The 72089-nt window shown below is 39.4% G+C and overlaps 2 protein-coding genes across 2 annotated transcripts; both read right to left on the bottom strand.

The window, feature by feature from the left end:
• Positions 1-21385: 21385 nt before the first annotated feature.
• Positions 21386-36141, bottom strand: LOC110920219. Its single transcript, XM_022164445.1, has 9 exons — positions 35972-36141; positions 29994-30465; positions 28484-29855; positions 27543-27808; positions 26327-26574; positions 25646-26031; positions 25106-25303; positions 24855-25051; positions 21386-21538 (listed from the first exon to the last, which is right to left on the bottom strand). The coding sequence occupies exons 1-9, from the start codon at positions 36139-36141 to the stop codon at positions 21386-21388; spliced, it is 3462 nt and encodes a 1153-aa protein (XP_022020137.1).
• A 32876-nt stretch (positions 36142-69017) lies between these two features.
• Positions 69018-70351, bottom strand: LOC110919407 (acetylserotonin O-methyltransferase). Its single transcript, XM_022163679.2, has 2 exons — positions 69582-70351; positions 69018-69461 (listed from the first exon to the last, which is right to left on the bottom strand). Exons 1-2 carry the CDS (start codon positions 70347-70349, stop codon positions 69165-69167), a joined length of 1065 nt encoding a protein of 354 aa, XP_022019371.1. The 5' UTR covers positions 70350-70351; the 3' UTR covers positions 69018-69164.
• Between the last annotated feature and the right edge of the window lie 1738 nt (positions 70352-72089).

Here is a 72089-nt window from a genome sequence, read left to right as displayed (position 1 = left end):
TTGTGTTTATTGCTAAAAGTCAAACTGGGTGTTCATAACCTTTGACTTTCCGATTAAACGGATTTCTTTCAGTCATTTCTCGAATTGAAACTTGTTATAGATTGGTATTTATGTGGGAGACAAACCCTCTATAGGGTACTCTCTGAATCCCACTATATGCATGCTAATTGTCGAGTCAAACATGGTTCTAAAAAGTCAACAGAATTGATTTTCGCAAGAATAAGCTTGAATGTTAATATATTAGACATGCAATCTGATTGATCATCATAAATAACTTGTAATACATATAAGAATATGTTTTAATCATCATCAACTCGACAATCTATAGTATAGCCACGAATCGGAACCGAAAGTCTTGTAAAACGATTATTTCGTAGACTATCGATTCGGATTCTTACATGCATGTTCGAGATCTGTATTGGAAAGTATTTTTGACTATTTTTATTTTAGTTAAACTTTCTGGAATTTTCCTTGATTGAGTCTATGCTTAGCCTATTCGAATGCATGTTTCCGATTTATGCATAAAGTTGACTATTTTGCCCTTTTTGATTTAAAACGGGATTTTTGGAAAAGTAAAAGAGTAGAAATCTTTATTTTTATTATGTAGACTTGCACCGAAAATTTCGGATCAGTTGATGGTCCAGATTGTGAGTTATGGCCATTAGCGTAAAACTATATTATAAATTTACATAAACGGTCCTTTTCGCGTAGAACCCGTTTCTGGCCACGTTTTGATGCAAAACTTTTTACCAACAGAAGTAATATAATATTCTGGGAATTTTGATGATTTTTAATTAATTTTTGGCTGAACGGATCCTAGATCGCCTAGTCATTTCGGCTTATGTCGGTTTTGACCGTTTAAGCCATAAAATGAGTTTTACACATCCTTTTGACCCGAAACCTTTTTCTACTGATTTTATATGATGAATAAATTATTTTAAGTATTCTGGAAATATAAAAATCTCAGATTTAATTTGAAAACCCGAAAACGCCCTTAAATCGCATATTTAGCGTTTTAAACGCATAGTAAGCGTTATACTTGTTTTAAACATATAAGACCTATACCTACTGATGTGTTTAGCATATTTTCATATAAAAACAGTAAGTATAAGTATATGAACTCAGATTTCCAGTTTTGGCATTTTTAGCCCTTGTGAATTTACTAAAATACCCCTACGGTGCATAGTTTGATTTTAAAATGATAAATTTGGTATATGGGTCATACCCTACTGATATAATATGTTATATTAAGTATAATTACTGTATGAACCAGACCCGAAACTCAGATTTCTAATTTTACCCTTTTATTATCTTTTAAATGACCAAAATGCCCTTCTAAGGCATAAATTGAGTTTAAAATTATTCCGGGCAATATAGAACATAACTTACTGATATAATATCATATTTTAAGCATATTACATCAGGGAACTTGCAATTGAATCATTGGTCTACCCGTAACGCCCTTTTCGCGTTCGGTTCGGTTTACGTAACTAGTTTGCGTAAATTGACCGAAACGGGTCAAACGATATCATTTTTATTTCAAAATCCAGAATGTATTTAGTATACCCATATTATACAAGTATTCAAACTTGTCGGGTCTAAATCACATTCTATCCGGTCTTCGCTTAATCGTGCGTAAACCGTATCATTCCTAAAACTAACCGGTCAAAGCTTAAGCTTAAATAAAAGGCCGTTAGGAATCTAATAGGTTAATTATAAACCTTTGTTCCAGATTAGGAGGCCCGGTAAAAGCTACCAACACTTATCGTTTGTGACTTATACTTGCTCAGGTAAATACATTTTGACTTATTTTCCCTATACGGGCTTGGGGTACGGTATTTAAAATACCGCTTGATCGGGCGCACAAGTCCTGCTCCTTATAGGTGTACAGTCTTGAATAGCTTGTGCGACTTCGTTTAAACAGTCTTGTCTTACTTAAAGGCTTTGGGGGGTTATTGACCATGTCCCGGATATCCTTGGCATTATCTTACGAGATGGCCACGACCAGAGCACGGGGTGTAGGCGTACACTCGTCGTGTATAACTCTTTAATGTGGTGTGTCATTTAATTCTTAGCCCGGACAGCAGATCCCGGGCCACCAAAGATACGAGTGCATGTAAATCGTTCACAAGTTTATATTATATAATTATCCCAAGTTAATAAAAATATTTATGCCTCGTGCATTTAAATAAATTTTCAATCATTTTCAAAATGAGTCAGTCGATTTGTATTTACCAGTGTAAACTGACGTATTTTTCCCAAAAGGTTAAGTGCAGGTACTATACGGAAATAGGCTGGTTGTTTCCTAAGAGCGTCCACTATAGTCTCGCAAGCTCGGACGACAATTATCTGTTGAACTACTTATTTCTATTTTTATTTGATCCGCCTGTGGATCCATTTCAACTACTGTGATAATTATTATTGCACTTTATTTAAAGTTGAAATGTTTCTATTCTGCTTCCGCTGTGCATTATTATATTGTGTTGATTGTCTATAACGATGCCAACTACGTCACTGTACCCCACACCGGGCCCACCGGTGACACGTGGAAATCGGGGGTGTGACAGGTTGGTATCAGAGCCAACGCTGAGTGAATTAAACACTATCTTAATGTGTTTAATCTCAGTTACACAATTGCACATTCCTCGATTTTCGAGTCTAGACAAAGAACTTAGGAAATGTTCAACATTTCGTTTAATTTATGTTTATTATTTTGCATTGTCTTATATATTTTGTTGTGCAACTTGTTTGACTTTTGACAGGATCACTATGCCGCCACGAATGAGAGGTCGAGGAGGATTTGCTACAACCCACGACCATGAGGCAGGGCCCTCACATAGGCGAGCACCATCCGCCACGCACAACACAGCCGCCAACGACCTTTGGAGGTCTTTCGCCGAGCCTGCTAGACACTCGGTGTCCGCCAGCACTTCACCATCATTACCCCACTCGTTTGGGCCCCACTCGGAGAATGGGCCCCATGGTTCGCATGGATCCTACATACCTTTGCATCAGTCACCGCACCAGTATCCAGCACCTGTCTACCAGGGTTTATATAACCCTGATGCTTTTGTGGATGAGCCAGTGGGCCATAACCCACTTGGACACGAGGACCACTTTTCTGGTGGTCACGAGATGGACGTCGACGAGGATACGGACCCCTCGCTACCGCCATCAGGTACGCCTAACCATCCGATTGAGATATCGGATGGGTCGCCATTTAGGGGATCACCCTACAATGGTGGGGACAGCTTTCAGGAGAGATTTAAGCAGCATGATTGGTATTTCACCCCCAGCCACAACTCTCCAATGCTCCAGTCTCACCAGGTTTCACCGGTGCATTCGCAGCACCACTCGCAGCAGCTTCAGTAGCAGCCGCCTTTACCGCAGGACCTATCTGAGGCCCTATGGCGTGACGTGATCACTCCGTCACCACCACCGCCACCAGTTTTACCTCCTCCGCCTCAGAGGCCAAGGAGGAATGCGCGCATGTCTACGCGCGGAGGGATTCGCATAGGCACCCCTCCACATGTTAGTAGCAGCCGCTACACATCTCTTCCCGGGGAGTCCGAGACAGGGGAGTCTCAGCATCCCGTATCGGAGGTTACTTCTGTACCGATCCCGCCTCTGCCGCCGCAGAACTATGGAGAGCCGATTCCGGCTTATGCTAGTGCCGCTCAGTTTAACCCGTTCGAGCATGTTTTCCCTCAGCGTTATGATTACACGGGAGACCCTTATTGGCAAGCTGTGAACTACAGCTCACTCCCACCTAGTGGTCCGTTGGGAGACACTTGGACTGCTGGGCAGTCTACTTTTGGTTACCCTCCGGGTTACCAGCAGCCACCGCAGCCGCAGCCGTACCAGCCGCCGCAGCCGCAGCACTACCAGCCACCGCCACCGGCGCCTATGATGTCGCCGCCGCAGGTTCAGGAAATTCTGCATGGGATTGATAGCATGCGACGGGAGTTGCAAAGTGATCGCCGTCACAACCGTGGCATGTTCAAGAAGGTGTTTGATCTGCTCAAGGGTAAGAGCAAGAGGGATCATTGAATCCTTCGATTATTGTCTCATGTACTCATGTCCCTGCGTGGACATCTATCCTTGTACTCTACCCCTGTGTGGGTATATCTATCTTATTCTACCCCTGCGAGGGTATGCTGTTCTGCTGACCCCTGCGTGGGTTTGCTTTATTTTATTTTTGTTATTGATATTACTTGTTTAGCCCCTGCGCGGGCATGTTATTCATGTTATTCATGTTATCCATGTTATTTCAAAGTCCCGTTTAGGGCAAATATGTACTGGTATTTTATTTGAGATTTGAAATGGTTAGTCTGAGTTTATCATTTTATTTATATGCATGAATAATATTAAAATAATGGAAAATATCAATTTTTATTTGATTTGCCATTTTATAAGAATCTTAGTAAGGTATAACCTAGCTTGAATGCCTTATTAACAGGCCTGGCCCTGATGGTAAAACCTGGTTGAAAGGATTCAACTCCCTGTTAACATCTGAGAACATGTTAACATTCTGGCTAAGCGTGATCTGTAGAATCACACAAGCCACCTTTTTAATAAATTATCTACAGATTATATCTGTATACAAGTCTATTAATGACTTGATACCTACGGGTTATGACTATGTCATATAGTGGCAGTTGTGGTCTATGACTCCCTGCCTAGTAAAGAATTATCTACAGACTATATCTGTATACAAGTCTATTAATGACTTGATACCTACGGGTTATGACTATGTCATATAGTGGCAGTTGTGGTTTATAACTCCCTGCCAAGAAAAGAATTACCTACAGAATTTATCTGTACACAAGTCTGTTTATGACTTGATACCTACGGGTTATAACTATGTTATATAATGACAGTTGTGGTTTATGACTCTCTGTCTAGTAAAGGATTATTTGTTTAATTATACAATTTATAATCCTATAAAAATCTAAATTTATAATTTAGTAATTGTCCATGTGACTAGGCCTATGGTGCCAATATATATATTTTCATTCCTTGATTGCTAATAAGAGCTCGAATGAAATTATTAAATTAACTGCTAAGGTTCTTGATACCATGGTTAATAAATCGTCTAGAACGATAATACTGTTAGGTCCTAAATTAGACCTTGTCCTTTATTGTAGCTTAAAGCTACGATGGCCAAATCGGAGGAAACCAACAGTCATTCTGGGGAACGCTCAGATAATGCAAAAATTCACGTTACCGGTGCAGAATTGCAAGCACTGATAGATAATGCTGTCGCCAAGGCTATGGATCGGCAGTTCAAGGAATCTAGTGGTACACGGAGTAGGACCCGAACAGAGACACACGCAAAGCCCAAGACTCATTCTGAGGCTCATAGTAAGCCACCCTCTAAAAAGAGTGAGCCAAAGAAAGTTGAGGATGATAATCATTCCTCCAACCACAGCAGCGTCCCGAAGCAGGAGATTAAGCTGAAACATGACACGTACAGCAGGTCCTGTACGTACAAGTATTTTGTATCTTGCAAGCCCAGAGATTTCACTGGGGAAAAGGGAGCCGTCGATTGCATGACGTGGATTGACGAGATGGATACTGTGGTGGATATCAGCGGGTGTGCTGATAGGGACGTCGTGAAGTACGTGTCCCAGTCATTCAAAGGAGATGCGTTAGCATGGTGGAAGTCACTCCTACAAGCTGCCGGTAAGGCCACACTGTACGGTTTGTCATGGGAACAGTTTGTGGCCCTGATTAAAGAGAACTTCTGTCCGCAGCACGAGGTCGAACGAATAGAATCGGATTTTGTATCCTTAGTTATGAAGAACCTCGATTGTCAAGCGTATCTTACTACGTTCAACACGTTGTCTCGTTTAGTGCCTTACTTGGTGACCCCGGAGCCGCGCAGGATTGCTCGATTTATTGGGGGTCTGGCACCGGAGATAAAGGCAAGTGTTAAAGCTTCAAGGCCTACAACATTTAGATCAGTAGCTGATCTATCCCTCTCCCTCACTCAAGACGTGGTAAGATTGAGAGCCATGAAGAGCTCTGAGGAGAACAAACGGAAACGTGAGGATGACACCTCACGAAGATCTGAAAAGCGACATAGAGGGAACAACGACCACAGGAAAGGGTCAGGGTCTAGGAAAAGTGATCATCAGTCGCGTGAGAAACCCAGATGCAAGATTTGTAGGAGACACCACTTTGGGAGGTGTCGGTTAGAAACAAAATCCCAGTCTTCAGAGAAACGATGTGGAATCTGCAAGTCCCCAGATCATAAAGCTGTGGATTGCAAGAAGATGAAGGATGCAACGTGTTTTGGTTGCAACGAAAAAGGTCATATTCGGCCCAACTGCCCAAAGTTTGCAAAGAAGGCCGAGGAAGGGAAGAAGACTAATGCGAGAGTCTTCAGAATGGACGCAAAGGAAGCAGTCCTTGACGATAACGTCGTTACCGGTACGTTTCTTGTAAATGATGTTTTTGCTAGAGTCTTGTTTGATTCAGGAGCCGATAAGTCGTTTGTAGACGATAAGTTTTGTAAATTATTGAACCTTCCTGTTAAAACCTTAAGTGTGAAATATGAGGTGGAATTAGCCGATGGAACCTTAGAAACCGCCTCGACTGTTCTAGATGGATGTGTTATATCCATTAGGAATCATTCTTTCCCGCTATCCTTGCTTCCCTTTAAGCTAGCTGGATTCGACATAGTGATAGGCATGGATTGGTTGTCGAGTAACCAAGCCCAGATTCTGTGCAATAGAAAGCAAGTAATAGTTAAGACTCCGTCTGGTGAGTCACTTACTATTCAAGGAGATACCCAGCATGGATTGCCGGAGCAAGTGTCCATGCTCAAGGCATCCAGATGCCTGCAGAAAGGATGTGTCATTTATATGGCACAAGTTACCGTTGATGAGCCGAAGCCGAAGATTGAGGATATCCCTGTTATCTCGGAATATCCTGAAGTGTTTCCTGAAGAACTACCCGGTTTGCCACCGGATAGGCAAGTAGAGTTTCGGATAGACATTATTCCAGGTGCAGCACCTGTAGCAAGAGCACCATACAGATTGGCACCAACGGAGATGAAGGAGTTGAGGACGCAATTGGATGATCTGTTAGCTAAAGGTTTTATTAGACCTAGCTCGTCTCCTTGGGGAGCGCCAATCTTGTTCGTTAAGAAGAAGGATGGTTCGATGCGTCTGTGCATCGATTACCGTGAGCTTAATAAGGTCACTATCAAGAATCGGTATCCGTTACCCAGGATCGACGATCTGTTCGATCAGTTGCAAGGAGCAAGTTATTTCTCCAAGATTGACCTGAGGTCAGGTTATCATCAGTTGAAGGTCAAGGACGAAGACGTACACAAGACAGCGTTTAGGACTCGTTATGGACATTACGAGTTCCTAGTGATGCCGTTTGGGCTCACTAACGCACCAGCCGCGTTCATAGATCTCATGAATCGCGTCTGCAAACCTTATTTAGATAAGTTCGTTATCGTCTTTATTGATGACATTCTTATCTACTCGAAGAGCCAAGCTGATCATGAGAAACACCTTCGTTGTATTCTCAAACTTCTGAATCAAGAGAAGCTTTATGCCAAATTTTCGAAGTGTGAATTTTGGCTTCGAGAAGTCCAGTTCCTAGGACATGTTGTAAGCGAGCGAGGTATCCAAGTAGATCCCGCTAAAGTAGAAGCAGTCATGAACTGGCAGGAGCCGAAGACTCCTACTGAGATTCGCAGTTTCCTCGGATTGGCAGGATATTATAGAAGATTCATCGAGAACTTTTCAAGGATTGCTGCGCCCCTAACTTCGTTGACCCGTAAGAAGATTAAGTTCGATTGGGGCCCTAAGCAGCAGGAATCCTTGGACATTCTGAAGCAGAAGCTGAGCAATGCGCCAGTATTGACGTTGCCCGATAGTATAGATGAATTTGTGGTGTATTGTGATGCATCACATACTGGCATGGGCTGCGTACTCATGCAGAAAGGCAAAGTCATTGCCTACGCTTCTCGCCAGCTAAAGGTGCACGAGAAGAACTACACCACCCACGATTTGGAATTGGGTGCGGTTGTATTTGCGTTGAAGCTATGGAGACATTACTTGTATGGAACCAAGTGTATAATCTATTCGGATCACAAGAGTCTTCAGCATCTGTTCAATCAGAAGGAATTGAACATGCGACAAAGGCGATGGATGGAAACTCTCAATGACTATGACTGTGAGATACGATACCATCCAGGCAAGGCAAATGTGGTTGCCGACGCCTTAAGCAGAAAAGAAAGGGTTAAACCGATCAGAATCAATGCCAAGCGCATTGAAATAAGAAATAATTTGAATGAAAGGGTGTTAGCTGCACAGAAGGAAGCTGTGCTGGAAGCTAACTATCCTGCAGAAAAGTTGGGAGTAACTGAGGAACAGTTATCCCACGACAAAGATGGAATGCTACGACTAAACGGACGAATATGGGTTCCAGTATATGGAGGACTTCGGGATGTTATCCTCCAGGAGGCCCACAGCTCTAAATATTCCGTTCATCCTGGAGCTGATAAGATGTACCAGGATTTGAAATCAAACTACTAGTGGATTGGTTTGAAAAAGTCCGTGGCCGAGTATGTGGCCAAATGTTTGACTTGTGCGCAAGTCAAGGCTGAGCATCAGAAGCCGTCAGGTTTGCTTCAGCAACCTGAAATTCCCAAGTGGAAATGGGAAATGGTGACAATGGATTTTATCACCAAGTTGCCAAAGACGAAAAAGGGAAATGATACCATATGGGTCATAGTAGACAGACTGACTAAGTCAGCTCATTTTCTACCCATCAAAGAGACGTATAGCTCAGATATGTTAGCTCAATTATACGTCGATAAGATAGTAGCGCTACATGGTATACCTGTATCTATTATCTCTGATAGAGATACTAGATATACGTCACATTTTTGGAAGAGTTTCCAACAGTCGTTGGGCACTCGTTTGAATTTTAGTACGGCTTATCATCCTCAGACCGATGGTCAGAGTGAGCGTACTATTCAAACTTTGGAAGACATGCTTCGTGCATGTGCGATCGACTTGGGTGGTAGTTGGGATAAGAACCTACCACTGATTGAATTCTCCTACAACAATAGCTACCATTCCAGCATAAAGGCTGCGCCTTTTGAGGCCCTATACGGTAGGAAGTGTAGATCGCCCATTTGTTGGGCAGAAGTTGGAGATGTCCAGTTGTCTGGACCAGATATCGTCTTTGAGACGACAGACAAGATCGTTCAGATCCGTGATCGTTTGAAAGCTGCCAGGGATAGGCAGAAAAGTTATGCGGATCCTAAGCGCAAAGATTTTCACTTTGATGTGGGTGAAAAAGTGTTGCTTAAGGTATCACCTTGGAAGGGTGTAATGCGATTTGGAAAGAAAGGCAAGCTAAGCCCGAGATACATAGGACCTTTCGAGATAATCGAACGTGTCGGGGCAGTCGCTTACAAGTTAAACTTGCCTGAAGAGCTTAGTGCTATTCATAATGTGTTCCACATCTGTAATTTGAAGAAGTGTTTCGCTGACGATTCACTGGTTATACCGCATACAGATATACACATAGACGAAAGTCTAAAGTTTGTTGAAAAACCTTTGTCGATTGAGGATCGACAGGTAAAGAAGCTTCGAAGGAGGCACGTGCCTATTGTTAAGGTCAAGTGGGATGCCCGTAGAGGTCCCGAATACACGTGGGAAGTGGAATCCACGATGAAAGAAAAATATCCCCAATTGTTTGAATAAATCTCGGGGTCGAGATTTCTTTTAAGGGGGTGAGGATGTAACACCTCGAAAAATTTCGTCCAATAATGTCTTGACACGTGTCATAAGGTTCCGTTATGTGAAAACATACTTTAGAGGGACTAAAAGTGACAAACAGTGAAAACTATGGAACGTAAGGGTCCAAAGTGTCAACAATGGGTAAATAGGCTCTATGATAACCCCACATAATGTTTATAACCTTTAACGGATGGTTCATGGATCATACGACGCGGAAATTGCACAAAAGTGAAGTATTGTAAACTATAGGGGCCAAAAGTGTCAACATGTTTAATTTATACCTCTGAGTGAACTTTTGGCAGACCCGAAGCTTTGTATAGCTAAAATATACTCACTAGAATATGTGGTAAAAATTTCATGAAGTTTCGTCAACGTATGAGAAAGTTATGGCCAAAACCGTACTTAAAGGACTAAAAGCGTCAACGTCGAATTTCATGGCTTTTCGGTTGAGCGCAAAGTTATCCGAGGGCATTACCATGTTGGTAAAAGTCCTAAGGTTCTTAGAAACCAAGTTTGGGGGTTTACGGGTCGAGAAAAGTAGCCGAAACATCGCGTACAAGTTCAGGGGTCAAAGCTGTCAATGTTTGAAACTTGTTTGGCTGAACCAGGGGTCAGGCGACCCGCCTGGTAAAGCCCAAGCGGGCCGCGTGGGTTGCCCAGCGACCAGAAATCGTATTTGGGTGAAATTGGGTCCGAATTCAAGTGCAATACAGTTGTTTCTTGCCTCCAAATACTCCAATGAGAAGCCTTGCATGCCTACATCAACAGTAAACCTCAAAAACTCTGCTTTAAATCCAGATTCATCTCATTTTTGATCATTTACAATTGGGAACAAGAAGCTCTCTATCAAGAACTATCAAGGCAAGCTTTCTGGAGACAAACTGATCATCAAGGACGAATTCTAGTGTTCACTAAACACCTATAGGACTCTTGTAAGCTTTCAATTCGTTCCTTAATCCGTTCTTGTTGTGTTTATTGCTAAAAGTCAAACTGGGTGTTCATAACCTTTGACTTTCCGATTAAACGGATTTCTTTCAGTCATTTCTCGAATTGAAACTTGTTATAGATTGGTATTTATGTGGGAGACAAACCCTCTATAGGGTACTCTCTGAATCCCACTATATGCATGCTAATTGTCGAGTCAAACATGGTTCTAAAAAGTCAACAGAATTGATTTTCGCAAGAATAAGCTTGAATGTTAATATATTAGACATGCAATCTGATTGATCATCATAAATAACTTGTAATACATATAAGAATATGTTTTAATCATCATCAACTCGACAATCTATAGTATAGCCACGAATCGGAACCGAAAGTCTTGTAAAACGATTATTTCGTAGACTATCGATTCGGATTCTTACATGCATGTTCGAGATCTGTATTGGAAAGTATTTTTGACTATTTTTATTTTAGTTAAACTTTCTGGAATTTTCCTTGATTGAGTCTATGCTTAGCCTATTCGAATGCATGTTTCCGATTTATGCATAAAGTTGACTATTTTGCCCTTTTTGATTTAAAACGGGATTTTTGGAAAAGTAAAAGAGTAGAAATCTTTATTTTTATTATGTAGACTTGCACCGAAAATTTCGGATCAGTTGATGGTCCAGATTGTGAGTTATGGCCATTAGCGTAAAACTATATTATAAATTTACATAAACGGTCCTTTTCGCGTAGAACCCGTTTCTGGCCACGTTTTGATGCAAAACTTTTTACCAACAGAAGTAATATAATATTCTGGGAATTTTGATGATTTTTAATTAATTTTTGGCTGAACGGATCCTAGATCGCCTAGTCATTTCGGCTTATGTCGGTTTTGACCGTTTAAGCCATAAAATGAGTTTTACACATCCTTTTGACCCGAAACCTTTTTCTACTGATTTTATATGATGAATAAATTATTTTAAGTATTCTGGAAATATAAAAATCTCAGATTTAATTTGAAAACCCGAAAACGCCCTTAAATCGCATATTTAGCGTTTTAAACGCATAGTAAGCGTTATACTTGTTTTAAACATATAAGACCTATACCTACTGATGTGTTTAGCATATTTTCATATAAAAACAGTAAGTATAAGTATATGAACTCAGATTTCCAGTTTTGGCATTTTTAGCCCTTGTGAATTTACTAAAATACCCCTACGGTGCATAGTTTGATTTTAAAATGATAAATTTGGTATATGGGTCATACCCTACTGATATAATATGTTATATTAAGTATAATTACTGTATGAACCAGACCCGAAACTCAGATTTCTAATTTTACCCTTTTATTATCTTTTAAATGACCAAAATGCCCTTCTAAGGCATAAATTGAGTTTAAAATTATTCCGGGCAATATAGAACATAACTTACTGATATAATATCATATTTTAAGCATATTACATCAGGGAACTTGCAATTGAATCATTGGTCTACCCGTAACGCCCTTTTCGCGTTCGGTTCGGTTTACGTAACTAGTTTGCGTAAATTGACCGAAACGGGTCAAACGATATCATTTTTATTTCAAAATCCAGAATGTATTTAGTATACCCATATTATACAAGTATTCAAACTTGTCGGGTCTAAATCACATTCTATCCGGTCTTCGCTTAATCGTGCGTAAACCGTATCATTCCTAAAACTAACCGGTCAAAGCTTAAGCTTAAATAAAAGGCCGTTAGGAATCTAATAGGTTAATTATAAACCTTTGTTCCAGATTAGGAGGCCCGGTAAAAGCTACCAACACTTATCGTTTGTGACTTATACTTGCTCAGGTAAATACATTTTGACTTATTTTCCCTATACGGGCTTGGGGTACGGTATTTAAAATACCGCTTGATCGGGCGCACAAGTCCTGCTCCTTATAGGTGTACAGTCTTGAATAGCTTGTGCGACTTCGTTTAAACAGTCTTGTCTTACTTAAAGGCTTTGGGGGGGTTATTGACCATGTCCCGGATATCTTTGGCATTATCTTACGAGATGGCCACGACCAGAGCACGGGGTGTAGGCGTACACTCGTCGTGTATAACTCTTTAATGTGGTGTGTCATTTAATTCTTAGCCCGGACAGCAGATCCCGGGCCACCAAAGATATGAGTGCATGTAAATCGTTCACAAGTTTATATTATATAATTATCCCAAGTTAATAAAAATATTTATGCCTCGTGCATTTAAATAAATTTTCAATCATTTTCAAAATGAGTCAGTCGATTTGTATTTACCAGTGTAAACTGACGTATTTTTCCCAAAAGGTTAAGTGCAGGTACTATACGGAAATAGGCTGGTTGTTTCCTAAGAGCGTCCACTATAGTCTCGCAAGCTCGGACGACAATTATCTGTTGAACTACTTATTTCTATTTTTATTTGATCCGCCTGTGGATCCATTTCAACTACTGTGATAATTATTATTGCACTTTATTTAAAGTTGAAATGTTTCTATTCTGCTTCCGCTGTGCATTATTATATTGTGTTGATTGTCTATGACGATGCCAACTACGTCACTGTACCCCACACCGGGCCCACCGGTGACACGTGGAAATCGGGGGTGTGACACGCAAGGTCTAGGAAGACATGGTTTTTAACCATGGAGCTAAGTGTCAAATCTGACCATGTGTTGACCTTGACCTCGCGCGCGACCTGGAGCACACCTGATTAGCCGGCACGAGGTTGGGAGCTACCAAATTGGTCTACTATGAGTATGGTCTCGCACGCGACCTATTGGTCTACTATGAGTATGGTCTCGCGTGCGACCTGATTAGCCAGCATAGTTTTCGGGACCATACCCCTTCATCTACTAATAGACAAGTAACTAAGCAATAAGTATAGTTTAATCTAACATTAAAAAAAGAGCTATGTTTGAATATGTCTAAATAAAAGACGAGCAACTTAGCTGAATGCCCTATCCAGTGGCGGAGTTTGAACGACCAGTGGGTGCCAGACTCTCAAAATACAAATCAGTGGTGTCTGAACTCTTACAAATCCAATATTTTATACTAAAAAATATGAAATTTTCGGTAAAATTAACATTACTAGCGAAAAATCAATAGGTGCCGGACACCCCCGGGCCACCTAAAACCTCCGCCTTTGGCCCCACCAGGTTATAAAAATAACTATATATACGAACACACCCACCTGCCTTATTTCCCTTCTTTTCCATCAACCACCCTCTTCCCCCTTACGAAGATATCTCGACACCACCACCACCACCACCGCTAGACATATATTTATAGGTCCAGTTCATGAAGCCATTTAAAGGTTGAAGCAATAGCCATATGTTCATTGTATACCATATTATAACTTTTTGCAACTATTATCCTTGTCAATATGAAACGAAAGATATATGGGTAGTTTAAAGGATGATATCTTCAAGTTTATATAAAGGGGTTCATTCAAAAGTTGCATCTTCAAGCATCTTGTTTTCCTGATAATTTCAATTGAATTCTTGCATATTCAAGAAGAATGTGCACTATGATAACCCTAAAAACACATGGGAGCATATTATGAAACTATTCTCTATAAGAATACTGATTGTAAAGACACCCTAAAGTGTATTTCAAATCACAATCAAGAGGGGAAAACCATATCTTACAAAAAGATGATAGAAAAATGGACCAACACACCACTACTTAAGTCATGAAAAGTGGTTTTCAATTTGAGGGGGGCTATAGAGAGAAAAAAAGATAACCAGTGTGGGGGAATGCCAAGAAAAAAAAATTAAACCTAGTTGAGTATCATGTCTTTGCCACCTAGAAACATAAATGGAAGACTACATTATCCCCTTGATTGATCCACCATAGTTTGCATGGATTAAACCATGGCAATTATGGTCCTCCTTTTCATTTTTAAACAAATCATTTCCTTTTTCTTTAGACAAAGATAAATTAAAATAAATAAGGGACTAGTGGTTTGGGTCATGACGACACCCTTAAGGTAGTGGTTTTGGATGGTGGATTAGAGGTGGGTTACATGACACTAACATGGAGGGTCATGGTGGTCATGAGGGTCATGACCACACCCTGTAGCCTAAAAAATATTAATTTAACGGTTTAATCTAAAATATATGAAAAAGTAAAAATACACTTATCATTTCAAAGACACCGAAATAGTTTATATTAGAAGCAAATAAAAAATCAAATTTATCATTCCCAGAATAGCAATACACATGCTAAACCAAGCATTCAAGCAAAGCAAGCGCCTGGCCTCTGTTGGGCTGTTCACTAGTCTTTGGCAAGCCCACTTCTTAAATTTCTCCGAGTCCACGAATAAATTAGCAACCACAAGTCCACAATTTGCTTTAATTGGGTCCAACCCTGTTCACGCAATTTCATAACTGTTATTTTCTTCGGAATGTCAAACTTCATAAAACGACTAGCAAGACGCTAGAAAAAAAAAACATACAACCGTAGATTACAGATTAAACTGACACCAATCTCTCCACGACATAGCCTTGAAAGGCGACCTATTTTTTATCCAAAGGTAACCTAAGAACTTTATGTCCTCCATAGTTTTCGAAATGAGGTCCAATCAATTGTTGAAAACACGCGCATTTCTCATCTTCCAAATACATCAACATGCTGTGAGAACGATACCGTGAAACACTTTTTCTTCCGCCGATCCAAATAACATTCAAGACGTAGTAAGATAGATGATTGCGACCCAATGGTCAAGCATTTCTGGAATCTTTTCTAGATCCTCACATTTTCATTCTTATTGCTACGGAAAATAATGAGAATCAAAACCAAAACCGATTATGTATATCTTCCTAACTAGCAACAACCTTTCTTTATAAGGAGTAATTTTGAGAACACATCCTTTAACTTGCCATTTTCCATGTGGGTGCTTTCTAGATTAGTATATCTCATTACTAGCTTATAATCTCGTGTATTATACAAGTTGATAAATGTAATATTATATCATTAGTAATAAAAAACTTATCTTAAAAAAACATATGTATTTGCACGGTTGAATTAATTCGTGTATTATACTAATAAAGTAATAAAAAATATAATATAATTTGTTAACATGTACAGCTGTCAAGATATGTATTTAAGTAAATGAACATTGATTTCACAAGTAAAAATTTTGTTTACTTAATTTTTAAAACATTATTAACTTTGATTTTTTAATACAACTTATGTTTTTATATTCATTCACATATTGTACTTTTACCATTCCTACCTTCCAACCACATTATTAACTATATATATATATATATATATATATATATATATATATATATATATATATATATATATATATATATGTATGTATAGTTAAAAGATTGACAATACACACACGTGTATATATCCCAAAAAAACTTGAGAGAAAAAGCTGTGATTTTTCAAAAAAAAAAATGTTTTTGCATTTTTGCTTAGGGAAAATGTGTTGTTCAGAATTGTTCTCAAGTTTCTCAATTAAACTAGTACTTCTCACACGATCCTAAACCTATATATATATATATAGGAAGGTTAATGTACAATACGGCTTAACGTACATCACGTACGACAGGTAATTACGCACGTTCATTTTAAAATCACGCACGTTATAACTCAAAAATCCAAAATCACGCATGTTGAAACACAATAATCACGCATATTGAAAACATTAATCACGCATGTTATAGAACAAATCACGCACGTTGTTGTACGTGAAGTACGTTAAGCTATAATGTACGATATACTTTTTCTATATATATATATATATATATATGTATATATTGTTAAGTCTGAGTTTACAAGGTTTGTGAATAACCAACAATTAAGCTCAAAACAATTTTGTATTGTATAAAAGATAAGTAATCACAAACCAGAAATCATCATCAACAACTATTTTTTCATTAATCAAAATGATTCAAATGTTTTACACAATGTTGATTTTGCAGACACTTCCTCAGACTGATCATTATAAAAATAATTGTTCGTACAAAAGAAAAGGTGATGTGTAGTGATGAACAAATCTCTAACAGGTGAGATCTATTTATACTAAGGACGAAAGCTCTGTTTGTGATTGGTTGACATCACCATGATAGTTAAATCTAACATTCCTAACAGAAAAGATTCCACAGATGTTGCAAACATCTGTGATAATCTAACATCTAATCTAACTATTTTAGACACTGATACAAAAAAGTACTATTACAATGTCAAACATCTGTGTGGACTATCCTCTGTTGCTTTAATCCAAACATCTGTTTGGCCAGGTGGATGTTTGGTCTTCCTCATCAGACATTTGCTTCAATAGACTTTAGGCTTCAACAAACCTTATTTCTTCATAAACAGCAATTCCAAGGCTTTGATCAGTTGTTTGCTTGTCTTCAACAGATGCTCTGATTTAGGTGTTCAAGATTCACTATCTTTGGGGAGAATCTGGATCAAACTTCTGCTTAATTCTTGATCACTTGATCATGATTGTCTTTTAAATCTGTTCTTTTGTAGGTCCAACAATCCCCCTATAACAGATGATGCCAAAACAAATGTTTATTGGATCAATTTTTATTCCTCTTCAACTTCTCTCTAATTTGTGCTTTGAAGGTCTTTTCAAATCTCTCATAAAGAGAGTCATTTGCATCCCTTTCAAGTGGAGGATCCAGTAGATCTTGCAGATCTTCAATTTTTAGGCCTACGACACTATTCATTGAAGTCTTTTTCACTTCTCCATTTGCCCTGACTATTTTCAATTCATGGCTTGCTCTGTTTGAAAAACATTTTAGAATTTTGGAGGCTGATGGATTTATCAGACTATTTTATTAGAAGAAGTGAGGGAATATACTTTCCCAGAACTTGCCCTAACAACTCTTCTGGTTTGGTATCAGGATGACCAAACATGAGTTCATTTCTGATCCCTACCCTCCTGATCTCATCTTCATATCTTTGTAAATCTTCTGCAGACATCTCCTTTTGTCTTTTGAGGTGACTTCTAACCATTAAGGAGACATGCATTGCAGATGGAAGTTCAGAAGGTTTAACCAGTGAGCTGTCAGGTAAGTCTTCATAATTGGGCCTTTTGCGGACTGGGGATCTACAGCTCTTAATGTTTCTAATTTCTTGCAGCTCTCTTTAATTGTTGGCTCATCCCACCTGGCCATGGATTGCATAGATCCAAATTTTGCTGCCACCATCTCTGTCACACCCCAATCGATGGCGGAAACATCGAGGCATGGCACTGAGCGAAACAGATTGTCCATGAGTATCTATAACAACTATTCATTACCAGATAATTAAACGTCATGTCCCATACCACAACATATCCAAATAAAAACAGTTATTACAAATAATTGTCTCAAAAACAAATACTGTTCCGACGACTCACATTTAAGCGTGACATAACTAGACCCCTAGATTGATTCATCAAAGCACAGCGATCCCTAACAGGTAGCATCCTAAACACCTGTCACATACGTAAAAACAGAGGTCAATACACATGGTGCAAAGGTGAGCATACAAGTTTGATAATAGCATAATAGAGTTCGAAATCACTTACGCATAACCAGCATGTATAACGTATAATGTGAAGCATGTAAGTTATCGACAAAGATTCTATCAATACCAATGACTGCGATTTGACTGCGAGTAACGAGTGCGCAACACATGTTCACCACTACGAACACGTGAAGCAATATCCTTAACAACCCCTGTCCGCGACAGGTGCTGAGTCCAAACTATAGTACTATCGTTGCTAAGGCAGGTAGACAGCAATCAATATGTAAACATAACAAACAGGCATTCATCGAGCCACGTATAACATGGATTAGCGGTTAGCGTATAAATAGTGTTTGCGTTGTGTGATTGATGTGATTTGAATGTAGATAACATATGTAACACCCAAAAGTGCGTAAAGCAAAAAGGGATCGAGTATACTCACAGATTGTGTTTAACAAGTAAACACGCTCTTGGATTGAAGGGAGCGCTGAGAGAGATTAGCCTGAACAGTTAACGATAGCATAAACGATAAGCGGCGCGTAAAACGGTGCAAAGTGGCAAGTGCCGGATGGTAATCTGATCGGATGGCAATCCGATCGGATGGCCAGTCGATCGGATGTCAATCCGTTCGGATGGTCATCCGATAGGATGGCCATTCGATTGGATTGACACCTCGTTTGGTGAAGATGTGTTTGTGTATGATGGTTTGTACTTTGAAGTTTTCGTTGTAGCATTTTGAAAATAGAGAAGTATCTCTACCCTTCAGGTCAGTCGATCGAACGGCAGTTCGATCGGGCGACGATCCGTTCGGCGAGGTAATTCTTAGAGAACAAGTTCACAGTAGTGTTGTCACTCGATTGGATGGTCTACCGATCGGGTGGTAACCCGTTGGAACTGGTAATGCATCGAACATGTTGAAAATTGTTTAAGTGTTGAAGTCGTAAACATCACATGGTCGAGTGGTCGTTCGATCGGATGGCAATCCGATAAGACATCAACTCGTTCGACGTTCAGATCCTTAAAAGTTGAAATAAAAGTTAAATGTGGGACCAATGTGCAAGCCGATCGGATGGCTGTTCGATCGGATGGCAATCCGAACGGACGGCGATCCGTCCACAACCTGATCGTCTTGACACTTGGTTGTTTAGATAGTTTGTAGTTTGGATTCGAGACGATTTGATAACGAGCCAAACAACAGAACCCTCGTTAAGACTCGAGTAACCCGGTCGGATAGGAATCACCCTAGTCCGGTCAGTTGACTGTTCGAGACGGTGATTCATGTTTAACCCGAAATCGGTTGTCTCTTAGGTAGAATTCAGATCTTGAACCAACACATCACTAAGAAAGAGTAGAAGATCAGAACAAGCTCCGATTCAATCGGTTTTGAGTGCATTGAGTGTAAAAGAGTTGAAAGAACGTTAGAAAACCATCTTTCAATCCTTTTCACCATGAATATGTTTAGATATATGCAAGATCTCTGTTTATTTATGTGGAAATCGTCCAAATCTAAGTTGTTCTTGGTGGATTGGAGCCAAAACATGAAGTTCATAAGAACCCCATGATGACATCATCCTAGAACACCTTAAATCTAGTGATTTCACGGTTGAAAGTTAAGATTCAACAGATAGAAAGATGAAGAAGTGCGTGTAGATCATAGAAGTATAAGATTTAGGTTGAAAACTTACAAGAATCTCGAGAAATCGAGAGAAAGAAGCTTAAGAGCGGCTGGGTCGAGTGAGAGTGCTGTCACATCAAGTTGGAGGTATTTATAGGGTTTCCCAAAAAGGAAAGTGCATAGGATCGAGTGGGTCACCGATCGGATGACTGTCCGATCGGGTGGCAATCCGATCGGATGACCATCCGATCGAGTGGCTCTAATGGTTGAGTTTTGGCGTTTCGTTTCGTGCGTTGGGTTTTGCGATGCGTTTAAGCGATGCGATAGAATTATCCATTAATCCCAACTACTATATCTAACATACAATCATCCTAAGTAACTTGCGTTTAGTGTTTGCGATTGCGTTGCGATTAATCACCACAACATAAACTTAAATAAATATGCACAAGTAACACATCAGTAACACACACACACGTAAAACAATATCCAGAACGCATAATTCGGGTTGCGAATGCGATTGCGATGCGATAAGCGATAAAGCGATAAAACATGCAATAAACATCGATTAAATCTCGATTATTAATAAGCACTCCACATAATACAACTAATGAGATAAAGCAAATAAATTATCTACAAGTCAAAGAAGTCAAAACAACAGTTGAGCAAGGAGTGACAGATCGCAATTAGCCATCTTTTCTTCCTTTGACTTCAATGTTGACTTTGACTTTGACTTTCGAAACACGGGGTGTTACAGCCTCCCCCTCTTAAGGGAATTTCGTCCCGAAATTAGGCTTTAGCCGTAACAAACAACTGCGGGTACTTCGGCTTCATGTCACTTTCGAGCTCCCAAGTGAACTCTGCGCCTCGTTTGCCTTCCCATCGGACCTTCACAATGGGAATGCGCGAGCGTCTGAGCTGCTTGGTCTGGCGGTCCATGATCTCGATAGGCTTCTCCACGAAGTGTAGTGTTTCATTCACTTGAAGATCCTCAAGTGGTACGTACAAATCTTGCTCAGCTAGGCACTTTCTGAGGTTCGAAACGTGGAAAGTTGGGTGGACGTTGCTAAGTTCCTCGGTAGTTTGAGTCTGTAGGCCACTTTTCCGATCCTTTCCAGAATCTTAAAGTATTGGATCGTTGTACGACCTATACGAGTCGATCAGAAGAGTTTTAATCCATATCAAAGGCAGAATTCGATGATACGAACTTGATTACAGCTTGATTCACTCTTATAATCACCTGTTTATTGATTTCAAAGCAATACAGTTCAGTTGACAGTTTGGCAGCACCTCGGCTCTGAATCTACAACGTTACAAATGACAACCATGCTCTTGCTATTTATAGAGATCCCATTTCGTACAAAATGGGTATTGTTCATTTCGTGCGAAATGGACACTTGTCCATTTCGTACGAAATAGCTTTTACCATTTCATGCGAAATGATCAAACAACATAAAAACCCTAACTTCTAGCCTATTGAGCACTGGTTTATACTATCTAGATACAAAACTCGATAAAAGACAAAGTTAACAGACATCTATGCACCAAAAGACTCCCCCTTGGATGTTGACGAAGTCTTCGGCATCGAGTCTTTAGTAGTCTTCAGTCTTGATCTGCCTTCTCACTCTTTCCAAAGTATTTGACACTGAAAGCATCCTCAATTTTCTTTTTCTCCATCAAATCTCTTGATTCCTTAAGTTTAACAGCATCAGCATCTAGAACTTGAATCTTGACTTTGATAATCTTCAAACTCCCCTTTGAATGTTGATCCAGAATCTCTATCTGACTCTTATGTCTTCAAACTCCCCCTTTCAATAAGCTGGGATCGTATTCTATTCTGGTTCAAACTTTGTTCAGACTTAGCCATGGGGATCTCGCTTTGCTGCTTTCACATGTTCAGAACTGTTTCCTGGTTCTTAGAAATATGACATTTAAACCTCTTGACTTTTTCACTTCTTTTGTTGTTTTTATCAGTTTTTAATAATCCACTTAAGTATCCAGATCCAAGTTAATGACCCTGGGTACTTAATTTATCTACCAAGTCCAACTTAATGACCTTGGTTGACCTGAGACAAAACAAAAACTGACTTTTGTTCAACAATTTTCAAAACATTATTCTGAAAATTACAAGTTTCAACTTAATGAACTAGTGTTAACATTTCATCTTTCAGGTTTTATCAAAATGAGCTCCCAACCCATCTTCCAGCTTAGAAACTTCATGCATCTGCTTCAAACTGTGAATCTGAAGATCAGCTTTCTACTTTGGTTTGTCGATAAAATATAACAAAAATGTAAAATCTTTTTGGATTTTAAGAAAATTTCTAGACTAGAAAGCTAAGAAATCTTTTTGGGTTTAGGAATTCAAATAGGAATGAAATGCAGTAAACATAAACTATTTACAAACATATTTTTGGTGAGCGTGTTAGGGAATCATATCAGCTACCGACTAGCTAAAAGTACCGTTAAGCTTTGATTTCATACACAGAATTAAACAATTCGCTTAGATTGTCGATATACTAATCCTCTTAAGCTTTCACACAAATTTCACTCTGTTCAGTATACGAATTTAGTGTTTTAAGATCGAAACTTACACGCGTGTACCACCTCAGAATATACTCCCGTATCCAGACCACTATATTCAGTCTTACAGGTGAGTGCACACTAATAATATCTATAAAGGGTAATTGCGAGGCCATGAGAGCTCAGGCTAGAACTTCTGTTCAATCAGAGAGATGATGGCTCGACTTTAGGTGGGTCCCCTTTGGGGATCTTCTTTTTCAACAGCACATGATTAGCATTTTTCAATGTTTCATCATTTTTTATGCTGAGAGTGAGCTTTTAAGAATAAAGCTGTGCAGAATATTATACGAGGACTAGGCTATTGCTTCCGCAAAATCAGAAGTCCTGGTATAATACCCCAGATATCATCACGTAGAAAGACCTAGTATGTCAGAAATAGAGCCTCTCAAACAGGATTTCAGGGGTTACCTATATATCCGAGAGATGTTCCCCACGTACTAAGCAAGTAATGATTTATGTTTATATCCCGAACAAACTTACTAAATGTGTAAAAACCTACTGGCACATCATCAGCGAGACTGCTTAACACATTTAAACTTTACAATTCTTTAGCATACTGCAACTGTCTAGCTGATGCACTATCATTTTCCCTTTTTACACAAGCTCTTTTTCAGTTTTCTATTGTTTTTGGATTTTTGAAATATCTCATGTTTTTGGGTTTTCGAATTTTTTACTGTTTTTGTATTTTCTGAAAAAAATAACCTAACTCCCCCTAAATACCAAAACAAGTAAAAATCGACAAACCATTGCAGATTGCTTTTCAACATCATCTACAGTGGTACCTTCATCTACGCCAAGAATCTAAAGCTTCATACCGTTCAGTTTTAAAAGATATTTCAAACGAGTTTTATCAAACGCTTTGGTATGTAAATCAGCTTTTTGTTCGTCAGTGTGGATTTTCTCAATTCGTATCAACTTCTTCTCGAAACAATCTCGGATGAAGTGATAACGAATTTCAATGTGTTTCGTTTTAGTGTGATGAACAGGATTTTTTGTTATGTTTATCGCTGCCTCATTATCAACAAAGATAGGGGTAGTAAGAAATTGCAAACCGTAGTCACGCACGCATCTGTTGCTGGATCCACAAGAACTGAGAACAGCAACTGCTAGCAGATACATATTTAGCTTCACATGTGGATAAAGAGACAGAGGTCTGCTTCTTACATTGCCAGGTGACCAATCGTGGTTCGAAAAACTGACATCCCGAAGTTGTTGACTTAGCGTTAACTTTGCAGCATCCAAAGTCGGAATCTGAATACCCCTCGAGCGTAAAGTCGCCTTCTTTTGGATACCACAACCCAAGTGATGGAGTTCCTTTCAAGTAGCGCAATATCTGTTTCACAATCACCAGATGCGAAGCTCTCGGGTTTGACTGAAACCGTGCTGCGAGGCAGGTAGGATACATGATATCGGGTCTTGAAGCTGTCAAATACATCAGCGATCCGATCGTGGAACGATACATCGTTTCATCCATCTTCTCTCCGGTGAGATCAGGGTTTATCCCATGGTTCGTCGCTAATGGGGTGGAAGCTGGAGTAGTCCCGGACATCCCAAATTTCTCTAAGATATCATGAACATACTTCGTCTGATGTATGAATATTCCCTTGGGCAGTTGATCAACCTGAAGCCCCAAGAAGAACTTCATCTCACCCATTGATGACATTTCAAATTTTTGCTTCTTAACTTTTTCAAAATCTTTGCACAGATCTTCATTAGTTGACCCGAAAATGATGTCGTCCACGTATATCTGAACTATCAGAAGATGTCCGTCGACTTCTTTGGTGAAGAGAGTGGCATCCACTTTTCCTCGGATGAAGCTGTTGGCAAGCAGATGTTGAGACAATGTCTCGTACCAGGCTCTCGGGGCCTGGTGTAAACCATACAACACTTTATCCAGTAAATAGACCTTGTCTTTGTGGATTGGGTCGGTGAAGCCCAGTGGCTGTCCGACATATACCTCCTCTTTTACCTTCCCATAGAGAAAATCTGATTTAACATCTAGCTGAAAGACTTTAAATCCTTTCCACGATGCAAATGCTAGGAAGATTCTAATCGCTTCAAGTCTAGCAACGGGAGCATACACTTCGGTGAAATCTATTCCCTCCTGCTGACTGAAACCCTGGACTACGAGTCGAGCTTTATTGTGAATAATAACCCCTCGGTAGTCTCTTTTGCACTTAAACACCCACTTGGTGTTAATCTTCCTTTGACCATCAGGCAAGTCTACCAATTTCCACACTCCCAACTTTTCGAATTGACTCAGCTCCTCCTACATAGCTTTGACCCAAGAATCTTCAGTTAGTGCTTCCTTGTACGTTCGCGGCTCAATCTGCGAAATAAAACAACTAAGTGAAAACTCTGTTTGTAAAGGAGCAACACTAGAATAAAAACAAGTAAGGCCTTGGTCAATTTGTCGTCTGGTGCGGACGCCTGATTGCAATTCTCCAATAATCAGCTCTTCTGGATGGTATGAAAGAGTTCTCGGCATCACCTCGCCTAGAACATCTACCTCGCCTTCCAAATTTGTGACATTCTGATTTGCATCTTGTTCACTGACTGGATTTGTTTGATTTGAAATCTGGACTTGCTCCCCCTCAGAATCTGAATCACCACGATCGAATATTGGTCTATCATCAGGCTCTAGATTATCGTTGACCGTTGTCTGATTGTCAGGAGCATGTTCACGTTCTGAAGATGATGGACTTTGCTGAATATCATCATGTTCTCCAGCATTGCTTGGACCTGCTTCATCGTCATTGGTAGTTCGATATTGACGTCTAGAAGACTCAGCTGGGAACCTTTCTTGTGATGATTCACATTCTCTTTGAATATCCAACTCGTCAAAGAACTCTAGTTCTTCCTCCATGTCAAACGAATCCCACAAAGTGTCATAATTGAAACGCCATGAATCGCCGGGATTCTGAGGTGGCATAGTATAACCTTGGCATTCAACATTATGTGCTTCAATGATCCGCTTTAAGCTTGGAACAAAGACTCGTTTCAGTGGACTTGTGTATCCCACGAATATTCCTTCGATGCTCTTTGGACCAAATTTTCCAAAAGGTTCTAGAACTGTGTAGGGAGACCCAAACGGTTCCAGATACTTCAGGTTAGGTTTGCGATTGTTGATCAGCTCGAAACACATCTTGTTGAATTTCTTCACTGTAAGAACCCGGTTGAGTGTATAACACGCGGCTGACACTGCTTCTGCCCAAAAATTGATAGGTAATTTCGAATTAGTAAGCATCGTCCTGGCCGTTTCAATTAGCGTCCTGTTCTTACTTTCTGCTACTCCATTTTGCTGTGGAGTGTAAGGCGCGCTAAATTCATGCAGTATACCTCTTTTATCACAATAAAATTCCATTTTGCGGCTCTTAAACTCTGTACCGTTATCACTTCTTATTCTTTGAATACGAGCTTGGTACAAGTTTTCAATCTTTCTGAATAGCGTTATTAAACTCCCAAATGTTTGATCTTTTGACTGCAAAAATGTTACCCACGGAAACCTCGAGTAGTCGTCTGTTACTACTAGACAGTAAAGATCACCAGTTATGCTTTTGACGTTCACCAGACCAAAAAGATCCATGTGAAGTCTCTCTAACGGTCTTGAGATTGAATTTTCCTTCTTCCCAGGGTGAGATTTCTTTTGCTGTTTACCTTTGACACAACTAATGCACTCCCCCTCAAGATGAAAACCTTTTAAATGAACACCAGTTACTAAGTCATTGTGCACCAGGTGGTTCATTTTTCGCAGGTGAATTCTTTCGATGCCACAATTGTGATTCTTTTTCCGTTGCTCTTGACATAAAACAATGAGCCTGACCCATGGTAGTAGTTGCTACACTCATGTCCAACACGTACAGATCATCGACTCTTGGTGCTCTCATGATAACCCATTCTTCGGGGACAACAAATCCTGGCTTCAATATCAAACATTCTTTGTCTGTGAAGTGCGTTGTATACATGCGATCGCAGATCTGAGAAATACTTAGAAGATTGTTTTCCAGCTCGGCGATGTAGTTCACTCTTTCAAACATGACAATACCATTAGATAGAGTTCCCTCACCAACTATACGACCACCTTGATTGCCTGCAAATCCCACATATCCTCCATTAAACCCTCGAACATCATACAGTAGGGTTTTCTTCCCCGTCATGTGCCGAGAAGCTCCACTATCCATTATCCCACGCGAGATGGATCTCGGAAGCTCCTGCACATTTCAAAAAATATTTAGTGAGATTTTGAAGCAACCCAAGCCTCTTTCGACTCAGGTAGCTTGATGTGTGTGGCCTTTGTGCACAACGGTGGAAAATTTTTGTCATTCATCTTTAATCTTTTTTCAGATCCAATCTCAACCTCTTTGTATAAAAAGAAATCATTTTTCGGAGGTTGACCAGATGATTGGTCTTTCTTTGGTACATACTTCTTCTCAGAAGCAGTAGACTTTTGTTTCTCAAGTTTCTCATAGTAATCCAAAGGAACATTCATCTTTACCGGAGTGGTAGAGGATGATTGTTTTTCCGTCTCAGAAACCTTTGGTTTTGGAGAACTTGATTTCTTTTCAACAGATTTTGGCTTCCATGTTTGTTGAGATGACGCAACCCGTTTGTAAAATTTATCATTTTTAGTTACCACATTCTTTACAGGTTCAGTTTTGAATTTGATGTTTTCATTTTTCAAAACTTTCTTCTCAACAACCATTTGAGCTTTGCCTTTTGCATCAACTTTCTTTTTCTGGTTCTCAACAACTTCAGACTTAGACTTCGATTTGGTACACTTTCGTGCAATGTGTCCAACTTGATTGCATTTGAAGCATGTTCGGGTGTCAACTTCCCGACTTGTGCTTTTGGTCTGAGGCTGTGAGGCCTTCTCTTCAAAGAACTCTTCATTTGATTTTGAAAATATTTCAGATTCTTGCTCGGAAAGTGAGCTTGAGCTTGAACTTTTCACAAACACTTTTTTCTCCGCAAACTTTTTGTTTTGAAAGTTCATTCTTTGATAATTCTTACCACCCTCATATCCACCCGACCATTTGTTTTGATTGTTGTTAGAAAATCGTGATAGAACAACAAATTTTTTATAGTAAGCCTTATCTTTTTCAAAGTTTAATTGCCTCTTGGAACGTTTCAAACCTTCGATTTCAGACACATCAATTTCAATCAACTTGAAAACACTTACCAATTTGTCAACATTCACATTTTCCAAAGGAAATTCAAAATCCGAATACAACTTATCCGATCTCGACATCTTATACATCACAAGAGTAGGTTCTTCACTTAAGTTTTTTTTGGATGTTGATTTCGGAATGTATTTATCTAAAAAACATTCTCCATCCTCAGTTGAGTCACTGCCAAATTTCAAAACTTTTTCAACAACATTTTTAACAACTTCAGACTGAACACTGTCTTCATCGGATGATGAAGTGAATGTGACGCCAATTGTTTCTGGAAGTTTAACTTCATGTGTTTCATCTTCGTTAACCAACCCAAATTTTTTCTTTGAAAAATTATTTAATACTGGCGGTGGAACCTGATGATACCCAACCCCAGTTCCATCCGAATATACATCTTCGCCAACTTTGTTCTTCCCAATGGGTTTAGGAACAATGTGTTGAAGAATAAAACTTGCGGAGTTGTAACTGTTGACTTTCAGATTGATGCGTTCATTTTCAATCTTAGCTTCCTGAAACTGAAGCTTCAGATTAGCAATCTCATCCAGCTGTTGATTGATTTGCTTTTCTTTTCACTGAAGTACTCCTGACAGTTGAGAATTTTCTTTGCTTGTTTTACTGTTTCTCTCATCAGAATCTTTTATCGTTTTCTTTAGCTTCTCATGATTTTCAAAAAGTTGACGGTTTTCATGAATTAACTTTTCATTCTCTTTCCTAAGTTTTTCTACTTCAATTTTATCTTTTTCAAGTTTATTAGTTAATTCTTTGATTCTCTCATTTGAAGCTTTTATCAATTTGTCACGACTCAAGATTTGATTTTCAACTTGTCTGACTCTTTCTGTAAGTTCTTCAGTCTTCTTACCACTAAGATAAGCATGTGTACTACAAACCTTGCAATTTTTCATGCAATTTTTGCAGTCACTGTCACTTTTGGCCTTGTCAGCCTTACCTGATCCATTTATTGAATCATTTGAACTGACCTTGCTCTTTGACTTAGAACTGGTCTTAGAGTCTACCTCTAACTCCTTCGCTGCAAGAACTTTATCAGCCATTTTCTTTAATCTTTCTGCTGTGAATTCTTTCGTCGTGTCGATTATCCCATCATTGACCTTTTTCAACTGTATCTCCTTCTCATTTTCTTTTTCTTCGGCTTCTTTTCCCCACCACATTCTATGTCTTTCTTCTTCCTCTTCTGCTAATTGCTCAATGAGAGTTTCAACAACGATGTTTCCTTTAGGATCCAAATAACATTCCCGTTCAGCATCCCATCTTTTTGCGCTCTTTGCCTCTTTCCATGTTCGATAGATTTTATCTTTCATGTTTTGGGCTATCATCTTCCTGTAGGAATATTTTTCTTCTTCTGTTCGTGTATCTTTGAAAGGAACAATTTTTGCCATGAAGGCATAACCCACTGCATCTTCTTCCGGTAACAGATCGCTCCAATCAAATCCCTCATCATGATGGATAACAGCTAATGCTCTCGACTTTTCTTTGGGAGCATTTTCTAATTGCTTCATTCTGGGAGATTTTGCTTTGTTTTGATGATAGATGGCCCTTTTGTAATAGTCCTCATGGAATGTATTGGTCGTCTCATCAGCAGCTGCATTTCGACATTCTCGTTTAAAGTGCCCTTTTTTCTTGCACTTGAAACAGGTAACCTTCGATTTATCAAAACCAAGCTTTGTTGAAGGTCCACCAATGGAATGTCTGCCTGTTATCTCCATGAATCTTTGAGCCCTTCTGACCGCACTAGCCATGCACCATCTAATATCAATTAACTCCATCTCTTCTGGGTCAATCTGATCATAGTCTTCCTTGCTGAGGTTAGTGTTTCTGATCTTTCCAGCAACAAGACTCTCATATGATTCCAAGACGGATGCTAAAAACACCATTTGCTGCTTGGCTGCTTCTTCACTGAAGTTTTGTGCGTTGTTGAGGTCTATAGTAATGTTGCACTGGATCATGTTTTTCGGAACTGATTTTTGTTGTTGACTTGAAGAGGTTGAAGATGATCCTCCATAATAACCACTACTTGGACTTTCTTGATTTGGCATGTTTGAGTTTTCTGCTGAAAATGCAGTCTTTGGTGACACAGTTTTTGGAATCATACTTCCTCGATAATATAAGTCAACATTTTGTTGATACGAGGAATTGTTCACTTTGTTCGTTTTCCTGATCTCCAATTCATGACTCTCCAATCTTTCAATTAGCAAATCAACTGTCAAATCAGTCGACTCCACTGTGTTCTTCAACATTAAAGCAAAATACTGGCAATCTTTTTCATCAGGCAGTGAGTCAAACAACTTATCAACCAACTCTTCCTGTGTAAACACAATTCCATATCTTGCAAGTTCCATCTTTAAGTGACTGAATCTTTCTATCATCTTTGACACATACTCATTTTTCATACAGCCGAACAGATCAAATTCTTTCTTTAACTATTTTTTCTTGTTTTTAACAATTTCAGCTCCACCCACGCACTTTTTCTCTAATTTTGCCCATAAATCTCTAGCATCTTTATAATCGATTAGAGATATGATATCATCCCTTACTGATTGGTGAAGTAATGCGATACATTTTTGCTCAGCGATGAAACTTTCTTGGTCATTTTTGACTAAGTTCTCACAGTCACTTCTTCCAAGGTTAAACCCGCTCTTTAAGCATTTCCAACTCGGGTAGGCGAACGCTTTTAGCCAATCTTCAAACCTAGGTGCCCATCTATTATACTCCTCGATAGCCATAAACTTGGGCGATTTGTTGTAGGTTCCATAGGCATTATCAACACTTAAGGAATCAGCAATGGTTTTCCTATGGTTTGGGTTTGGTGCTGAAGTGTTCGTGTTGTCTGATGTAGTGTTCTCTCCTGTACCGCTCGTGTAAGTAAAAACATCACTAAACGGATTCAGAAAATCATCACCCATCTTTAAGTACCTGAAACAATTAACAAACACTTAGACAAATTTTTGTGATTCTTAAAGAAAAACTTCACACTGGTAATAGTTCACTTCGTGTAGACTGAAGCGAATCAACTCCTGCGAACTGATTGATCCTCAAACAGCCTGTTTTGAAGCGAAATAATCTGGTGCGAAATGACTCAAACGAAATGACCTAGATGTCCAATTCGTGCGAAATGGACTGGTACAAACTCAAACCGTACGAAATGGTAGCTTTCAAGCGAAATGATCCAATAAGGTCCTTTTCGTACGAAATGGATGAATGTTTCAAGCGAAATGAACACCTTTAAGCGAAATGGGCCTATTTCGTGCGAAATGAATGAATTTTGGTGCGAAATGGATACTCTGGTGCGAAATGAACAGCTTCAAGCCAATTCGTACGAAATGGATAATAATTTCAAATGAAATGAAGATCCATTTCGTGCGATATGGTGCATCGGTATGTTTTTGACAAATTTGATCAAGTTTTAGTCCGATTTTAGGTCTGATTCTTTCAAGGGTTTGTTAAAACTGTATTTCGCGTGTAATATGTGAAATTCAAGCCATTTTAACAGTGAAATCTAGTTAACTTTGAAAAAGAATGAGTAGAAGTCAGAAATTTCAATGAAAACAAGCTGAATCGGTATGAACTCTTCCTCCTGAGCTCTAATACCACTTGTTGGATCGTTGTACAACCTATACGAGTCGATCAGAAGAGTTTTAATCCATATCAAAGGCGAAATTCAATGATACAGACTTGATTACAGCTTGATTCACTCTTATAATCACTTGTTTATTGATTTCAAAGCAATACAGATCAGTTGACAGTTTGGCAGCACCTCGGCTCTGAAATCTCCAATGTTACAAATGACAACCATGCTCTTGCTATTTATAGAGATCCCATTTCATACGAAATGGGTATTGTTCATTTCGTGTGAAATGGACACTTGTCCATTTCGTACGAAATAGCTTTTACCATTTTGTGCGAAATGATCAAACAACATAAAAACCCTAACTTCTAGCCTATTGAGCACTGGTTTATCCTATATAGATACAAGACTTGATAAAAGACAAAGTTAACAGACATCTATGCACCAACAGACTCCCCCTTGGATGTTGAAGAAGTCTTCGGCATCGAGTCTTTGGTAGTCTTCAGTCTTGATCTGTCTTCTCACTCTTTCCAAAGTATTTGACACTGAAAGCATCCTCAATTTTCTTTTTCTCGATCAAATCTCTTGATTCCTTAAGTTTAACAGCATCAGCATCTAGCACTTGAATCTTGACTTTGATAATCTTCAAACACCCCTTTGAATGTTGATCCAGAATCTCTATCTGACTCTTATGTCTTCAGACTCCCCCTTTCAATAAGCTGGGATCGTATTCTATTCTGGTTCAAACTTTGTTCAGACTTAGCCATGGGGATCTCGCTTTGCTGCTTTCACATGTTCAGAACTGTTTCCTGGTTCTTAGAAATATGACATTTAAACCTCTTGACTTTTTTACTTCTTTTGTTGTTTTTATCAGTTTTTAATAATCCACTTAAGTATCCAGATCCAAGTTAATGACCCTGGGTACTTAATTTGTCTACCAAGTCCAACTTAATGACCTTGGTTGACCTGAGACAAAACAAAAACTGACTTTTGTTCAACAATTTTCAAAACATTATTCTGAAAATTACAAGTTTCAACTTAATGAACTTGTGTTAACATTTCATCTTTCAGGTTTTATCAAAATGAGCTCCCAACCCATCTTCCAGCTTAGAAACTTCATGCATCTGCTTCAAACTGTGAATCTGAAGATCAGCTTTCTACTTTGGTTTGTCGATAAAATAAAACAGAAATGCAAAATCTTTTTGGATTTTAAGAAAATTTCTAGACTAGAAAGCTAAGAAATCTTTTTGGGTTTAGGAATTTAAACAGGAATGAAATGCAGTAAACATAAACTATCGACAAATGATCTCATTGGTGTAGATTCGGGTTAATTTTCCTACCTTGTAGTCTTCTCGTATCGGCAGAAAATGAGCAGATTTGGTCAGACGGTCAACGACAATCCAGATGCTGTCGTGACTTGATGGCGTGCGTAGAAGTTTCGTTATAAAGTCCATAGCTATACTCTCACACTTCCACATAGGGATCTCGGGTTGGACGAGTAGGCCAGAGGGTCTTTGGTGCCCGGCCTTGACTTTTGAGCAAGCCAGCACTTCGAAACATAGAGAGCGATATCTTTCTTCATGCCTGGCCACCAGTACTTGTAGCAAAGGTCCTGGTACATTTTATCGACACCGGGATGAATAGAATATCGAGATTTGTGGGCTTCGTCCCTCAGGATCTGACGTAAGTTGGTGCGCTTGGGAATCCAAATCCGGTCCAGATAATGGAATATCCCATTCGACTTATTCACTAGCTGGGCTCCATCGTTGAGAATCCTTTCCTTCTTCAAAGTGCGCTCGGTAAAGCAAGCATGTTGGGCTTCGCGGATAAGGGTTTCGAGATGATGCTGGGCTTGAACATTGCGAGCGCTATGCAAATAGCTTCGTCGGCTTAGCGCGTCGGGAACGACATTTGCTTTGCCAGGATGATAACGAATCTCACAGTCGTAATCGTTGAGAAGTTCAACCCATCGGCGTTGACGCATATTAAGCTCTTTCTGGATGAAGATGTGTTGAAGGCTTCTATGGTCGGTGAAGACCGTACACTTTGTACCATAAAGGTAGTGTTGCCAAATCTTCCACGCAAAAACAACTGCGCCTAGCTCGAGGTTGTGGGTTGTATAGTTCTTCTCGTGGATCTTAAGCTAACGAGATGCGTAAGCGATAACCTTGTCCCGTTGCATGAGAACACAACTATGACCAAGGTTCGAGGCATCAAAATAGACAACGAAGTCCTCGTTTCCGTCGGGTAAAGCAAGGACGGGAGCATTGCAAAGCATATGCTTGAGAGTTTGAAAGGCAGTCTCTTGTCAAGTTCCCCAAACAAAAGGCTTGTCTTTATGCGTGAGAGAAGTAAGCGGCACGACGATTTTTGAAAATATTTCGTTAAATCGGCGATAATAGCCCGCTAGTCCGAGAAAAGAACGGACTTCAGACGGGTTTTTCGGTGTAACCTAACTCTTAACAGCTTCGATCTTCGCAGGGTCGACGTGAATGCCTTGACTATTGACAATATGATCAAGGAATTGAAGCTCCTCTAGCCAAAACTCACACTTGGAGAACTTGGCGTAGAGTCGATTCCCCTGGAGTAGCTCAAGAACCAAACGTAGATGTTGCGCGTGTTCGGCTTTCGACTTGGAATAGATCAGGATATCATCGATGAACACGATGACGAAGCGGTCGAGAAATGGTTTACACACGCGATTCATCAGATCCATGAAAACCGCGGGTGCGTTGGTTAAACCAAAAGGAATAACAACGAACTCATAATGGCCGTAACGAGTGCGAAAAGCGGTTTTGGGTATATCCTCCTCTTTGATACGTAGCTGGTGATAGCCTGAACGTAGATCGATCTTCGAGAAACACGTAGCACCTTGTAACTGATCAAACAAATCATTGATTCGAGGCAGGGGATAGCGATTCTTGATTGTTAGCTTATTCAATTCCCTGTAGTCGATGCACATTCGGAACGACCCATCCTTCTTTTTGACGAAGAGGATTGGTGCGCCCCACGGAGAGGTGCTAGGGCGAATGAAGCCTTTATCAAGCAATTCCCCGAGCTGACTCGAGAGTTCACGCTTTTCGGACGGAGCGAGTCGATAAGGAGCTCTAGCAACAGGATTTGCTCCAGGAATGTGGTCGATATGGAAGTCGATATCACGACTTGGAGGCAGACCTTGAAGTTCGTCGGGAAATACATGAGGTGATTCACAAACAACAGGAACATCTCTCATTCCCGGGCTACCTTTCTTTTCCTTCTCTGCTACTACAATGTTAGCCAAGAAAGCTCTGTATTCCTTGCGGAGATACTTGCTAGCTTGGACACATGACATGAGTTTTAGACATTTCGACCATACACACAAAGTTGATCACCGTTAGCAAGTGAGAATCAAATCATCTTATCGAAGCAAACAACTTCAGCATGGTTTTCACGAAGAAATTCAATCCTACTATGACGTCAAAACTACCGAGCTGCATCGGAATAAGGTCGATAGGAAAGACATGATTGTTGAGTTCGAGAGTACAATCATGAAGAACATAATTGACAACGACGGTTCTTCCGGTGGCAACTTCAACATCGAACGTCGAGGGGAGATGGGATCGCTTACGATTAAGGAGCTTCTCGAATTCAAACGATACAAAACAGTTATCGGCTACAGTATCAAACAAACACGAAGCATAAATACCATTCACAAGGAACATACCATTAACCACATTGTTGTCAGCCTGAGCCTGGCGCGCATTGATGTTGAAGGTTCGGGCGCGAGCTGCTTGCTACTGTTGTTGCTGGGGCTGCTGCCGTTGTGGCTCTTGCTTCACCACTCGATTCGGGCACATGTTCGCGAAGCGGTTGGGATCACCACACGCGAAGCAAGCTCTAGCATGGATCGCGGGTGCAGGAGCCGCTTGTTGGCCTTAGGGAGCGGGAAGTAGAGCTTGTTGAGCAGTAGTTGGAGCTGTAGCTTGACGTGGACCTATATGGCAGTTGGCGGTGAAGTGGCCATACATATTGCAATGCACACAGAATCTGCAGGCGATACCCACTGGGTGATGATAGGTACATGTCGGGCAGGCAGGGTGAGGGCCAGTATAAGCACACGTCGCAGGCGGTGCTTGGGTAACTGGTGCTGCAGCTCATCAGTGTTGAGGTTGCTGCTGAGCTGGTACAGCCTGAAGCGAGGCAGCGGTAGTGACAGCACAGTTCTTGTTGCTGGAGTTGCTGTTCTTCCTCATGCGACGAGAGAGCTTTGACGATTGCGGAGCGGCGGTGGCGGCGGTTGTAGCTTGATGCAGGTTCTTAGAAGCTTTATCCCAGAAACTAGACTTGACTCATTTGTCGTTGATCTCAATGGCAAGCAGGTAAGTTTCCTTAATTGTTGCTAGTTTTGAAGCTTGCACAAAGTCTGCGACACAATCCGGCAGAGCTCGGATGTACTTCTTGATCGTCACATTGGGGGTCTTAACTTGATCAGGACAGATTATGCGGAGCTGCTTGAAGCGAGCAGTTAAAGCAGCATTGTCACCATCCTTCTGCTTGATATGCCAGAATTTGTCCTCCAACTTTTGGCGCTCGTTGGGAGGGCAAAATTCTTCCAACATGACATTCTTTAACTCATCCCACGTCAAACCATAAGTTGCATCATTTTCGCGTTTGTTCCTCTCGGCCGTCCACCAGTCTAAAGCGCGGGACTGGAAGACGCCGGTAGCGTTCAGAGTGCGGAGATCATCAGGACAGCCACTCTGGCGCAGGGTGACCTTGATCGAATCAAACCATTGAAACAAGGCCGTAGGGCCATCTTCGCCAGTAAATTCTTTCGGACCGCAAGCTTTAAACTGCTTGAAGCTAAAAACAGACTTTGGCGAATCAGTCCTGGACTCTTCAGAAGACTTGCTGGTATTCTCGTGCAGGTCGCTAACGATCTGAGGAATAACTTTCATTATCTGCTTAGCGACGAGAGCAGCAAGGCGTTTGTCTTTCTGATTTTGGCGAGCCGTTCGAGAGCGAAGGGATCCAGATGACGACATTGTCTGCAACAGACATCGCCACATGACTCAAACACAATAAAATCGAATCTCACCTCACACGCCTAGTACTACTAAAGCTCAGGAACACGTATAGTCACATAAACACATAATCACATAAGCATATAATCACAGAACACGTAAGCACGTAGGACACATAGAGCACATAGAAGCACATAGGAGCAGTCAGAATACAGAAACCTATCATTCAAAGTCCGTGTGCGCTCGGGAATAGCGATTGCGATTAGAGAGTACACAGCGAGTAGTATAGCATAAGCGAGTAATATAGCATGTGATCGTCCACAAGTAGTATCGATTTGTCAGCGTTTTGAGATATTAGTGCAGTGCGGGTCGTATGTGTTGATTAAAGCGAAGCGAAAAGTGAATAAAATCACCAAAAATCGAACACATAATAGATAAACCACATAAACCACATAAAATCCACATAAAATGACAAATATCAAAGTCAGCAGTTGCGGGCTCAGAATCGAAACACATAAAATCAGCGATTGTGAGATTGAAATCGAATAATAGAGTGTCTTAGGCTCAATAGACGTTGACTACCCAAAGTGATTCGACTATTCACAAGGACTTTCGATACACGCTTTAACCTTCGGGACTGTGCTCTCGCCTCGATTTGGGCGAATGGCACGCATCCTTCCAGTCACAGTGTGACTTCAAGTCGTTGGAGTCCGTCGAGTCTTTGGTGAGAGTTTTTGTAAAACAAAAATAGAGTGTGGAACAAGTCATCAAGGTTCGGGTTTCACCCCTAACTTAACAACTTCGTTCCTGTTTGGATAAAATAGAGAAGAAAATTTGCGTTAAAGTACGGATTTCACTCCTGATTCAACGCAAATTCTCGTGTTTAAAATATGGGTCGAGCAAGCGATGCAGTCGAGAGTCTAATCTCGACCTAATCACTTATTCATTTTCTAAAGTTTGATTGCAGTGATAATGTAGTGCAAGTGAGAATAGCGAGATACAACAAGTAAGCTCATACAAAACCCCTAAGGGTATGCACAAGTCGGTCTGTTGGTACTTAGACTATAGACTTGGTCGTTCTAAGACATCGACCCGGACTAGGTCGAGTCTTGCCTAATTCCCTATAGTTATGGCTCTGATACCAATTTGTCACACCCCAACCGATGGCGGAAATATCGGGGCATGGCACTGAGCGAAACAGTTTGTCCATGAGTATCCATAACAACTATTCATTACCAGATAATTAAACGTCATGTCCCATACCACAACATATCCAAATAAAAATAGTTATTACAAATAATTGTCTCAAAAACAAATAGTGTTCTGACGACTCAGATTTAAGCGTGACGTAACTAGACCCCTAGCTTGATTCATCAAAGCACAACGATCCCTATCAGGTAGCATCCTAAATACCTGTCACATACGTAAAAACAGAGGTCAATACACATGGTGTAAAGGTGAGCATACAAGTTTGATAATAGCATAATAGATTTCGAAATCGCTTACGCATAACCAGCATGTATAACATATAATGTGAAGCATGTAAGTTATCGACAAAGATTCTATCAATACCAATGAATGCGATTTGACTGCGAGTAACGAGTGCATAACACATGTTCACCACTGCGAACATATGAAGTAATATCCTAAACAACCCCTGTCCACGACAGGTGCAGAGTCCAAACTACAGTATTGTCGTTGCTAAGGCAGGTAGACAGCAATCAATGTGTAAACATAACAAACAGGCATTCATCGAGTCACGTATAACATGCATTAGCGGTTAGCGTATAAATAGTGTTTGCGTTGTGTGACTGATGTTATTTGAATATAGATAACGTATGTAACACCCAAAAGTGCGTAAAGCAAAAAGGGATCAAGTATACTCACAGATTGTATTTAACAAGTAAACACGCTCTTGGATTGAAGGGAGCGCTGAGAGAGATTAGCCTGAACAGTTAACGATAGCATAAACGATAAGCGGAACATAAAACGGTGCAAAGTGGCAAGTGTCGGATGGTAATCCGATCAGATGGCAATCCGATCGGATGGCCAGTTGATCGGATGTCAATCTGTTGGGATGGTCATCCGATCGGATAGCCATTCGATCGGATGGCCATTCGATTGGATTGACACCTCGTTTGGTGAAGATATGTTTGTGTATGATGGTTTGTACTTTGAAGTTTTCGTTGTAGCATTTTGAAAACAGAGAAGTATCTCTACCCTTCAGGTCGATCGATCGAACGGCAGTTTGATCGTGCGACGATCCGTTCGGTGAGGTAATTCTTAGAGAACAAGTTCACAACAGTTTTGTCACTCGATCGGATGGTCTACCGATTGGGTGGCAACCCGTTGGAACTGGTAATGCATCGAACATGTTGAAAATTGTTTAAGTGTTGAAGTCCTAAACATCACATGGTCGAGTGGTCGTTTGATCGGATGGCAATCCGATCGGACAGCAACTCGTTCGACATTCAGATCCTCAAAAGTTGAAATAAAAGTTAAATGTGGGACCAAGGTGCAAGCCGATCGGATGGCTGTTCGATCGGATGGCAATCCGATCGGATGGTGATCCGTCCACAACCTAATCGTCTTGACACTTGGTTGTTTCGATAGTTTGTAGTTTTAATTCGAGACGATTTGATACCGAGCCAAACAACAGAACCCTCGTCAAGACTCGAGTAACCCGATCGGATAGGAATCACCCTAGTTCGGTCAGTTGACTGTTCGAGACGGTGATTCATGTTTAACCCGAAATCGGTTGTCTCTTAGGTAGAATTCAGATCTTGAACCTACACATCTAAGAAAGAGTAGAAGATCAGAACAAGCACCGATTCTATTGGTTTTGAGTGCATTGAGTGTAAAAGAGTTGAAAGAAAGTTAGAAAACCATATTTCAATCCTTTTCACCATGAATATGTTCAGATCTATGCTAGATCTCTGTTTATTTATGTGGAAATCGTCCAGATCTAAGCTGTTCTTGGTGGATTGGAGCCAAAACATGAAGTTCATAACAACCCCATGATGACATCATCCTAGAACACCTTAAATCTAGTGATTTCACAGTTGAAAGTTAAGATTCAAAAGATAGAAAGATGAAGAAATGCGTGTTGATCATAGAAGTCCAAGATTTAGGTTGAAAACTTACAAGAATCGTGAGAAATCGAGAGAAAGAAGCTTGAGAGCGGCTGGGTCGAGTGAGAGTGCTATCACATCAAGTGATGTGACAGTTGGAGGTATTTATAGGGTTTCCCAAAAAGGAAAGTGCATAGGATCGAGTGGGTCATCGATCGGATGACTGTTCGATCGAGTGGCTCCAATGGGTGAGTTTCGGCGTTTCGTTTCGTGCGTTGGGTTTTTCGATGCGTTTAAGCGATGCGATAGAATTATCCATTAATCCCAACTACTATATCTAACATACAATCATCCTAAGTAACTTGCGTTTAGCGTTTGCGATTACGTTGCAATTGCGTTGCGATTAATCACCACAACATAAACTTAAATAAACATGCACAAGTAACACATCAGTAGCACACACTCGTAAAACAATATCCAAAACGCATAATTCAGGTTGCGAATGCGATTGCGATGCGATAAGGCGATAAAACATGCGATGCAATAAGCGATAAGGCGATAAAACATGCGATAAGCGAAAAGGCGATAAAACATGCGATAAAACATAAGCGATAATCGATTAAATCTCGATTATTAACAAGTACTCCACATAATACAACTAATGCGATAAAGCAAATAAATTATCTACAAGTCAAAGAAGTCAAAACAGCAGTTGAGCAAGGAGTGACAGATCGCAATTAGCAATCTTTTCTTCCTTTGACTTCAATGTTGACTTTGACTTTGACTTTCGAAACACGGGGTGTTACAATCTCGTCCTTCATTTTTCTTAATTCAACTGCTTTTTGACCAACAGGTTTTCTTCCTGCACCCTAGTTGGGAGGAGTAGGCTTGATGTCTGGATTGAGTTATCACATCTCAATCCTTGTAATTTCTTCTAGGAGGGCTTCTGTAGTCCAACCAGAGAATTGAGCTCTTGTGGCTCTATAATGCTTATTTTTCCTTATAAACTCCAGGTAATCTTCCCTTAGTTCCTTTTTGAGATCAGGGTTATTTACTGGTCCTTGAGAAGCCTTTTGACTGACATCTTTTGCAAATTCTTCAAGTCTATTCACTTTTGTGAATTCTGCAGACATTATTTGCTGAGCCTCCTTATTACTTGTACCCTTGCTTTTAAAAGCAACTATCTTTTCAACCAGTTTGATATTCAGTTCTAGGTACTCTTGTACAATTTTAGGCTTTGAATATCTTCTGAGGAATGGAAAGGTAAGTTAAGTTGGCTGATGTCAGTTGTAGAGTTGAAAGATTGTATCTCTTTTGATACATTTTCTAACTCAAGTGGGTCAAGTATGGTGGTGGGTAGTTTTGTAGGTTGAGTTATGATGGTGAGTGGTGGTAGTGGATGGTTGAGATGTGATAGATAAGGTTGTGGTGATTGTAGTTTTGATAGGTGATGCATTAGGAGTTTCTTCATTATCATCTTGGACAATGAATTTAATTCTCCTGGTTCTGGTTTGAAGTCTTTGTGCTTTTTATGGTGGTTATGGAAGTTGTGTTGGTGGTTTTCTTTTATGGATGAGAAGTCCTTTAGGGGACTTGCGTGTTGCTGGTGGAGGTAATGTGGTTGTAACATATGTTGTCACTTTTGTAGTGCTAACAAATGTTTGGACAATGGGAGCAGTGGTTTGAGACGTGGTGGGTGTTTGGATGGATGTGATTGTGGCTTGGATAATTGTTGCAGCAGTGCTTTCTGGAACCTCTATTGAAGAACCTTGATTATCCTGGATTTTATTCCTTTCAATAATCTCTTGCACTGTTATCTGCATGTTGGCTTCCCTTGTATCCCTCTTCTTTTCTTTTTCCACTACTTTAGCAATTTCTTCTTATCTTGCCTTTTTGAGTGCATCAATGTCAGGCCTTTTTCCAGCCTTTTTGACCAGAGGTGAGAGCTTTCTCATGCATTCTTCCTCCCCCTTTTGGCATCATCTTGATATTTAGAGAGAGTGAGAGTTTTACTATTGTTTTCAAGGATAAATTCTTTGATGGCTTTAACCTCTGCCTGAGTATCTTTGTACTTGGCATCCACCATTTTTCTTATCAACTCTATTTGCATGTTTTATTTTTCTTCCGCAACTTGCTTTAGAAGGTGAAGATATGGTTAAACATGTTCAAAACCAGACATTTTTTCTTGGTACTGGGGACTTCCAACTAGTGAAGAGACTATTGTCTCAACAGTTGTTACCTTCAAGAGGGTCTTAATGATGTAACCACTGTCCAACTATGAGACTGTTGTCTCTACAGTTATAGTAGCTACCCCACCTGAAATACCTACCAGTGCCTCTTGGAACACAAGAGGTGTTGCCTCCTCTGCTTGTGGGATAGCAATGATTTCTAAGATTGCCCTAGTCACTTGTTGAAGTGTACTCTTTGTGACATGTTGTTGAGAGGAACTAGGTATGTGCAAATCAGTTGTATCAATTGCATCAAACAATTTTTGGAATGATGATTAGATTGTTTTAGTGGGTGGTGGAGTAAAAAGAGAAGCAACTCTAGGAGAGGGGCTTGAGAAGAGATAGTTAAGTGAATTATCTCCCTATTGATTTGGTTCCCCTGTGCTTATAATACTTTCCTTTTGTGAGGATGAGTGAGTAGTTTGGATAGGTGGAGATGATTGCATCTATTGTGAGGAAGTAACAACAGATGTTTGCTGCATTTGTATTACAACAGGTACCTCTAGCATCTTAACCCCCAGAGATAGCTTCTTTTTATTTTTTCTTTTGGATTTAGGGATAGGAATGGAAGTGGTTTTTGTGGAAATTTCTAGTGTGTGTTCCACAGTGTTGGTTTGTGCACTGTGGTCACCAGGAGTAGTAGGCTCAGCAACAGATGTTGCAACATCTGTTGCTTAGTTTTGCAAAACATTTTCTTCTCCCACATTTTCTCGACTTTTAGTCATCATGCGGGTCAAAGTTTCATTTGAAGACTATTAATTTCAAGGGCTTCACCCTGTTCAAAACTTTCTTGTTTTAAAACATTTTTCAGGTAAAAGTTTAACAGTCTTGGATATAATAGGAAAGGATTGCCATTTCCCCTCTTGATTGCTTTTATGTTTGCTACCAAATCCATAAATAGCTTTCTAGGATAGCTTGTAATCTGAATTTCTCAAGATAGCATACACAGATACTGAGTTTTTAGGGAAATTTCGTTAAAAGTTGTGGTCTTTGTAGATAAGCAAACCAAGAGTGTATGGAAAATTTCATTTATGGTGGGAAATTTGGTTTAAACAGTGTTGCGCTCACCATTTGAGCTTCATATCCCCTTTTTGTGAACTCATGATGAAGATCATTTCTAGGGATAGTGTCAATACCTGCCAAATCCTGTAGATTGAAAAAGTTGGAAATGGAAATTGGAGTTATCTCAACGTGTTCTTAATAATGGTAAAGGTGATGATGTAAGGCTTTTTGTTTTGGAGTGAAAATTTTGCACTTTCCCAAAATTCCCTAAGGGTGGATAGATGAACGGGTACAAGAAACGATAAGTAATTGTGAGAAGATTTTAGTTCGAGAGCTATAGTGAAATTAGGCCAGATCTTTTGAAAATCATTTAAACAGATATTCTTTTAATTGAAAGCAAAGTTTGTTGAATGCAAATTCGGTGTTTTTCTCTTTCGAAGTGCTTTGATTTTGATAAGTATATATGATAGATGTAAACTCTATTTGTCAAGGGTTTTTATAGGGTTTGAGGAATAGGTATGCTAGCGTGGCCAACGGTTACCTTTTGGTCTACGTGGCTAGTTGTTATTCGTTGTGGCAAACCACTGTTCAGGAGGTGGGTCCCATTGTGGAAACCCTTTGAAGAAGGAAGATAAGGTATGCTTTCAAAATATCTGTTTGAAACTTCTGGTGGGCTTCAACAAACGTTAGAGTTTTAAGTGAAAACAGTGGTAGGTTTTTAACAAATAGTGGATCTGTTTGACTTTGTGTAGTCAAACAGTGGGTGTTGAATCAGTGGTTCTTTGTCTCAAACAGTGGTTAACCAAGGTTAAGCAGAGTTTTGAACCACTAAAACAGTTGTTTTACTCCTTTCAACAGAGTTTTGTTTTTGGTGATTTTTCACAATCTTTTCTTGGTTTTTAAAACTGCATTTTTTGATTTTCTTGTTTTAAAGACAACATATTAATGTTGCAAGAACCATTTTGGTGCATTTTTTTGAAACATTTTCTTTCTTTCTATTGAGATAGAGATATGTGATACGATAACCTCTGTTTGCACTTTCAAATTGCCAACAGATGTTTCCTACAGACAGTGGTGAATGGGTCAATTTTGCAGATGATCCAAATCATTATCTGCTTTGGATTTGGTGGACTCTACCACTGCATCAGCTTCTTGGGATTGGTCATTTGTCACAAGAAGTTTTTGTACTATCTCTAACAGTTGTTTCTGACCAACTGTAAGTGCTTTCACACTTGGGTCAACTATTGGTTGACCATTCCGAATGAGGTGATTGTACCCATAGAGGGTGTCTATTGACTCTTGGCTTCTGTGGCATGTGCACATGTTCTTCATACCTGTAAGGTACCCTGGTGCATGGTGGTTGCCTATAGCATCTTTGAAGTATGTTATGCAGTGCAACATATACTTGACCATCCCTATGTGCAGGGTATTGGTTCGAGTTTTATGTGATAGATGTTTGACTGGACTCAACTCTTTTGGGAAATGATTATGGATCCCTATTGACAGAGCCATCATCCATTTTGAAACTCAGTTTTGTTCTTGACCTATTTTTGTTGATATCATAGGGTTTAAGAAATGAGCACTGTTGGGTCATATGATTGATTTTTCAACAAATGGTGCACCCAGACGTTGACTCACAGATGTTGTTACCTCTGTTAATATCACAGGCTTTCAACTTAAAATAGTTTTTTATCAATGATTTTTCTTTCCACAAAATTCATACAGCAGATCTAGAGTCTTATCTTTTCTGTTACCCTTATCTCTCTTTCTAGCAACAAATGTTTTAACATCTGTTTGAGAGTTGGTAATAGGAACGATTTTTTTCTTGGTTGGCTTAAGACCATCTGGGTTGGTTAAATCAATTGGTTTGAAGTTTTCAAGAACATCACATTCATTTAACCAAATTGGTTTAAATTCATACTTTTGTTTTTCAGATTGAATGGAACCTTGTGACTTTTAAGATTGATTTTCTTGCCACTAGGTTCAGTGATCTTGATTTATTCACCATTTGATGTGGTTGGTATGATCTCAACCATTTCTAAGTCAATGGAAGTGTTGGTAAGTTGTTCTTGATCATATTTTCTAAATCCAACACCAAACTTCATATTGCTTTTTCTTTGTTTTTCCAAAAGCATCTCATAACCATTACATGATTCAACCCATCTTTCACATGTTATCTGTGTGGATTCCAACTCCCTTTTACAATTTTGATATTTTTCTTTCATTGTTTGGAGTTGATCCTTGGTTATGGTTTATTCATGTTTTAGACTGCTTATCTCAAGGTCTTTTTCAGCAATTCTTGTTTTAAAAATTCTTTTCAATTTTTCAAGAACTATTTCACTAATTTGTGCCTTTTCTCTTAGGTTTCATTCACCTATTTGATATTAGCAAATGCTATGATACATTTATCAGAACATAACTCTTTGAGAGTTTGAGCTGATACCTTAAAGACAACCATTTCAACTTGATCCACCCTAATGCAATCAGTGGAACTTTTTGGATAGTCATCCTCAATCCTTTCTACACTTTCCTTGTCACAAACAGATCTTTGACCTAGGTTAACCAGCAGTTTCCACAGCAATACTTTCACCATCAGTTGTTTGAACTTGATCTTCTTCACCTGAGATATAATCAAGTGCCCTAAAATAGAAATTTGCATGTTCATCACAATCATTTGCTAATAAAGCAAAATTATCATCAGTTAAGTTTTCAGACAAGCTACTCCAATCAAAATAGCATTGAGTAAAAAAGCTTTGTTGATTAGGCTCTGCAGGTGTAGGAGCAGGGAAACTTGTTATGCTTGAACATGTGCCACATGCATCTCTACATACTGAACTTGAGGAACTTGTTGTGCTTGAACATAATGCACTGGCACATGATTCATGTTTTGTGCACATTTGGTCCAGGGTATTTTGGGGATAAAACTGTTGTTGTGTATTAGATTGGAGTGTTTGATTAGGATATGTGATCAATGGTGTATAGTAGTTTGATTGACTCTTGCACTCTCTTGCTAAGTGACCTAATCTATTACACTTAAGACATTTGATTTTAGATTTATCCAACCCCACTTTTGACCTTCCACATAATCTTGGATATGTCCTACCAGTCCTTTTGTAAAAACTTATTTGCTCTTAGACTTAGTAGTACCACTTGATGCAATATATCCATTTCCTCTAGGTCAGTTGGGTCTATGTGCTTAAGATCATCAAGTACAAACGACAGACTATCAGGACCATGACTATCATCATTTGCTGTCAAATGCATAACTTGTGGAATGTTGATCAACGTAGATTTCAGTTGATATATCAATAAAGGCAAATTGGATTTAAATAATCCCAACTCACTGTTATTGACCAATAATAATCCCAACTCATTTAATCACCAATAATAATCCGAACTATTCACTTTTGTTTGTAAAATACTCCCAGTTAAAAAAACACTAACTAGGTTAAAAATTTGCTGATGTGGCATCTGATGTGGCCCTTTTAGCTAATGTGACATATGACGTGGTAGTTGATGTGGCATTTTTTGATGACGTGGCAGCTGATGTAGCAGTCTATGTGGCATTTTTTATGACGTGGCAGCTGATGTGGCAGTTGATGTGTCATTTTTGATGACGTGGCAACTGATGTGGCAGGTGACGTGGCAAGCCACATCAGCAAATTTTTAACCTAGTTAGTGTTTTTTTTAACTGGGAGTATTATACAAACAAAAATGAATAGTTCGGATTATTATTGGTGATTAAATGAGTTGGGATTATTATTGACCAATAACAGTGAGTTAGAATTATTTAGATCCAATTTGCCGTCAATAAATTGATCAGAATTCTGATCATTTCCTATTCCAGCAGATGATCCTTTCTGACTCAGAAGTGCCGTGTTACCGAAAACATAAATGTCGGACACTTTTCCAGTTTCCTTAGAGCTTTTTTTTCTAGACAAGCTCCCTTTCAAATGTTAGGACCTTTCCATGAAACTAAGTTAGGCTCATGTCCTTGAAATATGCGGATGTTCTCATCACTGTAGCAATATTGTCCCATTTCACAGGCAAAGATCTTAAAAATATGTTACTTAAAGTTGTTTTAGTGAATTCTTTATTAACCAACTTTAATTCACTGATTAGACATGAAAAGCATTCAAAATACTAACTCAGGTTCTCTCCCTTGACATAAGTGAAAATTTCATATTGCTAATTAAGGATTTCTCGAGTGTTCTCGATAACATCATCCATTCCACTGAATTGTTCTTTTAGTGCATCACATAACTCTTTGGCACTGTTACAATGCAACAAACCAGCATAAATATCATTCGGCAGAGCCATAGCCACGATACTAAAGACTTTGGCATACAACTCGAATTTTTGATAATCTTGCTCAGAGTAATTCTCTGGCTTCTTTGGCTCTAACACATGTGGGTTCTCGGCACTAGATACCACTGGACTATGCGGTCCAATACAACGAACTTCCAATACCCTGTATTTTGCAAAGCGAGTATGTAACCCATCCTACGTTGCCAGATGTTGAATTCGGATCTGACAAGTATAGGGGGTTTATTACTGAAGCCGGTGTTTTGGGGATCATTTTGTGCCATTTTCTTTTGTTCTTTTTAGAGAAAAAAGAGTATGTGATAGACACTTTTGAGTTCTTCACTTTTCAACTCTGAGCTACGAACATTATTGGATCTTTGTTGAGCATTTCACTTTTTAACGTGACCAAGCTCTGATACCAATTGTTAAGTCTGAGTTTACAAGTTTTGTGAATAACCAACAATTAAGCTCAAAACAATTTTGTATTGTATGAAAGATAAATAATCACAAACGAAAAATCATCATCAATAATTGTTTTTCATTAATCACAATGATTCAAATGCTTTACAAAAAGTTGATTTTACATACTCCCCCTCAGACTTGATCATTATCACAAAGATTGTTGGTACAAAAGAAAAGGTGGTGTGTAGTGATGTATAAGTATTAAGGACCCGTGCTTTGTGGCAAGACCGTACTGAACAAAAAGTAAACAAAAATGTTGAATCAATAACACTTGTTACGGCGTGTTAGCTCGCAAAATTTAGACCAAAACATAAAAGATTAAAAAAAGAACTAAGTCGAATTAGGACCCCGTGCGTTGCTACGGGGCCGTTAAACCGCAAACTAAAACAAATGTGAAAATAGTGAACTACGCATGCACGTTGCAACGCACTATCATGTATAATTTAGACCGAAACATAACAGTCTCATAAGAAAGAAGGCTAAGTCGAAACAATAAAAAAAAAAACCCACGTAAAAAGATAAAAAAAAACTTAAAAAATTCAACTCACGTAATAATACTACTTAAATAAACTTATAGTAAAAAGATTAAAAAAAACTAAAAAACTTCAACTCGTGTAATAATACTCCAATAAACTTATAGATATAGTTTTTATTAAAAATTCACACTAAATCAAGGGATATATTGTAGCTTTACTAATACTTTAAGGGAAGCCTTACTAATACTTAGAAAAGAAAAATACAAGTTACGGTCCGTAAAGAAAAAAATATGAAAAGCAACTAAAGTTTGAATAAAAAATAAGTTTTAAAAGATATTGTACCATAAGAATGCATATAGTGAAACTATATAAAGTAAAATAAAATTAAATAGTAGATGTTGAGAAAAAAATATTTTTTTTCTAATTAACGCTTGATTAGTATATAAATTGTTTTCAAGATGATTCATCTCATTAGGCTACTGGGTATGAGGACCGTCCCCAAGACGTCGAGGACCGGCGCCAGCCAGCACACCGTGCCGCCTGGGTCGTCCTCATCCTCAGCGGCGAGCTTGAAACGTTGGAGACAGGGCAAGTAAAGACAAAAAATGTGGGGTAAGTCTGTGGGATGGACCAAAAAAGGGAAAGATTAAAAAAATAAAAAAAAATATAAAAGTGGTGGGGTAGGATCATCTAGGACCATCCCTCCATTTCCACTAGTTTTGTGGGATAGACCATTCTTGGGAGGATTATGATATGATGCCTACGTGGCGGATCATCTTTCAAGAGAGGATGGACACCATACCCTCTAGCCTTATCATTTTAAATGTAATAAACATGGTGTTGTCATCATGCAATTTTTTTAATTAATAAAACATAACATCAACTTCTGAAGATTTTCATAAGATTATTTTCCAATTTTTTTTATTTCATGTCATTAGCACACAATAAACGATGTTCTAGGTGTCAAAGTCATCAATTTAATAAGGGTATAAGAAGTGGTTAGACACTTGAGAGTATCAAACTAAAAAATCAATCAATGAGAGTGTGCCATGTCAAAGTGGTAAACTATACTCAAAAGTGTTGGCAATGGTTAGACACTTGGTGAAGTGGTAAACTATTTAAAAAAAATGTGTGATTGGTTGAGATTGGAATGGACCTCAACCCACACACCCCCTCTCTCTCTCCTATCCTCTCTCCCCGCATCGGCATGCCATCACCGAACAAATAAGTCAAAACCGGTAAACTTCTTGCTGGCGGTGGTTTACCGCGTTGGTAAACTGGTTTACCGAGTTTTGCCGATCACCACTCCAGATACCATAAGGATTTTCTATTGGCACACCGGCCATTCTATTGGCACACTTTGACAATTCCTCCGGATAAACCCTTAACTTTGTACGGTAAGCACGAAGCCTGAGGAGTAATTCCCATCCAGGTTCATGGTCTTCTGGTTCCTTTTCGTTCAAACCCTCAGAAAATTTACGAGGAACAACATTGAAAGGAAGTAATCGACCGGAAATAAAAAAGAACTGATTTTTCCAAGTGGCACATGACCAACAGTGGCAGAAAGAAGAGGAGCCTCACACTGAGTTTTCTCGATAGTAAACCAATCACCATTATGGGCAAGCCGGAAAAAAACGACGGGACATCAACAACGATGGTTCATAACTCAGTGCACGACAAAGGATTTCAAAATGCATTATACGAGCAACACCAACAGGGGCTAACTGACCCAAAGAAAGACGATAGTATTTCAACACTTCAAGAAAAAAGTTTGTAAAAGGATACCGCAAGTTTGGTCGATCAAGAATTCGTGTATAAAACACAAGAAAACCTTGCGGACATTGATTTGCAGTTCTTTCCCCTGGAACTTGAGCCTTAAGAGAATGATCAATGCCATGATCCAAACAGAACTTATCAATCTCTGACTCGGTAAGTTTGAAAAACTGGACAAGCATAGCATTCTTATTCGACGCCACGAGAAAAGTAAAGAAAAAAAGGAATAACTTACCAAGTTTATAAAGATGGATCGCCAGAAAATCTCATCGAAAAAACCGTCGGATAAAAGGAGAATTCAAAAAGGAAAAAAGAAGAGTAAAAGGGGAAGAATGAAGGAACGAACGGTTATAAGGAAGTCACAAAGTTCAAAAAATTTCAAATCCCTAAACAGACAGATGGAGGGCAAGGATCTAACCATTTACAGCTGGCAGCCTAGGGTACTCGAAGGCCACCCTGTGGCACCGTCCCATCAGTCACTTCCGGGCCGCCTAAACATGCAAGTGGGCAAATGGGCTTTAATTGTAAAAGGCACATGATGAAATAGTAAGGTAACTTAGAATAAAAGGCCAAGGGTGGACCAATACCTTCCGAATAGAAGCCCGTGGTCAGAAAAATAAAAAGACTAATGCTTCTAGTCCACCAGTTCGATAAAATGTAACCCTTTTCTCTCTCTCTCTCTAGAAATGACTCACATTTTAACTAACACACCACAGAAGCATGACCAAAAAGGCAAGATTAAGAAACAAAAACCCCTAGACTTAGAGTCATAAGCACCGATATTTACAAATACTGATATATATATATATATATATATATATATATATATATATATATATATATAGAGGGTTGGGTTCATTTCAGAACTCTAAATAACTACAGAACTTTCAGAACTCCTAATAAACAATCATTTTATATATATTTTTTGTGTTTAGGATCTTTTTATCATCTATTATATGTATTTCTTTGATCACATACATGTTAAAAGCAGTTTACATATGTGTAATAGCCAAATTATATATATGTGTCATAACTAATTACATATATGTAAAAAAACTAGTTTACATATGTGTAATTATAAAATTACATTTAAAAAATCATAACATTACTCTTAACATGTATGTAGTCATAAAAATACACATAATAAATGATAAAATTATCATAAACATCAAAAATATAAATAAAAAGATTGTTTATTAGGAGTTCTGCGAGTTTTGTAAATATTTATGGTTCTAAAATGATATTTACCCTATATATATATATATATATATAGGGCAAGGATATATAGGAAACCATTTTTTAGTGAGAAAACTAAGGAAACCCAATTGTGACCATTGATCTTGATCATCTAAGGGTTAGGAAATTGATGGTTTATTGATTTAAATTTAATACATAACATATGTTGATGAGTGGGCCAGGAGGGTATTTGTGTCAAAAAGACCATATCTCATTCTCTTTCTTCTATATAGTTGTCACCATCACCATCAAAGCATCATCATTGTCTCTCTTTCTTCTTTCTTCTTCTTTGAGAATTCAAAATATCTTCTGTATATTCACCATCAAACCATCATCATCATCCATTCTCTCATCCTCTCATCCTCTCTCTTTCTTCATGTTTCAATCACCAAGAACACACACACAAGTGTGTGTGAGAGAAGCAAGCCTGAATCGTTATTGTTAAAGAAAGAGAAACACCAAAAGCATACACACAAGTGTGTGAGAGAAAGAGAAACAAGATTCTCCTTCGTGTTCATGAAGAACACCAAGAACACACACACAAGTGTGTGAGAGAGAAGCAGGCCTGAATCATTCGGTTGCATATGTTTCTAGCGAGAGAAAGTTATTAGAACACCAAGACCAAGAACAAACACAAGTGTGTGAGAGAGAAGCAGGTCAGAAATCATTTGGTTCATGGGTTTTTAGAGAGAGAAAGTTGTTAGAACACCAAGAACACACACACAAGTGTGTGTGTGAGAGAAGAAGGTCAGAAATCGTTTGGTTACATGGGTTTTTAGAGAGAGAAGGTTGTTAGGACACCAAGAACACACACACGTATGACATGGACTGGTTCCATGTCTTAATGTTATTTGTTTGGTAAAAGTTGAATGATTTTGTGTGTGTATTGGTAAAATAGATTTGATAGTTTGTTGGGTTTTTTTTGTTTTAAAGGGATTAAATTTTTTTTAGAATTGTGATAATTAATGTTATTGTTGATATATATTCGTTACCTTTGAAAAGTTCATAATCTAATCGTTGATGATCTCGTTTATTTTACAAATAAAAAGTTGTGTTTGGTTTGGTTGCTTGTTTGAGGCTTTTGATCTGAACAGTAACTGTTTTTTGTTGGTTTGGTTGTGTGTTTGGGGCTTTTGATCTGAATAGTAACTGTTTTTATGTGTTATACTAGGGGTAACACATGTATAGCCATGTTAACATGTCACATATAGTTGTTACATGTGTTACAACAAAAAAGTTTACACATGTATAACACGTAACACATGTTATACATGTGTTACCACTATAGTGTAACACAAGTTACAAATATGTGCTACATATGTGTAAGCCCCTATATGTTGCTTGTTTGAGGTTTTTTATCGTATATGTTATAACATGTGTTACCTTTAGAAACTTCATAATTTATTCGGAATATGTGTAACATTCAGCGTATCCATGTGTTTATTTTGCTACATCATATTTTGCATGTTATGGGGTAACTGTTTGTGTGTGTTATACTAGGGGGTAACACATGTATAGCCATGTTACACATGTCACATATGGTTGTTACATGTGTTACAACAAAAATTTTACACATGTGTAACACGTAACACATGTTATACATGTGTTATCACTCTAATGTAACACAAGTTCCAAACATGTGGTACATATGTGCAGCCCCCTTTGTGTCCATGTACAACTCGTAACACATGTTACATAAATGTTGTTACGTTTGCGTTGATAAATTTAACTATTCAAGATTAACAATGATGTAATTGTTTTGTTCATAGGTATAGGGATGTTTGTGTTCAAGATGAAGCTGGTTATCAAGAAGCGAAGCATAGGTAGATTTGTGTTACCTTATGATAGTTTTTTGGATCATTTTTATATATTTGAATTTGTATAAAACACTTTTGTTACATTTAAGTTTAATTGTAATTGTTTTTTTTAATATATATAATCTATTTATCCCTTTATTTGTTACACCAGTCCCACATTCTCAGTAGTTGCATACATTACTAGCAATTTGAACAATACACATGTCGGTTATGTATTGATCTAAAATCAACTTCCTTTTATGTATGTAATATAACTGGGGATACTAACTTTTATAAAATCTAATGGCGAGGTTGGGAAAAATAGGACTTCGGGTGCATATAAAATCTCAATAGTGGGATAGGGAAACTAACTTTTATAAAATCTCAACCCGTAATATGCATAACAGTCACTTTTTACATGATATACGTCATGCCACACACGTTATACAATAAATGCAACACTTTTTAGCATTGTTACACATGTTACATGTTGTTTGTAATATGTGTTACATCGCATCCATAGTAAACCAATACTTGGTTCTATATCATGTTACAAGTTACATGTGGCTTTTATGTGTTTTCTGACGATCGCCATGTCACACACGTTATATACTAGAAACGAAGCAACAGTTTTGGACGTTGTTACACATGTTGCATTATGGATGAAAAAGGATGTTGTCGTGATGGCCATTTTTTGTTGTAAAAACTATATGAAACATGTGTATCCTTGATGTGGTAACACGTGTAAACACTGAATGTAACATGTATAACATGACTATACATGTGTTACCCTCTAGTGTAACACATGTTAAAAAAACATGTGTTACATATGTGCAACCTTAGGTGCCAATTAAAACTTAGTTAAATTACATAAACTGCATTACATCATCCAAAATGTCACGTCAATTGGTAAACAAGTATTCTTTAAGATTGTAATATTTTTTAGATTGTAATGTTTAAGATGATTGTAATGTCACACCCTGGCTTTGCGGAAGCGTGGTTAATTTGGTGTGACTTCTTAATACCGTAGCTTAATCATAACAAAGCTATATGAACTAAAAACATGCAAGAATCATCCATTAAATTTCAAAACCCAAACATAGTATCATTGTGACACCTCGGATCTTTCCGGATAACCTTTCGATGTAACAACGTGCACGTGATCGACTAACAGTAAAAATGTATGAAAAACTATTTGCTATTATGTGTTAAATGCCGATTTACTTATGTGTATGTATATATATATATATATAAGTGTTATATATGTAAACCGAAAACCTCGACCCGACTCGAGACCCGGAATGGTCTCGAGTGAACCATAGCACTTGGGCCGGTTAAGGCCTTGTAGCCGAAAAACCCAACCCGGAAACCCACCCTAGCCCACACTCGCAACATTATATAAACCCAACCCCACCTCCCTTAACCATTTTACACACTCTCTTCTCACACTCTCATCTCTCACACTAAACCCTAAAACCCTTACTAACACCAACATCCACCATCACCTTCTTCCTACTCGGAACCAAGCTCTCGGGCCAACCAACATCAAGAACATCCTCGGCTTTAGCTCGGAACCACCAACCGGAAGCTCACTCATCGATCCATCATACCCACACACCTTGAATCTCTACCGGTTAGTGTCTTTATAATATTTGTTGATTGTTAGATGATAGCATGAAGGACATAATTTAGCTAGTGTAGTTGTGTGCTTGGTGAGGTGGTTTTGCATGTAAAATGGATAATCGGCTAATATGTTTTTAGTTTCGGATAAGTTGCTAATGTGTTCATGACATTTTTGTGACTAAATATGATGCAAACCATTGACTTGTGATGCTCATGGAAACCGGTTTGCATAAGTGTGACACCATATGAATCGGTTTGGTTTAGAATTGATTCTTAGGATTTTCATGATAAAATGTTGTTTTGATAACTTGTTTGTGTGTCTTGATATTGTCCGAGAAATATAAGAATTTGGTTAGTGGGTTTTATGCATAGCATTTAGGTTGATGATGATGAGTGTTGTTGAATGTTGTGTTGAATGTTGTTTGAATAATGATGAACATGAAGAACAATTTGAATGCCTTTGAAATATTTTTGAAATGTGTATATTTGATCTGTTTTGGCTAATGATCAGACAAACAAACATGTTTTAGTGGAAATAGTACAACATTTACATGAAAATGCAATTTCATTGGATAGTACAAGTCTGCAGGTTCTAGAAGGGATTGCCATGCACGTTATCACGGTTGCGAGTCGCAACCATTGGTTGCTACTCGAAACCACACATGACCAGCCGAAACCTCCCAGTTGCGAGTCGCAATCAGCACGCATCAAACCTGGTTGCGAGTCGCAACCACACCTGCCAAGTCGCAATCTCCGGTTACGAGTCGTAACCAAAACGTGACGGACCGAGACCGCAGTTGCGAGTCGCAACCTCGGTTGCGAGTCGCAACCACCTTAGTTTCGACTGGGCTGTTTTATGCTATTGGGCCTTGACTGTTTGTCTTGTTGTTTTGGGCTTCAACTGTTGGGCCTCCTATTGACTGGACTTCATTTTGATCTGCTAACTGTTTGTATACGTGCATGCTATACGTGTTTACTTGTACCCGACTTGACCCACACTTGGTAACCATGCTAGGACGTGGTAACCAACGAGCTTAACCAAGTAACGTATCATACCGAGCAACCCAAGGTGAGTTCACAACTTAAAAGCATGCGTCCCGGTGGTTTGGGACACGAGACTGAAACAACCCTATCCCCTTGTAAAGGGGATACTGTCTACATTCCTTCCCTAGTTATTGGGAAACAAACTTACTTTATCTTCCCTTGTATTGGGAAACCCTTTTTAGTTAATTACTGTTTATACGGAATGCAACTAACGGCACTAAACGCAACTCTATCACTCAAGTCCCTACTACATAATACCGATTAGTCGCCGGTGCCAGGCGAACGGGTTATTAGTTGATAGCGCTATTTAGGTCTTACCAGCCTCACACCGTGCCATGGTATGGGATCGGTCGTGAACTAATGTACTCAGGCATCCGTCAATGCTGATAGAACATTGACATCGGGGCATCCTGCGGAAACGCATTCGGCTACCTAGTGTTCGGTATTGGAAAAACAGTTTAGTCGCTAACTTTTGGGGTAGCTCCCCATGGCATGTATAAACGGATAAATTAACTGGTGAAACAAGTTTTTGGTAATTAAAACTGGACAACTAGTGAACTCACTCAGCATTATTGTTGACCCCTTACTGCATGCTTTGCAGGTGGCCAGTGACTGGAGCAGCTGCTTGGGATGTGTAGTGGTCGTCTGCCCGTGTGTTGGGCATTTATTATGTTTACCTTGCGAACAATGTTTAAAACTGCTAATTATGCTTCCGCTACATTTACTCTGAACTTAAAACTCTGAACTTGATATTTGCTAATCTTATGGTTAGTAAGTATTACTTTAATATTAACCAATGCTTAGTATAATTGGTGGCTGGATCCTGGTCAGTCACGCCCTCGAAGCGGGTGTTATCCGCGGGTGGAATTTGGGGGTGTGACAGATTGGTATCAGAGCCATTGGTTATAGTGAACTTGGTTTTAAAAAGGGAAAAATCTTTTTGAGAAAAACCAGACTATAACCCGTGACTCATGACGACACTACACTCCAAGTACAAGGCTCGACTTATCTGACCTCATAGCTCGGACCCATATTTACTTGCTTGGTTGTTTTATGCTTTCCGTTTTGCTATACGTACTAGTTTGCCTAATTAGATAGATACATCTTCTCTCTTCTATCTTATTCTCGCTATCACGCACTCATACTATGTTTTCTGGTTATGAAGACAATGAGTGGACGCGGACGAGGAAACATCAACATGACTCAGGCTCAGTTCACTAGCCTGCTCAACACTGTGGCTGCAGCTTTCGCAGCTCACCCGATAGGTAAACTCGTTGTTTTAGGATGTTTAGATCCTACCGCCACAGCGTCTTTTCGCCTCTAAACCCATTTCGCTCCTTACAACAGGTCAGCCTGCACCTGTGCAACCACGTGTCTGTACCTTCAAGACCTTCATGGATTGCAAGCCTCTTCCGTTCAGTGGCACTGAGGGTGCCATAGGACTCCTACACTGGATCGAGAAGGTCGAAGCTGTTTTCGCTGTCTGCGAGTGTCCCCCTGCTAATTGGGTGAAGTTTGCTACTGGTACTCTGGAGGGAAGCGCACTTTCATGGTGGAAAGCGCAAATTCAAATGCTTGGTTTGGAGACTGCAAACGCTACTGCGTGGGAAGATTTCAAGGATATGATCAAGGAAGAGTACTGTCACAGGGATGACATCCATAAGCTGGAGAATGAGTACTATGAACTCAAGATGGTTGGGTCAGAGATTGAGACCTACACCAAGCTGTCCAATGATTATGCTGCTCTTTGTCCAAACATGTCTCGACCTATGTATCGAAGGATCGAACTGTACATCAAGGGTCTGGCTCCAGAAATTCGAAGCCATGTAACTTCAGCTAACCACACTACCATTCAGCCGATCGTTCGACTTGCTCACAAACTCACTGATCAGGCTGTGGAAGAGGGCAGGTTGCCCAAAAGGATCAGTGCTGCGGAAGGAACTTCTAGTGATGGCAAACGAAAGTGGGATGGAAATCAGGGCAAGGATGCCAACCCTACTCAAGCCCCAGCTCAGCAAAGGAAGACTGACAACAACAAAGGCACTCAGCAACAGGGTGGCTACCGGGGAAACTACCCTAAGTGCAACAAGTGTAACCGGCACCACAATGGGGCATGCAACAAGGGTCAGTGTCAGCGATGCCACAAGGTGGGGCACGAAGCAAAGGATTGTAGAAGTCAGTTCCCAGCAAGGCAGAATCAGCAACAACCCCAACAGCAGCAGCAGCAGGGAAACAACAGAGCATGTTTTAAATGTGGGGCAACAGGGCACATGCGAAAGGATTGCCCTGAACTGAATCAGAATCGCAACAACAATCAGGGGGCTGGGAACAATGAGCAAAACAACAATGCTGGGAATGCGAGGGGCAGAGCTTTCGTGATTGGAGCTGGTGAAGCGAGGAACGATCCCAACGTCGTGGCGGGTAAGTTCCTACTTGATGATCGTTATGTTTCTGTGTTATTTGATTCCGGTGCCGATGCCAGTTATGTATCCCTTCGCATTAGTAAGAAACTCAAGCACTCGCCTGCATTATTAAGTTCTAAGCATATCGTCGAGATAGCTAATGGTAAGAACATCGAGGCCACGCACATGATCCACGACTGCACCTTAGAATTGTCTGGCCACACGTTTAGTATCGATCTTTTCCCTGTCAAACTTGGAAGCTTCGACGTCGTCATTGGTATGGATTGGTTATCCAAACATCGCGCTGAGATCCTCTGTCAAGAGAAAGCAGTTCGTATACCTCGCCGTTCTGGTCAACCCCTCATCGTTAAAGGCAACAAAGGTGGAGAAGTCACAGGCATTATCTCGCTTTTGAAAGCCCAGAAGTGTTTACAGAAAGGGCACACCGCTATCTTAGCACTTGTCACCAACACCCACGATAAGGAAAAGAGGATTGAAGATTTTCCTGTAGTACGCGATTATCCCGAGGTATTTCCTGAGGAACTACCTGGACTCCCTCATCACCGTCAGGTCGAATTCCAAATCGAGCTAGCTCCCGGAGCAGCACCTATAGCTCGTGCACCGTACCGTCTAGCCCCTGCAGAACTGAAGGAACTCTCTACGCAACTACAAGAACTATTGGATAAAGGATTTATCCGTCCTAGTTCATCACCCTGGGGAGCCCCAGTACTCTTTGTCAAGAAGAAGGACGGCACATTCCGAATGTGCATCGACTATCGTGAGTTGAACAAGGTTACCATCAAGAATCGTTACCCTCTCCCGCGCATCGACGATTTGTTTGATCAATTGCAAGGATCGAGTTACTATTCTAAGATTGACCTGCGATCAGGCTACCATCAGTTGAGAGTACGTGACGAAGACATCTCTAAGACTGCATTCAGGACTCGTTATGGTCATTACGAGTTCCTCGTCATGCCTTTTGGAATGACCAACGCACCTGCAGTGTTCATGGATCTTATGAACCGCGTATGTAAGCCTTACCTCGACAAATTTGTGATTGTGTTCATCGACGACATTCTGATTTATTCGAAAAGTCAAGAAGAGCATGAACAGCACCTACGCCTTATCCTCGAACTCCTTCGCAACGAGCAACTGTACGCCAAATTCTCTAAATGTGACTTCTGGCTTCGAGAAGTCCATTTCCTCGGCCATGTAGTTAATAAGAACGGGATTCACGTCGACCCCGCTAAGATCGAATCGATAAAGAACTGGCCTACACCTAAGACCCCCACTGAAGTTCGTCAATTCTTGGGTTTGGCGGGCTACTACCGCAGATTCATTCAGGGATTCTCAAAGATTGCACAACCTCTCACGACACTCACTCAGAAAGGCGTCGCCTACAAGTGGAATGAAGCGCAGGAATCTGCTTTTCAGAGGCTTAAGGATAACCTCTGTAGCGCTCCTATTCTCTCGCTACCTGAAGGTACTGACGACTTTGTGGTTTACTGCGATGCGTCTATTCATGGACTCGGTTGCGTGCTAATGCAACGCGAGAAAGTTATTGCCTACGCCTCTCGACAACTCAAGACGCATGAAAAGAACTACACGACGCATGACTTAGAACTGGGAGCAGTGGTTTTTGCTCTTAAGATATGGAGACATTACCTGTACGGTACCAAGTGCACTATTTACACCGATCACAGGAGTCTCGAGCATATCTTTAGGCAAAAGGAATTGAACATGAGACAACGTCGATGGGTCGAACTCTTGAATGACTACGAATGCGCCATCAAATACCATCCGGGCAAGGCCAATGTCGTGGCAGACGCCCTCAGCCGAAAGGACACTATACCAAAGCGCGTGCGAGCATTGCAACTTACCATCCAGTCTAACCTCCCTACCCAGATCCGAATTGCTCAAGTCGAAGCATTGAAGCCGGAGAACATCAGGGCTGAGTCTCTGCGAGGATCGAGACAGCAACTAGAACAGAAAGAAGATGGTGCTTACTATGTAACAGGGCGCATCTGGGTTCCACTCTACGGAGATTTACGTGAACTCGTGATGGACGAAGCCCACAAGTCCCGCTACTCAGTACATCCTGGTTCGGACAAGATGTACCACGACTTGAAGACTACGTATTGGTGGCCTGGTATGAAGGCCCACATAGCAACATACGTCAGCAAATGTTTGACTTGCGCGAGAGTCAAGACAGAATACCAGAAGCCAGCAGGTCTACTCCAACAACCAGAAATCCCGAAATGGAAATGGGAGCAAATTTCCATGGATTTTGTTACAGGGTTACCTAGATCTCAACGCGGAAATGATGCTATTTGGGTAATAGTGGATCGACTGACCAAGTCCGCGCACTTTCTGGCTATTAAGGAAACAGACAAATTTTCTACCTTGGCGGAGGTTTACTTAAAGGAAGTAGTTTCGAGGCACGGAGTGCCAACCTCAATTATTTCCGACCGAGACGCTCGATTTACTTCGGAACTGTGGCAAGCTATGCACAAATGCTTTGGCTCAAGTTTGGATATGAGCACTGCTTATCACCCGCAAACGGATGGACAGTCCGAACGTACCATCCAAACTCTAGAAGACATGCTTAGAGCGTGTGTGATCGATTTTGGCAAGAACTGGGAGAAGCATCTACCGTTAGTAGAGTTCTCTTACAACAACAACTACCACACCAGTATTCAGGCAGCACCTTTTGAGGCATTGTACGGTCGTAAATGCCGGTCACCTCTCTGCTGGGCGGAAATCGGTGATAGTCAAATCACGGGCCCAGAGATGGTGGTAGACACAACGGAAAAGATTGCCCAGATCAGACAACGCATGGCGGCAGCTCGTGACCGTCAGAAGAGTTACGCTGATAAGCGTAGGAAACCATTGGAATTCCAGGTCGGTGACCGGGTTCTACTTAAAGTCTCACCCTGGAAGGGTGTGGTTCGCTTTGGCAAACGGGGCAAGCTTAATCCGCGATATATCGGACCATTCGAAATTACCGAGAAGATCGGTAAGGTCGCTTATAGATTGAACCTACCTGAAGAACTGAGTGCGGTACACAACGTTTTTCACGTATCCAACCTGAAGAAGTGTTTGTCGGATGAAACACTTGTAATTCCTTTTAAGGAATTGACTATTGACGAACAGCTACACTTTACTGAGGAACCGATTGAGATCACTGATCGAGAGATCAAAATCCTCAAACGTAGCCAGATACCTCTTGTACGAGTTCGTTGGAACTCGCGACGTGGCCCAGAGTATACCTGGGAGCGGGAAGACCAGATGAAGCACAAATATCCCCAGCTGTTCCCTAACGAAAACCCCAGCACTGAAGCTACGAACGAATTTCGGGACGAAATTCCAAACTAACGGGGGGATGATGTGACACCCCGTTGAAACGCTTTCACTTACACTAGCTTGACAGTGGCTGCCTTAACTTTCGGGACGAAAGTTCCTAAAACTTGGGGATAATGTGACACCTCGGATCTTTCCGGATAACCTTTCGATGTAACAACGTGCACGTGATCGACTAACAGTAAAAATGTATGAAAAACTATTTGCTATTATGTGTTAAATGCCGATTTACTTATGTGTATGTATATATATATATATAAGTGTTATATATGTAAACCGAAAACCTCGACCCGACTCGAGACCCGGAATGGTCTCGAGTGAACCATAGCACTTGGGCCGGTTAAGGCCTTGTAGCCGAAAAACCCAACCCGGAAACCCACCCTAGCCCACACTCGCAACATTATATAAACCCAACCCCACCTCCCTTAACCATTTTACACACTCTCTTCTCACACTCTCATCTCTCACACTAAACCCTAAAACCCTTACTAACACCAACATCCACCATCACCTTCTTCCTACTCGGAACCAAGCTCTCGGGCCAACCAACATCAAGAACATCCTCGGCTTTAGCTCGGAACCACCAACCGGAAGCTCACTCATCGATCCATCATACCCACACACCTTGAATCTCTACCGGTTAGTGTCTTTATAATATTTGTTGATTGTTAGATGATAGCATGAAGGACATAATTTAGCTAGTGTAGTTGTGTGCTTGGTGAGGTGGTTTTGCATGTAAAATGGATAATCGGCTAATATGTTTTTAGTTTCGGATAAGTTGCTAATGTGTTCATGACATTTTTGTGACTAAATATGATGCAAACCATTGACTTGTGATGCTCATGGAAACCGGTTTGCATAAGTGTGACACCATATGAATCGGTTTGGTTTAGAATTGATTCTTAGGATTTTCATGATAAAATGTTGTTTTGATAACTTGTTTGTGTGTCTTGATATTGTCCGAGAAATATAAGAATTTGGTTAGTGGGTTTTATGCATAGCATTTAGGTTGATGATGATGAGTGTTGTTGAATGTTGTGTTGAATGTTGTTTGAATAATGATGAACATGAAGAACAATTTGAATGCCTTTGAAATATTTTTGAAATGTGTATATTTGATCTGTTTTGGCTAATGATCAGACAAACAAACATGTTTTAGTGGAAATAGTACAACATTTACATGAAAATGCAATTTCATTGGATAGTACGAGTCTGCAGGTTCTAGAAGGGATTGCCATGCACGTTATCACGGTTGCGAGTCGCAACCATTGGTTGCTACTCGAAACCACACATGACCAGGCGAAACCTCCCAGTTGCGAGTCGCAATCAGCACGCATCAAACCTGGTTGCGAGTCGCAACCACACCTGCCAAGTCGCAATCTCCGGTTACGAGTCGTAACCAAAACGTGACGGACCGAGACCGCAGTTGCGAGTCGCAACCTCGGTTGCGAGTCGCAACCACCTTAGTTTCGACTGGGCTGTTTTATGCTATTGGGCCTTGACTGTTTGTCTTGTTGTTTTGGGCTTCAACTGTTGGGCCTCCTATTGACTGGACTTCATTTTGATCTGCTAACTGTTTGTATACGTGCATGCTATACGTGTTTACTTGTACCCGACTTGACCCACACTTGGTAACCATGCTAGGACGTGGTAACCAACGAGCTTAACCAAGTAACGTATCATACCGAGCAACCCAAGGTGAGTTCACAACTTAAAAGCATGCGTCCCGGTGGTTTGGGACACGAGACTGAAACAACCCTATCCCCTTGTAAAGGGGATACTGTCTACATTCCTTCCCTAGTTATTGGGAAACAAACTTACTTTATCTTCCCTTGTATTGGGAAACCCTTTTTAGTTAATTACTGTTTATACGGAATGCAACTAACGGCACTAAACGCAACTCTATCACTCAAGTCCCTACTACATAATACCGATTAGTCGCCGGTGCCAGGCGAACGGGTTATTAGTTGATAGCGCTATTTAGGTCTTACCAGCCTCACACCGTGCCATGGTATGGGATCGGTCGTGAACTAATGTACTCAGGCATCCGTCAATGCTGATAGAACATTGACATCGGGGCATCCTGCGGAAACGCATTCGGTTACCTAGTGTTCGGTATTGGAAAAACAGTTTAGTCGCTAACTTTTGGGGTAGCTCCCCATGGCATGTATAAACGGATAAATTAACTGGTGAAACAAGTTTTTGGTAATTAAAACTGGACAACTAGTGAACTCACTCAGCATTATTGTTGACCCCTTACTGCATGCTTTGCAGGTGGCCAGTGACTGGAGCAGCTGCTTGGGATGTGTAGTGGTCGTCTGCCCGTGTGTTGGGCATTTATTATGTTTACCTTGCGAACAATGTTTAAAACTGCTAATTATGCTTCCGCTACATTTACTCTGAACTTAAAACTCTGAACTTGATATTTGCTAATCTTATGGTTAGTAAGTATTACTTTAATATTAACCAATGCTTAGTATAATTGGTGGCTGGATCCTGGTCAGTCACGCCCTCGAAGCGGGTGTTATCCGCGGGTGGAATTTGGGGGTGTGACAATCATTGTTTAAACGGAACAACACTCTAATAACCATAACATTGTTTCCCAAACAAAACAACTTAAACATAACATAAACACAGTTTAGGGACTGTGACTTGTCCAGGAAAGAGTCACATTCCCTAAACCCCGGATGACCTTGGAAACTAGTGCAGCGGGAAAACGTGCCATACCGTGCCAGATCTTTTAATTCCCTGAAATACATGTAAGTTGAAAAATCAACAATAATGTTGAGCGAGTTCATGTGTAAGTGAGTAAATAAACCTTTGTAGTTATCAAAATCCTGGTATGTAGCAAATAAGGAAAAAGAGATCACCAATGGTTTGCAAGGCCATTGATATGTGTGAAATACAAGTAGGAAGGCTCAAACCTAGCAGATTTATGCGTCGGGTACAAAGTCATCCCAAGGTCCGTTATGCTGGGCCTGGGACTGGGCTCGCTACACCCAAATAGATCTATCGCTCCTGCCCCTCGGTCCTACCCTGAGGATTAATGACCTCAAGTTTCCGCCTACCCATTCACATGATCTAAAAAGTAACCCTCCTTACGCTAACCATACCATGTATAAAGTAATCATAAACATTGTAACATGTATTTCACCCCCGCAGTATAGAAAACTGAAAACAGTTAAGAGAAAAGGGGGACATGAACTCACAGTCAGTGCGTCGCTATACCAAGTACTCCGAATGTCAGGCAGCTGTGCAACGACCTACATGTACTAATTCTATTAGACGGATGGCCGTGCCTTAGCTTTATAGTTTAGGTTTTTGGGAAATAGTTAGACAACTATTTCGTGTTTATATTTTGCATGTACTTGGTAGTTAATCTCCTTCCCAAGGATGGGGGATTTAATACATGTGCGTTCAATTTATAATATTAAGCCTCACTTAATATATCTTCATTCCAAATATAAATACTTTTCTCAAAAATATTATATTTCCATTTCACATAATTTTTCCCCAAAAATAATACATTGATAAAATATATGTTCATAATCATTTCCGTATAATGCGTAAGTTACGTTTTAGTAATCGTGTGGTAATAATAATTACCGTTGTAACTTATATGTTTATCGTGAAAGCGTTTGTATTATTTTGAATTCGTCAACGTTTGTAAATATTATTTTTACCCTAAAAATAATATTTGTGTATTTTCACAAAATAATCATAAACAGTGTTGTGAAAAATTATATTTACCAAATATACATTTATCACGCTTAGTTTTGTGAAAATCCCACCTCCGAATATTTGTAAATAAAGTCGTGGCGAAATATATTTTGAAAACATGTCGAAAATAATTCTAACACTTGTAAATAATTCTAAGTGTTAGGTTTTAGAAAAATTTCGCCAGAGTTTCCTCTGTAACTGGAGGTGGCCACGCTTTCAAGCGTATCATTTTCTTTTACAAAATCATTTCAACACTTCTTTAATCATTCAATCAACTTCCGACACATCAAACTAGTCGACAAGTATGTAAATCGCATGTTCACATGAACTTGTAGTTTTTCTGAAAACTATAGTGTAGATCCCGTTATATTTGGTGGATCTTTGTATAAAATAGTTTAATCCCGTAAAAACCTCGTTTTTAGAATAAATCATCCTTTACAACTTCCCGTCATCTTTCTCAAAGATTGTTATTTTGTCGAAACTTTTCATTTCACAAGTGTTTATACACTTGTGGTTTGTAAAAAAAAAATCATATTTGTTAGTGTGTCATCCGACTTTTATAAAACATGATTTTCTCGACACTTGGTTCTACGAAAATACCACTTGTACATACGTAGATCCGCTAGTTTTAAATACTATTTTACAAGTAAAAATACTTTTACACAAGTTCATGTTTCTCGTGTGGTAGAGTTTCACCTCTTAACCCTTGTACCGATAGAAACAAGCTTATGTCAAGATCTATGATCTTAACAAAGTCGGGTTAAACGATGATCCGAGCTACCACAACGTAGATCGGGCCTAAATAATCACATCTTTCAAGTACTACAACTTTTACACAAGTATTAAGCTTTTATCCAACAATATTCATGTTTTAGTAGACTTTAAAGATTCAAAATGCAAGTTTCCGCATTTTAACCATTACAAATCTTATTAACCACTTTAGAATGATCCGAGTATGAGTTTTAAGTGTTATACCTCTAGCTCGGGGCTAGGGAAGATTCTAGGCGAAAAGGTGGTGGATAAAAGCAAGATAACGAGGTCCTTCCACTTCCGTTTGCTCCAAGACTCCTAATGCGTGACCCGAAAGACTTGTATGATGTTGGAATGGAATGATCAAGAGCCAAAAATGGTGGTGGTGACCCAAGGGGGTTCGGCCGAGAGTGAAAGGGAGAGGAGAGGGAGTGTGAGTGTGAGTTGTGGTGATGGATGGTTATGTTTGGTTTAAGCTAGGTACTTATAGGCAAAAATCAAGTTCCATAACCCTTGGTTAATATGTCCCCTAGATTTTAAGCACAAGCAATTAAAATAATCAAAATGGTACTACACTTGGTCACAATGTGACCGATCGGCCCAAGGGGGGGGGGTTCTAGTTTGATTTCAAGTAGATAGTTAGTGTTTAGTTATGTTAAACCAAGTTAGATTTAGGGTTAACTCGGTTAGTGGTGTGATGCGTTCTATAGCGGGTGTTAGGGTAATCAGGGACCCTAACTGGCTCAGAAAAAGACCAATAATATTTTTGTCAATATTTTCATGTTCCGGGTATAGTCCGGTTGTTCGGTTGGATAGTAATCCGTTAAAGTGCTTAGGTAAGCTTTTAAGTGTCGTAAATAATGCTTTTAGTGACACAACTTATTCTACAAAGTGTCAGGAATATTTTCCTCATGTTTTGGCACTTTATTAGTTAGCCAGAAGCTAGTATGTTAATAAAAGTGTTGTGTCTCGTGCTTAGAGTACGTTTTAGGCACATCCAGTCATTATATCTTATTCCTAGAGACGCAGTTCTACAACCCTTGTATCCCTACACTCACTATGGGTGTAGTAAAATATTTCTGGCTCATACAGGCCCTTAGAGGCAGTGTCTACCTGATGCTGGCTTTATCAGCATGTTCAATAGGTTATCCGTTCTAATGCTACTGTGCTTTAGTGCATCATGTTTGTCACTAAGGTTCAACTTGTAAATAATGTAGTGACGGCAATCAAAGTATGATGCAGGAATATACAAGTACTAGAAATCAAGTAGCAGTTCGTCAGCAATTTCAGTTAAGCACAGTAATTAAGCAGCAATTATTTATTAATTAAATCATACGGATACCTGGTTTAGTGAGGGTTGTCACATGTAATGTGTTAGATGTTTTGACTTTCTAATTAATGATATTCAATAGCTCATGTGTTTAATAGTAGTTTATTATTTTTCATTAAACATGTTACATATATGAAAACCATTGTTACATATGTAACGTTGCCTTTTAACGTATGTAACACATGTGTACCAAAGGAATGATATGACCAGCATTTTATCAGGTCATTCTTTGCTATTAGTTAGTTACCTCTCACATAGGTTACACGTCCAACACCAGTTACAAATGTTAATCAAAACAAAAGTCGCTTGTCATCATGGGTTGTTAGTAATTGCACACATAAAAATCATACTTAAAGGTAACAAAAATCTTTATAAAAACTTAAACATATAAAAATGATCCAAAAACTGTCATAAAGGTTACAAAAATCTAGCTACGTTTTGCGTCTTGATAACCATCTTTATCTTGAACATAAACATCCATTCACCTATGAACAAAACAAGTACATCAGTGTTAATCCCCTAAAGTTAAACTTATTAACACAAATGTAACTACATGTATGTAACATGTGTTACGTGTTATACACGTGTAAAATTTTATTGTAACACATGTAACATGTGTTACCTCCTAGTATAACACACAATAACAGTTACTATTCAGATCAAAAGCCCAAACAAGCAACCAACCCAACAAAAAAACAGTTACTATTCAGATCAAAAGCCTCAAACTAGCAACCAAACCAAACACAACTTTTTACCACAAAAATGATTTTAACACAAAAATAAAAATCTGCAAATTATATAAACATTTACCCATTTTTAGAACCATTTTAACAAAAGAATTATATTCATCTCTAAAACATCCATTACACAAAAACCTATAAACAACCATTTTAACTAAAACATCAAGTGTGAAATGATTTTTCAAAATAAAATACTCAAGAGATTGTTGTTTCTCTCTCTAAAATAGCAACTTTCTCTCTCTAAAAACACTTACGGAATCTAGAAACCGTGTGATGAACACGATGAAGATCTTCAAACTTGCTTCTCTCTATGTGTTCTTGGTGTTCTTGATGAATATGATGAAGATTGTTGTTTCTCACTCTAGAAATCAGCTTTCAACAAGCATCAGCACACCCGAGATGAAGTTGACGACGTGAGATGAAGCATGAACACACCCGAAATCAGCTTTCAATAAGCATGAACACATCCGAAATAAACAAGATGAATATTGTTGTTTCTCTCTAAAAAACATTAGCTTTCTCTCTCTAAAAACATAAACAAAGATGTGATGAGAGCAACACCTTACTTGCTTTTCTTTGAAGCTTCGATGGTGACTTTGATCTTCAGATATGGTGGCTTCAATAGAAATGGATGAGTACAAGATCCAGATCTAGTTGTTTCGTACAACACAATATGGAGACGTATTCAACAAGAATTAATACTAAAAGTCTACTTATGTGTCGTCCGAAATTCTTGTCATAAACTCCATGGATAAACAAAGATAAAAAGAAATATATGGAAGGTTTGAATTTGAAGAAGATGATAGAAATGTGGGGAAGAAGATGCATTGGAAAATGTTGCAAAAAGGTGTGTACTTTTGTCTAAAAATTAAAAGGTGGGTTGGTGACGTTTGATGGGATGGAAAAGTAAAAAGTCTAAAATGCTCTTTGAAGACCAATTTGCACATGCTTAAAATGGGTGATGTGGCTCAATATGGGCCAAGTATTGAGGTTTCCTTAGTTTTCTCAATAAAATTGGTTTTCTCCATATACTTACACTATATATATATATATATATATATATATATAGGGGGCTGCTAGAATGAGAACCGCCCCGAGTTGTAAGAACCGCGAGAACTACACCCCACGGAGCGCCGTTCGCCATGATTTTTTTTTTTACAAGTAGATGTGTGTATTATAAACACAGCCGTAAAAAATCATGGCGAACGGCGCTCCGTGGGGTGTAGTTTTTTACACCACAAGTTTGGTGTTTTTAATTTTTTTTTTCTTTTTTCTTTTTTTTTCACCAAAACATGTATATAACATGTGTAAATTTTTCAAAATAAAAAAACATCGGGAGCTTTGAGTTTCCCGGGTTTTCTAAATTAAAGTGGGTTTTCTATACATCCTTCCCCTATATATATATATATATATATATATATATATATATATATATATATATATATATATATATATATATATATATATAAATCCGTCTCATTACTAGTTATGAATGTGTGGGGTTTGTTGGTCAAGTTTGAATAGGGTTGTCAAGCCTAAGCATAGTTGCATTATCAGTACACAATAATTCAACCATAGACATAAATCGCTATTTTATTATAGCACAAGAAAACATTACGAACATAAAAACCGAATAACGCTTGAAATAAAACGTATTTCAAATAACATATTTTAATTTAAGTTACATAATCTTTTATTATTAGAACAGACAATCGAGGATCAAGATTCAGGGGTACACTTCAATAACGGATTGATAGGCTCGAATGTGTTTTATGGTATAACGAGGGAATCCAGCCTCATGAAACACATTGGACCATTCTTTGGAGGTGCGCTCTTTTCCATCACTTGTATGAGCCATCATGACCATATCAAGCAGCAATCCCGCACCTTTGAACTCGTGATCTTCTTCTCGTCCAACAATTGCATCTACAATAATCACCTTTCCAGTATCTTGAGGAATCGCCTCACGACAGTTCCTTAGTATGGCAATGCAATCGTCGTCTGCCCAATCATGTAATACTTTCTACAACAGTGAAAATACCATTACATAACGTATTATTAAAGTTGTGTTTGTTGTCTTTAAATGTGGTTTTGCATTCTAGCATTTATTTTAATAACATTTTTCTTAACATAAGGGACTCACCATAATATAAACAGCATCAGCTTTTGGAACATGATCAAACATGTTCCCTCCAACATGTTCAACACCTACAGATACTGGAGCTACGGACACCACATGAGGAAGATCAAAATTGATCCCTTTGATCCATGGACAAGCCTCCACAATCGACCGTAGAGCTGTTCCATCACCACCACCAACATCCACCAATGTCCCTACACCCTCAAACACCTCTGGACAACCTCCAATCACTGCCGCCACCCCGGCCCTAGCATCACATGCCATTCCATCATTAAAGAGCTTACTATGACTGGGATTTTCGGCACATAATCCCCATAGATCTTTCCCATGTGCTGCTTCAAAGGGTAAGCCTTCATTACCCAAAACCCAAGCACTTAGCTTGTGCCAAGGAGCCAACATAACCGGAGTGCTCTCTACCAGCACCAAATCAGCCATGCTATGCTTTCCATTCCTTGTTAGGAGTCGAGATAGTGGGGTTTGAGTGTACCCAACACATGTTTTGGATACGGGTTTTTCTTGAAATACCTTATAATATATCAAGAACCTCATGATCCTATACAACGAAGCCTGTGAGCACTTGAGCTCTGACGCAAGGTCAGCAAGTGTCATCGGGGATTCGCGGTTCTCGAGGATGTCAGGTATTCCAAGCTCAATGGCACACTTCACAACAGCCGTGCGAGTGAAACCAAGAATAATGTTCCATATCTCTTCTTGGGCCGCCACTTCTTCGTCTTTAAAATTATGAATCTCTATCTTAGATTCTGAACCCATTTTTCTTTACAATTATTTCCAGGAATGGTAAGGCCTCCTTTAAATAGCAAGAAAGCTTGCATGATTAAATATAATTTATAACTTAATGCACGTTAAAAAGATAAATTGCATTTTAATACTCACCTAATTCAATATGATGCATAGTAGATTAGTAGGAGTCGTTTTCTCAGCTATCACTGTTGGAAATATTAAATAGGAACATACAAGTTGGTATGTTTCCTCCATCCCACATTGGTGGAGTGAATGAAGTTAGAGTGGTTTATAAGGGATTTCCCCTTATGGGCATTCATAGTGTTAAATGGGTTGAGAAGTGGGTGAAGCCCACACTCGCGCTGAGCCGAGCCGCGAGCTGCGAATGCTCGCGTTTGAGGCGCACGTACGCATCGTCGCGAGGAGCTGAGGAGCTTTTATTTTTAGCTAAGGTCTGGTCAGGTGGGTCAGATCTGTGGTTCTAATGAGATAGGGAGATAGAGATTAATTCGAAACAGTGGGGGTTATCCCATACTGATTCGAATTCGTATGGGATTAACAATTCGAATTGATTATGGATTAGCATATCACTCCCTATTTTTCTCATTCTCAGGTATAACTCACACCTATAAATAAAAGCTTCCTGCTACCCATTTATTTACTTATAATTTCGCAGCTCTCTCTCTCTCTACTGTGTGTTCGTGTTTTCGTTCCAGCTTCTGCGTTTTCTGGTTTCCATTGCTGTTGGAATACCAGATAAGTTCTGCATTAAATCCTGGGAGTTTACGCTGCAGCTCACAGCAATACGAGCGCGTAAAATCCTTTAAGGACAGGAATCATCCGTGCAGTTCAAGGCTTTCGTTCAACGATCTTCGCCAGGTTGGTTTTAATTTTCGTGTTCTTTAAATTCGTCCGACAACGGGACAGTCTCCTTCTACCTTTCTTTAATCAGTTTGCTCAAGTTGGAACAAACTGGTTGGCTGATAACTCGGTAATTAATAAAGTAATATTAATTTATTGTTGATTAATTTAATTTTTCAACAATCACAAGGCAAGTGGCCCATTGTTACGATACTTCATTTTTATTAGTTTTCGGCTAAAGAGTATGAGAGAAAAAGGGTTTGCAATGTATTTCTTTTAGCGAGTAGGAACTCAATCAGTTTTAGTTTTAGTGTACTAGTTACAGTAAACGAAAAAAGAAAAAAAAACATAAATGTAACTTGCCTATAGTTAAATTTTAGTTAGATAATAATAAATAGGTGTTAATATTCACACGCCCTTCTCCTCTATCTCTCTATATATATAGATACAGTGGCGAACTAGAAATAAGATTCAGGGGTATCCCAAAAAACTTTTACCTAGACCCCTTCTTGAGAATTCAAGGGTCTTGTGTAGCTAGTAAAAATGTGCCCTTATATTCTTCTTTTTATATTCTAAAGCATATGTTGATTATCATTTTTTTTATTAATGCGTGTACCACACACACGAGAACGTTATCATTTTTTTTAAACTTTAAATGTTATTTATAAGTTTTATAACTAATATTTAGTTTGTAATAAAAATATCTTCACAATAAAAAGAACCGAAACTCATTATCCTTCAATATTTGTTAAAACATGTACATGTAGTGTTATATGACTTTTTAATGTTAGAAATTCTAGGCTTTAGAATAAATCGTATCTAAGTTCTTTATCTTTAATTTCATATAATTGGAATTGAAAAGCTTTTTTATTCGTGTATATCCATAGAACCATATAGATAAAACATTTA

Source organism: Helianthus annuus, chromosome 12 (assembly GCF_002127325.2).
Source record: "Helianthus annuus cultivar XRQ/B chromosome 12, HanXRQr2.0-SUNRISE, whole genome shotgun sequence".
Taxonomy (NCBI): domain Eukaryota; kingdom Viridiplantae; phylum Streptophyta; class Magnoliopsida; order Asterales; family Asteraceae; genus Helianthus; species Helianthus annuus.
The sequence above is the reverse complement of the archived record's forward strand: the minus strand, read 5'-3'. Positions and strand labels throughout refer to the sequence as shown.

What these genes read in the sequence shown, in the direction of transcription:
- LOC110920219 (XM_022164445.1), bottom strand. Translation starts at nt 36,141, where the DNA reads ATGTCGTCATCTGGATCCCTTCGCTCTCGAACGGCTCGCCAAAATCAG. An exon ending in ATGTGAATGTTGACAAATTG is followed by an intron (nt 26,575 to 27,542) that starts GTAAGTGTTTTC and finishes TGAAATGTGCAG; the next exon opens with GAGCTTCCGAGATCCATCTC. An exon ending in TCTCAGATCTGCGATCGCAT is followed by an intron (nt 26,032 to 26,326) that starts GTATACAACGCA and finishes GGAGTGCATTAG; the next exon opens with TTGTGTCAAAGGTAAACAGC.
- LOC110919407 (XM_022163679.2), bottom strand. Translation starts at nt 70,349, where the DNA reads ATGGGTTCAGAATCTAAGATAGAGATTCATAATTTTAAAGACGAAGAA. An exon ending in CTGATGCTGTTTATATTATG is followed by an intron (nt 69,462 to 69,581) that starts GTGAGTCCCTTA and finishes TCACTGTTGTAG; the next exon opens with AAAGTATTACATGATTGGGC.